The sequence below is a fragment of the Saccopteryx leptura genome, chromosome 3 (assembly GCF_036850995.1).
Source record: "Saccopteryx leptura isolate mSacLep1 chromosome 3, mSacLep1_pri_phased_curated, whole genome shotgun sequence".
In the NCBI taxonomy this organism is placed as follows: domain Eukaryota; kingdom Metazoa; phylum Chordata; class Mammalia; order Chiroptera; family Emballonuridae; genus Saccopteryx; species Saccopteryx leptura.
Genome location: NC_089505.1, coordinates 60,271,387 through 60,343,044, shown reverse-complemented (window position 1 = coordinate 60,343,044; position 71,658 = coordinate 60,271,387). Strand labels below are relative to the sequence as shown.

Sequence of the window (71,658 nt, the reverse complement as noted above, 5' to 3'; positions counted from 1 at the left end):
ATTTTTTAAGATATGAGCTGTGACTCTGTCTGTATTTTTGTTCAAGATTCAAGCGAAATTCTGAGATATGAGTTGTGATTCAGGAAGCTGCCACTAGTTGGCGCATTGGCGCATGGGTTTTGTATCAGCAGCACAACACCAGCACCTCATTCTTTCTCATGTGTTACCCGTAGAATCAAGTAGAATCTTGTGTGCTGCACTCATTCTTGCATTATTTTTGCATTTTTTACTAACTTTTTGTGTGCTATCATGGGGCCGAAGAAAGTGAGTGTAAAGGACAGTGGTGAGAAGAGGAAGAGAATGATGTTGATAGAAGTAAAGTAAGAAATAATAGAAAAACATGAGCATGGTGTATGAGAGATTGAACTGGCAAGGCTGTACGACTGCAGTATATCTACAATTTTAACATCCTTAAACAAAAGGATGCCATCAAAAGCGCAAATCTAGCGAAAGGAACTTAATTGGGAAATTCTGTCCCAATTAAGGACAAATATCCATGAAGAAATGGAGGAGCTTCTGCTGGTGTGGGTGAAAGAGAAAGAGCTGGCAGGAGATACAGTGATAGAGACTGTAATATGCAAAAAGGCACATATTATTTACAGCGACTTGAAGAAGAAAGAACCATCAACCTCAAAAGAGGCAACAGAAGATATGTTTAAGGCAAGTAATGGCTGGTTTGAAAATTTCAAGAAGAGATCTGGCATCCACTTGATGGTGAGGCATGGTGAAGCTGCAAGTGCTGACGTTAAGGCAACTGAGGAGTACATCGCACGTTTTGCTGTGCTTATCACAAAGGAAGGCTTTCAACAAGTGTTCGACTGTGACAAAACAGGATTGTTTGGGGGGAAAATGCCCCAGAAGACTTTCATCACCACAGAGGAGAAGAAGCTTCCAGGTCATAAACCCATGAAGGACTGTCTGATCCTTGCATTGTGTGCAAATGCTAGTGATGTCTGTAAAGTAAAGCCACTGCTAGTATATCATTCCAAAAATCCTTGAGCCTTAAGACTCACAAGATTCTTAAAGAAAAACTGCAGGTTACGTGATGCACCAATGCTAGGGCATGGGTTATGCAGCAGTTTTTCATTGAATGGATAAATCTCATCTTTGGTCCTGCAGTGAAGAAATATCTTCAAGAAACTCCCAATGAAAGCATTACTAATTCTTTTTTTTTTTTTTTTTTTTTTTTTTTTTTAGAGAGAGAGAGAGGGATAGACAGGGACAGACAGGAACGGAGAGAGATGAGAAGCATCAATCATTACTTTTTCATTGCGCGTTGCAACACCTTAGTTGTTCATTGATTGCTTTCTCATATGTGCCTTGACCGTGGGCCTTCAGCAGACTGAGTAACCCCTTGCTCGAGCCAGCGACCTTGGGTTCAAGTTGGTGAGCTTTTTGCTCAAACCAGATGAGCTGGCGCTCAATCTGGCGACCTCGGGGTCTCGAACCTGGGTCCTCTGCATCTCAGTCCAATGCTCTATCCACTGTGCCACCGCCTAGTCAGGCGCATTACTAATTCTTGATAATGCTCCAGCCCACCCACCTGGTCTTGAAGATGACATTTTTGATGAGTTCAAATTTGTGAAAGTTATCTACCTCCCACCCAATACGACTTCAATCTTGCAACCTATGGATCAGCAGGTCATTTCCAACTTTAAAAAGCTTTACACAAAGCATTTGTTCTGCCGCTGCTTTGAGGTGACTGAGAATACAATTCTAACCCTTTGAGAGTTTTGGAAAGATCACTACAACATCATGATATGTTTACACATTATTGACTTGGCATGGCAAGAGGTTACTCAGCATGGAAAAAGTTATGGCCTGATGTTGCAGACAGAAACTTCAAAGCATTCGAACCAGAGACTGAGACCGAGGTAGAAACACTGGAGGAGATTGTGTCCTTCGGAAAGTCGATGGGTCTGGAGGTAGATGAGGGTGATGTAAACGAGCTCATCGAGGAACATGAGGAGGAACTCTCAACTGAGGAGTTGAAGGAGCTACAGATGATGCAACATATGGAGCTTCTGCAAGAGATTAGTAGTGAGGAGGAGGTAGAGTCGGAGGAAGTGATTTCTACAAGTGAAATGAAAGACATGCTGGCAATGTGGGAGAAGCTTTCAAGTTTCATTGAAAAGAAACACCCAGAAAAAGTTTTAACTGGTCGTGCTTCAGCACTTTTTAATGACACTTGTTTGTCACATTTCTGTAACATTTTAAAAGGCAGGCAAAAGCAAACCTCTTTGGATAGATTTTTATTCAAAAGTCCTGCAAGTGAAAGTGCTGAAAGTGCAGCCAAAAAGGCAAAAATAGGTGATGATTAAATAAAAAATACGTAATGTTAAGCTTAGGTTAAGTTTAAAGTTAAGAAAGTGCATTTTTTTACAATTAAGTTTTTTCGGTTTCATTTTAAGTAAAGAAAGTACAGTTTTAGTTTTGTTTAAAGAAAATGCAGTTTTAGTTTACATTTAGTGTTAAGAAAGTGCAGTTTTAATTTACGTGTCTACAGTGCTTGCATCCCTTCCTCCCTGCCTCCTCCTCCGCCATTCACCTTAGTTAGCTACACTCTTCTGTGTCCAAGGTAAGAATACAGTACTAAATATCACTTTTTTCTTTTATTTTATATATTTTGTTATGCATTGGTAAAGTATACATGTGTGTTTCTTAATTAAAACATGTCTTTTTTCATAATTTAGGATGGTTTGGGGATGTTTCACAGGGCTGAAATGGATTAAATCTATTTCAGTTATTTTAAATGGGAGAAATTTGTTTGATAATATGAGCTGACTGACTAACGAGCTCAGTTACAGAACAAATTAAACTCATATCTCAAGGTACCACTGTCACAGATTTACAAAAGAACAACAAAGAGTGTTAATCCTGTGACTGAAGGCCTGAGGGGGAACAGAATGTTCACATAGTACAGTTTCTAATCCCTACCCCCCAATATAAGTCAAAGCCTAATTCCCATTTAGTACTAACTACAAAGTATTTGTTAATTGCACTTACGCTACAGAGACCTGGCAGATATCATCAAAATAAAATAATAATGAGATAAATACATATCATGTCTCTCTTGATATGATTGATTAAACACAGCATCTTTTCTGTTGCATTTCTGCCCAAAATACATGAAAGTCATCATGAGGAAATAGTAGCAAACCTAAACTGAAGTATCTTCAAATGAAAGCTCAGCTACAAGCTTTTAGCAAATGTCAATGTCACAAAATTAAAACAGACTGAGATCCAGAGACCTGTCACCTAAAGGCAGCACACACACATCATGGGACTGGGTCCTGGGACAGCTAGGAAAGAATGAGAAGAGTATTTCTTCTCTCTCTCTCTCTCTTTTATTATCTCACTCTGTTTCATTCTTTGTGTGTGTGTGTGTGTGTGTGTGTGTGTGTGTGTGTGTGTGCATGTGCGTGTGTTTATCTGTGCCTTGCCACTTTGTGAAGGGTGGTTTCTTTTAGTTTTGGTTTTTTTTAACCTATTGTGTTGACTTCTTAACATATATGCACCTAATCAGAAAGCATCAAAATATATGAGATATCTACTAACTGATCTAAAAATAAAAGACACAAACACAATTATACTTGGAGATCTCAACACACTATTGGTGGCTTTAGATAAATCATCCAAAAAAAAGCAATAAAGAAATATTGGCCTTGCCTGACCAGATGGTGGCGCAGTGGACAGAGCATCAGACTGGGATGCCGAGGACCCAGGTTTGAGACCTCGAGGTCACCAGTTTGAGCACAGGCTCATCCGGTTTGAGCAAAAGCTCACCAGCTTGGACCTAAGGTCTCTGGCTCGAGCAAGGGGTTACTCGGTCTGCTGAAGGCCCACAGTCAAGGCACATATGAGAAAGCAGTCAATGAACTAAGATGACGCAACAAAAAACTGATGATTGATACTTCTCATCTCTCTCCGTTCCTGTCTGTCAGTCCCTATCTATCCCTCTCTCTGACTTTCTGTCTCTGTGAAAAAAAAAAAAAAAAAGATTTGCAGGAGTTTGAAGGTATGACTCCCCCCTTTTCATTTTTTCTAATTGACCTTTAAGTGTTTGATGGGCATGCTCTACAATACCTTGACCCTGAGGATTGTAAGGAATATCTGTCCTCAGGTCAATGCCAAAAGTCTGACAAAATGTAGTAAATGCTTTTCCTACATATGCAGGAGCACTGTCAGTTTTAATAACCTTAGGAAGTCCTAAAATAGAAAATGCATACAAACAATGAGCTATGACATGCTTAGCAGCCTCACCTGCTCTGGCAGAGGCTATCATAAATCTAGAATAAGTACCCACTGTAACATGGACAAAAAATTGTTTGCCAAATGAGGGTATATGAGTAACATCCATTAGCCAAAATTGTCCTGGTAGGAGTCCTCGAGGGTTAATTCCAAACAAGGGGACAGATTGTAGCATAGGACACTCTGGGCAGGATTTAACAATCTGCCGTGCTGCTTCCTGAGAGTTGAAAACTGTTTACACAAGGCTGCAGCATTCTGATGATGAACAGCATGAGACTGAATTGTTTGATCTGTCATGGTTGCTCCAATAATCTACTTTTGAGTAGCTTGATCAGTGAGTGTTAGATTCAGGGAGTGCTGATATGCTGGGGCTGCCAAGAGTGTAACTATTGAAGGAACAGGGAGTGCTGATAGGGCCCCTGTGATGCCGAAAACAAAGAGTTCAGCAACATCCTGCATTTTATGAGTCAGAGACCCTTATCAGAAGTTTATGTTTGAAATTCTCCACTGAGCAATACCGCCCCCATAACTGCGCACGACCTCCCTAGCCAATAGCTAACAGCCACATCAGCTTCTGTATAATGCTTGCTCAACCTAGATAGCCACCCTATAAAAAGGAGCCATTTTAGAAGCTCGGGGCTGCAGTGCTCCCTTGCGTGGGTTGCCTGCAGTCCCTGCGGAGGTCTGCAATAAAACTTATAAAATTTACTTTGTGTCTGCTGTGGCCTGTCTCCTGGGATGTAACAAATGGAGGCCCCCAGCGAGGTAGACCGTGTAAGACCCCTCCTCATGGAGTGGGCTGCAGCAGACGTTGGTAGCTGGCCAGCCTCCGGCAGTTGCCGTTTGAAAACTGAATTTGGCTGATTCGAAACATTTGGAGTCTCGAGACTGTTTGGTAAGGAAGCTTCCTCTTTGAATATTTGGAAACAGAGCTCTGGTTAGAAAAGGGTGTAGCGGAGCAGGCGGGACGCCACCTGATTTCTCCCCACCTGGTCGGTCGGGGAATGCAGGACGCTGCCTTCTCCCTTTGGTTTTGGTTTAGAAGTTTTGTTTGTTTTGTGTGCATATTTGGTTTGTTTGCTTCGCCCATTGCTTCCTCACAGGATTCCTTCAAGAGTCAAGAGCCATGGGTCAGGGGCAATCTGCTGCCCTAACGCCTCTTCAGTACTTGCTTGATAACTTTTCTGATTTCTCTCACAGGGCACGAGACTATGGGACCCCTGTTGATTCCGCCACGTTGCGGACTCTTTGTGAACTACAATAGAATGGCCAACTTAAGAGGCAGGCTCCCCTCACAGTTTCAGGCACTTGCCCCTCCCCCTTGGGCACCGGCTCAAGGGCTGCGCCACTGCTTAGTCAGGCAAAAGATAACAGTGCAGTAAGCTAGAGGTTATCATCACCTTGCTACAGCCCCCTGCCCTCCTCTGCTTTGGCTCCAGGGAATCCCCACCTCCTATCTGGAGCCAGACCCAAGGAGAAGATTTAGGGAATACAGTCCCTTCTAAACCCACTGCTTTAGCCATAATAGAATTGTATAGTCTGTCAAATACAAAGACTTTCTTTTTGTACCAAGGATCTGTTGTTGTAAAAAATATTTTCTATGTTAGAAATGTATATGTTATTTCAACAGTCTTTTGTTAATTCTCCTTTTCATTTGCTATTTCATAACCTGTGATGTTAAAATTTTAGTTTAAATATTAGGGGATATATAATAATTCAGTAATTGTTAATTGTTCAATGTTAGGTCACAAAACCCAGAGTAACAAATATTACTATTGATTGGCTTAATAGAAGAATTCTTAACATAATAGGTAGAAAAGAGAACTCTAGAAACATAATCCTGAACCTCCACCTAATTTACCACCACAGATCAAATCTTTTCTTTCCTCTGTCTAATAGGCTTCTTTAAATACAGAATTCCCAATTTTGCTCTCTTAGTCAAGCCCCTCAGTGAGATTTTCTGAGCATGGCTTTTAAGGTCTATAATGACCAAGGAAGTAACAGAAAAGGCAAATAAGGCCCAAAAGAAGTCAGGAAATACCAACTTTTGGCTCCAGTGCCCTAAGGGGTTTTATAGCTTTCATCAAGGCCCTGCTCCAGAGTGGAAAGAAAGGTCATTGAACTGAAGCCTGCCAGGCTTCCTGGCCCCACCAGTTGACACACCTGTGCTGTGGAAAGAAGGACATGAGAAGATAAGCTGCCCCCTTGCTCCATGGAGGGAGGGTTCAGTCTCTTCTAGCCCTGCTCCAGCTATCTGTGACCTGACCTTGCCCAGCATGCTGGGAATTGCCACTGAAGGCCAAGGACATCATTCACGAGCCTAAGGTATTTCTTCCAAGTAGCAGATAAGCTAATCTCATTTCTTGTAAACACAAGGGCCATCTACTATGCTTTGCTTGAATATTTAAGTTTTATTTATCCCTCAAAGATCTCTACTGTGGGTATTGACAGTCTGATTTTATTGCTTTATTTAATGTTTAGTATCTCCTTTATTTCTCTTATCTCAATGCTCCATGCCTATTATAGGCTGGGACCTACTGCTAATTCCAGCTAGAAGCAGTGATCACTAGGACTTAAACTTTAACTGCAAAGTGTAGAAATGTAACACCCTTTCCCTAAGTACTTGCAGGTTTTATAGGTTACTCAGCAAACTGTTCAAAGACTGTCCAAGAGGCACTTCTAACAGTACACCACCCAAGAACTGACTCCCACGTAGACGGGTCCACACACCATGATCCTGACCACTCCCACTACTGCCAAGGTAGAAGGCATACCCGCCTGGGTCCACCACAGCCGGCTGAAGCTTGCAGTCCCAGCAGAGACACCTTTGTGGACAGCGAAGACTGACCCCGCCAACCCTTGTAAGCTGACCCTGAGAAGGACAGCATGCCCTGCTTCAGCCACAAACCAGAAGTTAACTGGTCCACGCATGGCTAATGCCTAGAGAAACTCACTAAGGACCTCCTTTTAATTAGACTTTGGGAGGGAGGGAAACTAAGGTAAAGGAAAGCCAAGTGTAAGGCCAAAAGCCACAGCCAGGGCCACTATCACAGCAGCCCAGCCCACGCAGGTTCTCATTGGATTCGGACAGTCGGTAAAGAAACAACGGAGCCACAAACTGGTGGGCCATAGTCTTTAATTCTAGCTTGCACCCAGCGGGCAAGTAAAAAACACACACTGGGCTCCAAAACCCAATCACATTCAGTGCTCACAAAGCCACTGACTTATCCGAGTTTCCTAGAATCAAAGGTTTCTAGCTCACCAGCCTTATTCTCCTCAGTTCCCCATCTCCTTCCTTATCCCAGATACAAACTCTACACAAACTGGCATCTCACTCAGCACTCCACCATCTTGGCTGCTTCTCCTGGCCTCTTCCACATGGCCTTTCTCTGCTCTCCTCTGCTCTCTCTTCTAATGATAATCTCAGGAACCAAGAGAGGGCAAGCCCCCGTTCTGCCCCTATTTTATAGTGTAGCTTCACAACCTCTAATCCAATATACAAAATAAGGAAGTCTCTAATACAAAGTCACTTCTCTGAGGCATGATTGGATTGTATCGCCCCACATCAAAAAGGGTGGGAAAGGCTTAATCCCAAAACCAAGCCCCAGGCTACAAGGATTCTCAACACACATTAATATCACCTGGGTGATGGCCTCCTCGTGGGCAACGTAATCTTTAACAAAGTGAGCATAATATATTTTATCTGCCCAACACCAAGTAAGTCATCTTAAGGTTTGATGCATGTACTGCTATGAGTCATACAGAAAGGAAGTGTAGGTCCTTTGGCTGAAAGAGAAGCTACAAGGTAAATGAAAATTTTATATGTGCTCATAGATACCACTATAGAATAGTGGTATGAATACTGGTCATGTGTCCAATAGGCTACTTAGGAAAAGGACACCTCCAAAAAGCAATCTTTAAAAGAGGATTACTTATTACTGATTTAGTCCTCACTGAAGATTGATGTTTTTAGAAATTAAGAATTCTGATAAATTAGAAAGGAATTGTATGTTTGGTGTTTTTTTTACTTTACAGAGACAGAGACAGAGTCAGAGAGATGGATAGACAGGGACAGATAGGAACAGAGGAGATGAGAAGCATCAATCATTAGTTTTTTTGTTGTGCATTGCAACACCTTGCAACACCTTAATTTTTCATTGATTACTTTCTCATATGTGCCTTGACCATGGGGCTACAGCAGACCGAGTAACCCCTTGCTTGAGCCAGCCACCTTGGGTCCAAGCTGGTGAGCTTTTGCTCAAACCAGATGAGCCCTCACTCAAGCTGGCAACCTCGAGGTCTCGAACCTGAGTCCTCTGCATCCCAGTCTGATGCTCTATCCACTGCGCCACCACCCAGTCAGGCGGAATTGTATGGTTTTAATGATATAAGGTGTAGAGGTACTTTTAAAAAGGAAAAGGAAAAAGTAAGTTGTAAAGAAAGTTCATAAAAGTTGAAGGTTTATGTAAGTTGCAGAAGGTTTGTGCAAGTTGTAAGAAGTTAGTACAGAGAAGAAAAATACAAGGCGGAAAGAAATTAGTCCATAAAGCTTGTAGTACTAAGGGCACACTATCAGCATGCCAGCACATACTGACCCAATTAGCTTATAGCTACAGCTAAAGTAGAAAATTCTCATGAGCCCCAGCCTTATACCATTCTCCCCACTGATGAAGAATCAAGGGTTTGATTTATGCCCAAAAGAGATGGGGGAATGTTAGATTCAGGGAGTGCTGATATGCTGGGGCTGCCAAGAGTGTAACTATTGAAGGAACAGGGAGTGCTGATAGGGCCCCTGTGACGCCGAAAACAAAGAGTTCAGCAACATCCTGCATTTTATGAGTCAGAGACCCTTATCAGAAGTTTATGTTTGAAATTCTCCACTAAGCAATACCCCCCCCGTAACTGCGCATGACCTCCCTAGCCAATAACTAACAGCCACATCAGCTTCTGTATAATGCTTGCTCAACCTAGATAGCCACCCTATGAAAAGGAGCCATTTTAGGCCCTGGCCAGTTGGCTCAGTGGTAGAGCGTCGGCCTGGCGTGTGGGGGACCTGGGTTCGATTCCCAGCCAGGGCACATAGGAGAAGCGCCCATTTGCTTCTCCACCCTCACCCCCCTCCTTCCTCTCTGTCTCTCTCTTCCCCTCCCACAGCCAAGGTTCCATTGGAGCAAAGATGGCCGGGCGCTGGGGATGGCTCCTTGGCCTCTGCCCCAGGTGCTAGAGTGGCTCTGGTCGCCACAGAGCGATGTGGCGGAGCATCGCCCCCTGGTGAGCAGAGCGTCACCCCCTGGTGGGCATGCTGGGTGGATCCCGGTGGGGCGCATGCAGGAGTCTGTCTGACTGTCCCCGTTTCCAGCTTCAGAAAAATACAAAAAAGAAAAAAAAAGGAGCCATTTTAGAAGCTCGGGGCTGCAGTGTTCCCCTGTGTGGGTTGCCTGCAGTCCCTGAGGAGGTCTGCAATAAAACTTATAAAATTTACTTTGTGTCTGCTGTGGCCTGTCTCCTGGGATGTAACAATCAGCAAGGGCATTCCCTTGTCATAAAGCTCCAGGGAGCATAGAATGAGCTCAAATATGTCCTATAAAACATGGAGCTTTATGCTGACATACAAGTTTTTGAAGGAGGAGAAATTATTGAAATAGTTCCTCATCTGCAGTTGTCCCCAAGACAGCAGTCTCTATAGTGGAAACAATGTTCCAGTAGAGCCTGAGCTCTATGTCAATCAGGCATCCCTGATTTGACTTCCCCACACAGTGGGACACTCCTGCTTATCAGCAGGGCTGGCAGCCCCTTCAAGACTACTATTGAGGTGGCTATGAGGATTCTACTTATCAGTGCCAAGACCAACTGCCACCAGAGGAAAGACACAAACGACACACAAGTTAGTTGCAAGAATCACACAGGCAGTTTATTTTTCACAAATCCTTTTGGCGTGTCTGGGTATAGCTTAAGGGGGCCCCGTCGGTGTGCTCCTCTCAGTTATCCATTGTTAGAGCCGCGTGGACATAGTCCACATTCAACATTGGAGTCTGGGCAACTACTGCAGCAGGGGAGCCCCTTAGCTTTAGTACCTTTTCTGGCCAACACCTTCTAACAGGTGTCAATCTACAGGATTATCACCTCAAACCACCTTTTGGGGAGTTTCTCACAGGGAGCCCTTTTTATGTTAATCTATTGAAATGTCATATCAAGCCACTTTCAAGATGTTCCTAAGGAAGCTTCTTGTTTATGTTAACTTACAGAGTTATGACATCAAGCCACTTCTTGTCTATATATCACTTCACACACACACTAAGTGAGCCCTGCATGAAAGTCAGGGTCTGTTTATTATATCTGTACACACTATATTAATTCCTATCCAGATGACATAATTTTAATTTTCTAGATTGCTTTTAATATTAAATCCTAATTATTTCTATATATCTTCCAGATTTTTCTATATTTCTATATATTTAATTACTATAACATTATATTACTGCAACATTTCACTCCTTGATCCCAACAAGCTATATGCTTGCAGGAATCACTACAAAGCTATTTTTTATTCCTTTTTAAACATATATTGTAAATGGGATTACACACCTTTAATCCTAATTGTGAGGTCGGTTGGCAATGGGGGAAGGTCACATGAGGAACCAGGCCCAGGAACTTTGGCTGGAACTGCCCACACCCATACAAGTCAAAAGAAACTTCCCAGGAGCCCTTTGAAAAAGAACAACTGTCAGTCAATAAAATTTCACCACTTCATATCAACCCAACCACCCTACCAATGCTATAAATTACTCCCAAACAGGGGAGGTGGCTCGACTTCTCTGGCCTGTCTCATGGACCACAGAACCTCATCCAGGATGCACTGAATAAATCTTTTGCTATTCCACACTTGGCAAATATGCCCTTCTTTCTTCCTCAGCAGGGAAATACCTTACACTAATACAATCAAAACAAACAGACATAAAAGCATTATTATGTCCAATCCATGTTGATGTAAAGGTATGAATACCTTGTTCAATATAATATACGGATTTAATAAGTTCCATGTTGGTTTACAACTCAGTGTTAAAAATATAGATCCTATAGTCCAGGTGTTGGGAAACTTTTTGGCTGAGAGAGCCATGAATGCCACATATTTTAAAATGTAATTCCATGAGAGCCATACAACAACCCGTGTACATTATGCATTATCCAATAAAAATTTGGTGTTGTCCTAGAGGACAGCTGTGATTGGCTCCAGCCATCCGCAACCATGAACATGAGCGGTAGGAAATGAATGGATTCTAATACATGAGAATGTTTTACATTTCTAACATTATTATTATTTTTATTAGAGATTTGTCTTCACGCCAGATGCAGCCATCAAAAAAGCCACATCTGGCCCTGGCCGGTTGGCTCAGCAGTAGAGCGTCGGCCTGGCGTGCGGGGGACCCGGGTTCAATTCCCAGCCAGGGCACATAGGAGAAGCGCCCATTTGCTTCTCCACCCCCCTCCTCCTTCCTCTCTGTCTCTCTCTTCCCCTCCCGCAGCCAAGGCTCCATTGGAGCAAAGATGGCCCGGGCGCTAGGGATGGCTCCTTGGCCTCTGCCCCAGGTGCTAGAGTGGCTCTGGTCGCGGCAGAGTGACGCCCCAGAGGGGAAGAGCATCGCCCCCTGGTGGGCAGAGCGTCGCCCCTGGTGGGCATGCCCGGTGGATCCTGGTCGGGCGCATGCGGGAGTCTGTCTGTCTCTCCCCGTTTCCAGCTTCAGAAAAATACAAAAAAAAAAAAAAAAAAAGCCACATCTATACTCTTTTATGGATTCTTGCTGTATTGGCCAAGAGTTTGCTTAAAGGCTTTTAATCATTGTAAAAAAAAATAGAAGACTGGATAAAGAAGATGGGGCACATATACACCATGGTATACTATTCAGCTAGAAGAAACGATGACATCAGATCACTTACAGCAGAATGGTGGAACCTTGATAACATTATGCGGAGTGAAATAAGCAAATCAGAAAAAAAACAAGAACTGCAGGAGTCCATACATTGGTGGGACATAAAAGCGAGACTAAGAGACATGGACAGGAGTGTGGTGGTTACGGGAGGTGGGAGGAGGGAAGGGGGGAAGAGGAGGAAGGGGAGGGGGAGGGGTACAAAGAAAACTGGATAGAGGGTGACGGAGGACGATCTCTCTTTGGGTGATGGGTATGCTACAGAACTAAATGACAAGATAACCTGGAAATGTTTTCTTTGAATATATGTACCCTGATTTATTGATGTCACCCCATTAAAATAAAAATTTATTTAAAAAAAAAGTCACATCTGGCTTGTGAGCCATAGGTTCCTGACCCCTGCTATAGTCTATAAAATTACATGGTTTACCAAGTCTTTTTGCATCATGGTCTAAGATGATGCTCATACTATTTTTTTTTTTTTAAGTTTTGCTGGGGTTTTGGGGGGGGGGGGGTTGTATTTTTCCGAAGCTGGAAATGGGGAGAGACAGACAGACTCCCGCATGCGCCCAACCGGGATCCACCCGGCACACCCACCAGGGGCGACGCTCTGCCCCTCCGGGGAGTCACTCTGCTGTGACCAGAGCCACTCCAGCACCTGGGGCAGAGGCCAAGGAGCCATCCCCAGCGCCCGGCCATCTTTGCTCCAATGGAGCCTTGGCTGTGGGAGGGGAAGAGAGAGACAGAGAGGAAGGAGGGGGGAGGGGTGGAGAAGCAGATGAGCGCTTCTCCTGTGTGCCCTGGCTGGGAATCGAACCCGGGACCCCTTGCACACCAGGCCGACGCTCTACCACTGAGCCAACCGGCCAGGGCCGATGCTCATACTATTTGATGTAAGGTTATCTACTTTGATCTGTTGTATTTGCCCCTGTTTGTTTACTGTCCACGTAGTGTTGTATCCTGCATTGCAGATTATTTCCTGTTGGGACAGAGATGCATCCTTAGCGAATTTTACTATTATTTTATGTCATGAACCAGTGCATCTAGTAATTCCAAGTCCCTGAGGGAGAATGATGATGGGGAATGAAGAAAATAGGCTTCAAGAGAAAAAGAATGGGACCAGGAGGCCTCTACAAGCTGATGGCAAGACAGAGAGAGCACTCCACCCCCAAACTGGCTTTATTTATAAGGCAAAGTGAAGTCATTAGCAAATCAAAGAGATCATTAAAACAAAGTCACATTTCCAAGGCAACCCAAGAATTCTTTCAAATGCAGAAAACCCCCACTCTACATAAAATTTTAACTTCACAAAACAGAGAATAAAACTGCCTTCAATCTTTCCAGAGACATGGAAGATAGGACAAGTAGAAACCATGCAGCCTCACAGCTAACATCGAGGTGTGGAGAAAAACTTAGCCTTTAGCAACTTCACTAAGCAAGTGAGGTGGAGGGTTGGGATGAGGTCAAATACTCAGCTTCATAGCCAATATGGAGGTGTGGGTGGGAGAACTTCACCTTTTGCTAAGCCTCAAACTTACAAAGGCTTTGCCACTTGCGGTCTCCCACATATCCTCCTTTTCTTTTCTTTTTTATTTTTAATTTGTGTGCTGAGATTTGTACTCATCTGGTTTCCTAGTTTCCCAGATACCAATTCGGAGGCAGACTAGAAAAATACAGAATAAACACAAAATTAGAATAGCCAGTGCTAACAGATATCCATACAAGTGTCCTAATACATGAAAGGGATTAAAGCCTTTTAGATAATCAAGCAAATTCTTAGCCAATACAGCAGGATCTATAATAGTCTTTGCTGTTCTAAATGTCCTTAATATGTTAATGTAATTTCACCAAGTCCATGTCGGCACCATCACCATTCCATATTCTCTGTAAATGCAACTTAAACCCACTTTAGTCTCATTGAGAACTGTCACAAGGAGCAGGAGTCACAATCAAGAAAAGTCAGCATGGCACTGAAACTGTTGTCACATTCTCACTCTCTGTAGCTGGTTTCCAAGTCCCATAACTACTGCTTCTAGCACATTAAGCTTTTGCCTTAAGCTTAATGGGCATACTGAATCTCTGGAACCAGGTTGCTTTCTAGAGGCAATCAATCTTTCATGAGGCTTCATGTTCCTTGTTCCTTGCTGGCATTCAAAGAGGACCTGTTGATGACAAAACTGGAACATATCCTCACCCCCAAGTTAGTAATTTGATTAAATTTTGCCACTTAGGGCCAGTTAATATATCCTGGTATAACATGACAGACTTAGGCCATTGCTCAGCTGGTATAAAATGCCTCTCAGCTTCAGTAAGTCTTGAGGAGGAAATGTTTGAGTCTCTCCTCCTAACTTATGGAGTCTTACCAAACTTTCAGGAACCCACAAAGGAGCCTTAGAAAAGCTAGGAAAAACACACATATCCTCAGGCCCATAGGAGAACAGGGTCTGGCCTTTGCCTCATTCCTGTGAGTGGGTCCCTCCATCACACTTCAGGGAAGACTTTCCTATTGGATTCCAGAGTCTCGGGCCACTGAATGGCCCTGTACATCAGCATTCAAAAAAAAATTTTTTTAAGTAAAAAGCATGATAAACAAGACTTGCAGGAGTTCCAGGGTATGACTTCCACTTTTTTATTTTTTCTTATTGACCTTTAAGCATTTGCTGGCCATGCTCTATAATGCCTTGACCCTGAGGATTGTAAGGAATACCTGTCCTCGGGTTAATTCTGAAAAGTCTGACAAAATGTAGTAAATGCTTTTACAAGTTACACTCCATACCTTTCAAAACATTTCTATCCCATTAATTAACAGGCAATCTAGAGAGCATAGAAAGCTGAAAAAGTCTAGTATGACCTTCATTATCTTTCCATTGTAACAAAAAAAACTTAGAGCTTTTGCCCTAAGCCTCACAGCTCTGTGACTGCTTCATGAATGAGCCAAGAAAAAAGCCAATGTTGCTTAGCAATAACAGATGCATCAGCTCCTACATCTAAGAGTATTTTGTATTGTTAAGTATTTATTTTGTATTGTTAAGTATGTATTTCAGGGCATTAGAGGAGCCAAATTCCTGATTTCCTTGGGGCCTCTTTTGCCGGATATGGCCTAACAAGCAGAATTAGCATTTTATACTATTTTAACTGCCTAAAGCAGCTTGAGACAGATTTCTGAAATGACTTATCAGGGCCCTGCTTAATTTTGCTCAATTACTTTGTTTCACAGAACTGACTACAGCTTTACACATAAACAAGACAATTTACAACACAGAAACACAAATATAACATGCAAATCTGATTAATTCTAATACCTAAGTTGCCATTTGGCTCTCAACTCTGAACACACCTTACAAAGCACCAACCAATTTAGCAAATCTTATGGATCCACATTCCATTCTATTTAAATTTAAATGAGCACTCTTTACAAGTTCCAATTTTAAAGCAGAAAATGAAGGGATGAAACAATTTTTTTTCTCAATATTAGAGCCTGCATTTCCAATTTTTGCATACAAGAACTTAATTCAGACCTTAAAAATCACGTTTTAGATAACATCAGACAAAAACTAAACAGAAACAAGAATCAGACAAACTAGAGCACAACCAGACTAGAAAGATGCCTGCCTGATCTCAGTCAGGGCATTTTTCTGACAGAGGGACTGATGATGAATAGGACTAAACAAAACTTTCCCAAGGAAAAAAAAAACTCAGCAGCTGCTAGGAAATTCTGTAGTTAGATTTATCAGCAATCCCCTATCTAAATTCCAGGCAAAGAATAGGAAAGAAACAAAATGATAGTTCAGAGGATTATAGCTAAAACATTAAAGAAAACCAGATTATAACAGGAAAAGCTGTAACTTTCCTAACACCTGAGTCTCCTATCCATTCTCAAATTCTATAGCTGCTGTAACTGGCAGTTCAGGTTGACTATGCTGAGATTTCTCTACTTCAAGTTGACAGGATCAAGGAAGGCCCTGTTGTCTGTTTTCCTGAATTACCTGCCCTTCTACAGTATAATGTTGTAAAGTACCATACCCCAGATTCTGAAAGGCACTGCACCTCACTTCATCAGGTTTACATAGAGACACCAAGTCCAGATGAATTTGAAGAGTTTTATTAAAGGAGATTTATTAAATATGCCGGCTGCATATGGCTGACATGGAGCATAGCAGACCACCTATGCTCTGAGTATATTTCAGAGGCTGGTTATATACCCTTTAAGTACATACAGGTTGGGGAAGCATGACAGCATGACACAATCATTAACAAGATTATAATATTTGTCTAGGGCAGGGGTAGTCAACCTTTTTATACCTACTGCCCACTTTTGTATCTCTGTTAGTAGTAAAATTTTCTAACCACCCACTGGTTCCACAGTAATGCTGATTTATAAAGTAGGGAAGTAACTTAATAAAATTTATAAAGCAGGGTAACAGCAAGTTAAAGCATATAATAATAATTACTTACCAAGTACTTTTTCACTATTTGGCAGAATAAATCTTTATAAAACAACTTACTATACTTAAATCTATCCTTTTATTTATACTCTGGTTGCTCCACTACCACCTGTAGCATGCACCGGGTACAAGAACAAACGTTGGAGACTTTCAAAAGTATAGATGTTTCTTTATTGGCCAGTTTAACCTGCACAGGGGCGAATTCCCTGATGTCCAGAGACACCATACTCACAAGGAGCTGCAATGGGAATCACGCCTAGTGCTTACAACTAAGTCTTTTTATAAGCTCAGCAAGCAAGCAGTTCATAGAAGCAAATGTGGCAGTTAGCTATTGGCTAATTCATACTTATGTAGCATAACAACCCAAATATGGAATGGAATTTTTCAAAATTCTGCAAGTCTAAACATGTATACTGTTATTGTGTGGTCAGTGAGTCAGTATCTTGAACAACCTAAACACATATACTGTTATTGTGTGGTCAGTGAGTCAGTATCTTGAACAACCTAAACACATATACTGTTATTGTGTGGTCAGTGAGTCAGTATCTTGAACAACCTAAACATGTATACTGTTATTGTGTGGTCAGTGAGTCAGTATCTTGAACAACCTAAACACGTATACTGTTATTGTGTGGTCAGTGAGTCAGTATCTTGAACAACCTAAACACATATACTGTTATTGTGTGGTCAGTGAGTCAGTATCTTGAACAACCTAAACACATATACTGTTATTGTGTGGTCAGTGAGTCAGTATCTTGAACAACCTTGGTCATGGCATTCCTAATGGTCAGGGACAGGACCTGCCTGTACACTTAAGTTCCCTGTTCTGTTAGTGCCTTGCCTACATCCTGTTATTTTAAACATTCTGATCTTTTCTTGGTCTTTACATTCCCTACTCCTGTTGGGACATAAATCAAACCCTTGATTCCTCATCGGAAGGAAGGATGGTATAAGTAGGTTGAGATAAAACCATTACCTTTACAGTCTCTATTCTTTCTTTTATAAATGTCAGGAGTTTATTAAGAACTACAGGTCCAATTATGAGAGCTAATAGAAGTATCAATAGTGGCCCAGCAATTGTAGATATAAAAGTAGTTAGCCATGGAGAAGTCCTGAACATAGAGGCATACCAGCCTGGGTTATCCTCATCCTCTGACTTTCTATTCCTTAACCTGTTGGCTAATACTTTAATATTCTCTCTAATTATTCCAGAATGATTGGCATAAAAACAGCATTCTTTGCCTAAGGTGGCACATAACCCTCCTTGTTTGAGGAAAAGGAGGTTTAACCCTCTCCTACTCTGTAAGGCCACCTCTGCTAATGAATCTATCTGCTTTTCTAAGAAAATTACTTGATTTTGGAGTATAGCAATGTCCTTTGAGAAAGTATGGGACAATTGCTTTAGATTCAATTCTCCCTGAATCAGAGAAGCAGCTCCCACTGCAGCTGATCCTACAATACCTATAGTAGCTATGATAGGTATTAAGAGTGAAGGAGCTCATTTTTCTCTCAAAGGTGGCGTAAGAAGGAAATCAGGGTTGCCTCTGTATAGATACACTTGCGGGATAATGTATGCACTTACACAAAGCTCAGGGTTAGTAGGAACAATACACTTGAATATACCTTGGGTACACACAAACCATAATCCCTCTGGTGCTTTCATTACCTTTGGCTTTTCTGGATCATTAGTCAGAGTTTCTTGATTAAGACAATAGTCACTATAATTAGAGTTAGTTGAAATGAAATTAGCTATGAGATAACAGGTTCCTCTTCCATGAAACTCGGCTAGGGTGAAAGATCCCCCAGAAGAACAATCCTCTATTTGATCCTGTTCTCTAGTAGTGGGAGGGATTATAGTACTAGGAACTAAATCCCCTCCTTCTGATGTATTGACTCCTATCCCAATGTAAAAAGGAGGTCTAGGGCTAAGACAAAAGCAACAAGGCTCAGTGATATCAGGTTGAGTGTTATTAAAGTAAGTAAACACTTTGTCCAATAATCCTAGTTCTTCTTGTTGTTCGTCCAATGATGGATGGAGAGTATGATAGGGGCTTTCTGGAGTTGGACTAACTAAGTCCAACTCGCTTGTGGAAGAACTGGTCAAAGGGGTGACTGGTGGTTTGGGCACTCTAGGGGGTAACTTATTATTTCCCCCTTTAAAAAGAATTTTATTCCGTGTGGGCAATCTTCTGATAGTAAAGAAGGTTCCTGGATCCATGCCCTTGGTATAGAGTCCTATTCCCCATGTTTTTCCCTTACTCCAACTTGGATCTTGAGGCCTTTTAATAGTGACTATGGTAGGGTTACAATTATTTATATAACATTGGTAATTCCCTACTTCTTCGGGCCTCTTTCCTCCATACTTAGTTCCTAGGCGGAGGAGGTCTATATCTGGGTCAGGTCTTGGTGGTCTCCATATGGAATCACTGGTAAGCATTTCACATCCCCATGCCTTACAATAATAGTCAGTGGTAGATCCACATGTACGGCGCTGTCCTGAAGGAGGCTCAGGACATGCATAATGTGGGGTATACCACAATGCCATATTATGGCGATCGGGCTAACAGTGCTCAGAATCACTCCAATGTGGTGGGCCCAAAGGTATTCTGGGTTGCCATCCTATATACCTATGTGCCGCGGGAGAGTCACAAAACTTATCATCAAAAAAACTTTGAAAAATCTACTCTGAAAGTTACTTGGTTGCCCCATGTATTGTTTTGTGCTATTATTGTACCATCAGCTGTTCTGATCAATACCCATTCTTTTAGTTCTAATCCTTTACTGGGTATACTATTAAAAGTTATTAGTCCTAAGTGGAGGAGAAAGTGAGCTTTAAAGGCTCTCCAGGGGTCTGCTTGACTTGCCATCTCCAGGGTTCCCTGTTGGGCCGTTGAGCTGGCTTCACGTGTGAGAGATGGATCCAATAGGGCTTTTCAGCTACTCTGACTGCAGAAGGGGTGCTGAGCAATACCTGGAACGGTCCCTGCCACCATGGCTCTAGGTTTCCTCGATGGTGGTTAAGAATCCAAACCCACTGTCCAGGTTCTGGTGGCGACAGCCTCTGGGCGTTGTCTTCCGATGCTGCAGTCCTCTGCTCCCGCAGCTCCCTTACTTCTCTCCAAATCTGCTGCAATGCCTGTAGGGACTTGAGGAAGTTATGATTAGACACCTCTATTTCCTCTCTGGTGAGCTGGGGAACCAGGGGAATGGGTTGTCCAAACATGAGCTCATAGGGGGTCCATTTATTAGTGTAAGGTGTACATCTAACCCGGAATAGGGCAAAAGGGAGTAACTCTACCCAGTTTTCGCCGGTCTCCTCCTTTAACTTAATTAGAGTTTCCTTCAAAGTTCTATTCATTCTCTCTACTTACCCTGAGCTTTGAGGCCTGTAAATACAATGTAATTTCCAATCAATTCCTAACCTCCTAGCTAATTCTTGAGAAATCTTAGAAATAAAGGCTGGTCCATTATCAGATCCTATTGCTATGGGGATTCCATATCTAGGGATGATCTTTCTTAGTAGAATCTTACAAACTGTGAAAGCGGTTTCACCCTTGGTGGGAAAGGCTTCTGTCCATCCTGTAAAGGTATCTATTAGCACAAATAGATACTTGAATCCTGCCTTTCCTGGAGTCATTTCTGTGAAATCTATTTCCCATAATTCTCCTGGGCACTTTCCCTTATATCTAACCAAGGGAGGAAGCTTCTTGTTTGCAGCATTGACCTTAGCACAAGCCTTACATCTAGAAACTATAGATTGTACTATATTTCTAATCTGGGGTCCCCTATAGTACTTCTTAATTAGTTGTTCCATCTTATTTTGCCCTAGGTGGGAACTTGCATGGATCTCCTTTGCAATTTCTCCTATAACTCCTTGGGGTAGGTAGAGTCTGGTGTCAGGAAGTTCTATCCACCCTTGCTTATTTCTTTCACCCCCTAATTGCTTTCCCTCCTGCTCTTCTTCAGTATATTTAGGGTCTGGAGGCAGCAAGGGTTGAGGCAAGAGCGGAAGAATGTCTGCAGTCCCTCCTTCCGCAGCTTCTCTGGCAGCAATGTCAGCAAAACGGTTTCCTTGAACAATTGGAGAGTCCCCTTTTTGATGTCCTTTGCAATGATTTATGGCTACTTTAGAGGGAAGCCAAATAGCATCAAGCAGGGCTAAGATCTCAGTCTTATTTTTAATTTCTTTTCCTCCTGCTGTTAGCAAGCCTCTTTCTTTGTAAATAGCATCATGAATGTGGGCAGTGGCAAAAGCATACCTGCTGTCCGTGTAAATGTTGGCCACTTTTCCCTCAGCTATCTGGAGGGCCTGTGTCAGTCCAATTAGCTCTGCCCGCTATGCAGATGTACCTTTTGGTAATGCCCTTTGCCACGAGACACTGTCCTGGGTGGTTACAGCTGCTCCTGCATATCTCTGTCCATCTCGGACATAACTGGTTCCATCAGTGAACAGCGTGAGGTCTGCCTTCTCATAGGCCTGGTCCCAAAGGTCCGGTCTGGCCCCTGTGACAGTGTCCAGTATCTGTCTGCAATCATGGACCACTGTTGGGTCTGGCAATGGTAGCAAGGTGGCAGGATTTAAGGCTGCTGTTTTCAAAAACTGCACTGCCAGGGGATTCGATAGCTGTGCCTGGTACTGCGTCAGTTGAGCATTGGAGAGCCCACCTATCCGGTGGGGCTCTCAGCACTTGTTCTAGATAATGTTCTCCAATTACCTGAATGCCCTGACCCAATGTCAGTTTATTAGCTTCCTTAACTAGGGTTGGGGTAGCAGCAAGTGCCCTTAGGCAAGTTGGCCAGCCAGACGCTATGGGGTCTAACTTCTTGGACAGATATGCTACAGGCCTCTTCCATGGCCCAAGCTTTTGGCTGAGGATTCCTAAGGCTACCCCTCCCTTTTCAGCAATGTACAGCTGAAAGGGTCTGGCCATGTCTTGTAAGGCCAATGCTGGGGCAGCTACTAAGGCCTCCTTCAGTGCCTGGAAAGCCTTCCTTTCCTTGTCTGTCCAAATAAATTGTTCTTCTTTGCCCCAAGTCAACTCGTGCAGAGGCCTGGCTAGTTCTGCAAACCCTAGTATCCAAAGTCTGCAATAGCCTACTGCTCCCAGAAACTCTCGCACTTGTCTCTTATTAGTGGGTTCTGGGATCTGTAACACAGTCTGGATCCTTTGACTAGATAATGACCTTTGTCCCCCTTGTAAGTTATACCCCAGATAACTTACAGTTTGGGTGACGATCTGGGCCTTCTTGGCAGAGACTCGATACCACATCTGCTGGAGGTCCAGGAGTAGGTCTAGGGTGGCCTCCTTACATTGTTCCTCTTCTGCTACAGCGATGAGGAGGTCATCCACGTATTGGAGCAGTACAACTGATGGATGGGCAGCTCGAAACCCCTGCAAGTCCTTGCTCAAAACCTCATTAAAGATAGTGGGGGAATTCTTGAACACTTGGGGAAGCCTGGTCCATGTATACTGCCCCACTAGTCCATTCTCTGGATCATTCCATTCAAAAGCAAATATCTCCTGGCTCCTGGGGGCCAGTGGAATACAAAAGAAAGCATCCTTCAAATCTAGTACTGAGTAATAGGTATGAGTAGGGGGCAACGAGCTTAGCAAAGTGTAGGGATTTGGCACTGTGGGGTGAATAGTCTCTACCCGGGCATTTACTTCTCACAGATCCTGCACCGGGCGATAGTCCTGGGTCCCAGGCTTCTGGACTGGGAGCAACGGTGTGTTCCAAGCCGACTGGCATTCCCGAAGGATGCCTGCCGCTAATAAGCACTTCAAATGCTGTGCTATGCCTTGCTTAGCCCGTGCAGGTATGGGGTATTGCCTCACCCGCACTGGGCTTGCGGTGCTCAGCAACTGCACTATGACAGGTAGCTGGTGAGTGGCTAGGCCTGGTGGGTTGGTTTCTGCCCACACTCTGGGCACCTTTTCCCATAACTCCTCTGGGACCCCGGTGACTTCGTCCTTACCTTCTTGGAGAACTGCCATCAAGTATTCTTCAGATATGGGCACTGTTACCTCTAGGTTGACTCTTTCACCTTCTTCTTGGGAGCTGCTATCTCCTTGCTTGAAGGTGATCGTGGCTTGAAGTTTCTGCAAGAGGTCTCGGCCCATGAGAGGATAAGGACAATCTGGAATGACTAGAAATGAATGGGTGATAGTGCCTTGGCCCAAATTAGTAATCCTTGCAGTGGCCCATGGGTAAGTTATTGCTTTGCCTGTTACCCCTACTATTTTCGTAGTTTCTTTCTGTATTTGGCCCTGTGGTTTCTTCAGAACTGAGTAGGTGGCTCCCGTGTCAACTAGAAAGTCTATTGGCTTTCCTTCGACTGTTAAGGTGACCATGGCCTCCTGGGAGCCAACAGAAATGGAGCCCTGGCCTCGTCAGTCTAAGGTTTGGAGCAAGACCTCTGAGGCTTATTTTGGCTTTTGGCTGTCAGCCTGTAACTTTGGGCAATCTCTCCTCCAGTGTCCTTTCTCCTTGCAGTATGCACACTGGTCCTTGTCTATTCACTTTCGTGGTTGACCTCTCTCTTTGCCTCGTTGTTGCTGCTTCCCTTTTCCTTTCCCTTCAGACTTATGAGCAGCAAGGAGGATCTTGACAGCTGCTCTCCCTAAGTCTGGGTCATCCCTATTTATGTATACCTTCTGGGCTATTTCAATCAGCTCTCCTCTATTTTTCCCCTCAAATCCTTCTAGTTTCTGAAGCTTCTTCCTAATGTCTGATGCAGCTTGCGTCACAAAGGTTATATTTACTAACCTGCGATTCTCTTCAGTCTCAGGATCTATAGGGGTATAAATCCGGTAGGCCTCTATTAGCCACTCTAAAAATGCAGCGGGGGACTCTTCCCTTCCCTGAATAACCTCACTTACCTTACTAAAGTTGGTGGGTCTCCTGGCTGCTGCCTTTTAGCCCCGTAACAGAGGCCGGTGGTACTGGAAGAGTGCTTCCCTTCCCCCTGAGGTATTTGGGTCCCAGTTTGGGGGTTGTTTAGGAACATTCTCTACTTCCATATCTGTTCCCCCATCCTCTAAAACAGCCTTTGCTGCTTCTCTCATTATCCTGTTCCTTTCTTCTGTAGTAAAAAGAGTTTGCGAGACCTGTTGGCAATCATCCCATGTTGGCTGATGGGTCCTGAAAACGGTCTCAAGCAAGGATATTAATCCCTGCGGTTTCTCAGAAAAAGGAGGATTCTGATGCTTCCAATTGTCTAAATCACTGGAAGAAAAAGGCACATAAATAAAACGGGGTGGCACACGGGACCCGCATCCAGTGCCGGTGGCGCCTCCCGAAGTGGTAAAATGGCCGTGCTCCCCTGGGCGCCTCCCACCGGAGGAGATAAAATGGCGGCACCTTCCACCGGAGGAGGTAAAACAGTGGCACCTTCCACCAGAGGAGGTAAAACGGCTGCACCTTCCGCTGCCTTGTACACCACCCCTCCTCGGGTGTGAGACGGGCTTGAAAGCTCACTCACATCTTGCCTCGAAGAATCAGGTTCTTCCTGCCACTGATAAAGTGGAGGAAAATTCACCGGATCTAGGTGATCCTCCAGCGGCTCAGGCAAAACAGGGTAAATTCTAGATGACGGCACGGTAGGTCGTGCCAGGGGATTAGCCTCTCCCCTTTCCTTCTTACTGCCTTGCCCTGCCTTCTGATTATCTGCAGTAATACACACTGCCCTTCTCTCTCTCTTGCTATCCTTTATATGCTTCCTGATATAACTTGGCTTGTCAGTAGCAATATCAATCCACACATTTATATACAAATATTGGTCTGGATGGGGCACCTGATAGATAATGGCCTGGACTGCAAACACAATAGGGAGATCAAAAGTTCCCTCAGTGGGCCACCCTACGTTGAAGGTGGGCCATTCTAACTGGCTTAAGTTCCGGAGGGTCTCTCGATCTGGAGGCATTTCCCCTTAACCCTGTGCCCTTTTCTGGAAATCAGAAAAATTGTTTAACAAACACTCAAGCGGAGAACCAGGCACAGACTCTTATTGTCCCATTCTTCTGTATTCTGCTCTTTTTGCTTCTAAAACTTCACGAAAAAACAGAACAAATGTTAAAGTACAACCACCAATTAGTATTGTTAATAGGATACAAGATTGTCCTTCACTTATTTTACTCATTCAAGCTCAGACAAAGCGCAGCGCAAAGGAATCCCTAATGTGACCGGTCACTTCTAATGTTAACTCCTAGAGTTAACAATTCCTTTCAGAAAATGGCGTCCCGTTTCTGAAAGCTCTGGGTAGGTTACCAGTGGCGTCCCACCTACTACCACAGGTTTATGCGCTTCGGAGCTTAAAACCACACCAAATGAGGATCCTCAGCAAATACTTACTCAGCTCAAGCTGTCCCGTCGGTCTCCGACTCAAAAACTCCACCAAGGGAGATCTCGCTGGGGCCTCCAAGATGTAGCATACACCGGGTACGAGAACAAACATCGGAGACTTTCAAGAGTATAGATGTTTCTTTATTGGCCAGTTTAACCTGCGCAGGGGCGAATTCCCTGATGTCCAGAGACACCATACTCACAAGGAGCTGCAATGGGAATCGCACCTAGTGCTTACAGCTAAGTCTTTTTATAAGCTCAGCAAGCAAGCAGTTCATAGAAGCAAATGTGGCGATTAGCTATTGGCTAATTCATACTTATGTAGCATAACAACCCAAATATGGAATGGAATTTTTCAAAATTCTGCAAGTCTAAACATGTATACTGTTATTGTGTGGTCAGTGAGTCAGTATCTTGAACAACCTAAACACGTATACTGTTATTGTGTGGTCAGTGAGTCAGTATCTTGAACAACCTAAACACATATACTGTTATTGTGTGGTCAGTGAGTCAATAACTTGAACAACCTTGGTCATGGCATTCTTAACAGTCAGGGACAGGACCTGCCTGTACACTTAAGTTCCCTGTTCTGTTAGTGCCTTGCCTACATCCTGTTATTTTAAATATTCTGATCTTTTCTTGGTCTTTATATCACCCACCATAAAACCTGGAACGCCCACTAGTGGGCGATAGGAACCAGGTTGACTACCTCTGGTCCCCAACCCCCGGGCCATAGACCAGTACTGGTCCATGGGCCATTTGGTACTGGTCCGCAGAGACAGAATAACTTACATTATTTCCGTTTTATTTATATTTAAGTCTGAACGGTGTTTTATTTTTTAAAAATGACCAGATTCCTTCTGTTACATCCGTCCAAGACTCACTCTTGATGCTTGTCTCGTAAGTTCGACAATTATATTTAAAAATACCAGTTTTTACGCTGGTCGCATAATTTTATTTTGTGCATTTATCCATCCCACCCTAAAGGCCGGTCCATGAAAATATTTTCTGACATTAAACTGGTCCATGGCCCAAAAAAGGTTGGGACCACTGGTCTAGGGCAGTAATCCTAAACCCCCGGGCCACAGACCGGAACCGGTCCATGGGCCATTTGGTACCAGTCCGCAGAGAAAGAATAACTTACATTATTTCCGTTTTATTTATATTTAAGTCTGAACGGTGTTTTATTTTTTAAAAATGACCAGATTCCCTGTTACATCCGTCCAAGACTCACTCTTGACGCTTGTCTTGTAAGTTCGACAGTTATATTTAAAAATACCAGTTTTTATGCCGGTCGCATAATTTTATTTTGTGCATTTATCCATCCCACCCTAAAGGCCAGTCCGTGAAGATATTTTCTGACATTAAACTGGTCCATGGCCCAAAAAAGGTTGCGGACCACTGGTCTAGGGGATTTACAAAGAACGTTAAAACTTTCAAGGTATACAATCAAAGACATTCACAAATCCTTTTAGTATCTCTCCTCCTTTGCCTAGAGGTACATGTTAATCTCAGATTCCAGGAGGGGAAGGAAAGCCAAGATCAGTGTAAGGTGGTGTGTAAATTTTGCCTCTTATTGAAAGCGAAAGGGAGTTCTTCAGATAACCCTAATCCTTTCAAAGAACTTAAAACCAAATGACCCTAGTCATCCTTGTAAGTCAGGAGACTTCTATATTCTTTTTCTTCCTTTTTCTAAGAAAGGACAGAACAAAAAGCCTGACTTTTCCTTTTAAAATGGCCTTGCCAATACTAAGTTTTACAGTTTTCTGGCACCTTACCACAATACTTAGATCTCCATTCATTTGCCCAGTGTTTCCCTTTTCTACAGTGTGGACAGAGGTCAGGAGCTTTAGAAGCTGGCTTCCCTTGAAGGAGAAGCTAAGATTGACATCCAGGGGGAGTAGGGCAATTTCTAGCAAAATGTCCTAAACCTTCACATTGGAAACAAGATCCATGGGCAGAAGTACCTCCCTGACCTTCCTTCTTTTGTTTGTTCTGCTGTTTATCAAAGTATTTTCCTGGAAACCTCCCCTGAAGCACTGAGACAATAGCCAGACCTTGCATGTATGAAAGGTCCAATATCAATGCATATTCTGATGTAATCCCCTATTTCTCAAGTCTGATCTAAAGTTTGTTGGAGTGGGAATCTCCAAAGGTCTGAGACAAAGACCCTAGGAGCAACCTGATAAGGGTAAGGAGGAGCAGATTGTTGAGCATAAGAAGGAGCAGATGATGGCAGAGACACAAAGGTTAAAGTGGTCATAGCTGCAACATCCTCATTATCTCCATCTCTCGGGTCATCCTCAGACTCCAAAGTCATCTCATATTTACATCCCTCTGTTTTTGCTCACTCTGATCAAACAACAGCTCCTTCTCAAATAAAAACATTTGTACAAAAAAAAAGGTCCCTGTTGGGCAGATAAAGTATATTATGCTCACTTTGTTAAAGATGGTGCTGCCCACTTGGAAGTCCATTGCCCAGGTGATATTAATGTGTGTTGGGGGCAGGCAGTGAGCAGGTAGGATCCTTGTAGCCTGGGGCTTGGTTTTCCCATCCTTTTTGATGTGGGATGGTGCACTCTCATGAGGAATCCCATTATGCCTCAGATAAGCGACTTTGTATCAGAGACTTCCTTGTTTGTATATTGGATTAAAGGTTTTGATTCCTACACTATAAAGTGGGGCAGACTGGGAGCTTGCTCTCTCTTGGTTCCTGAGATTAGCATTAGAAGAGAGAGCAGAGTAAGGCCACGTGGAGGAGAGGAGAGACAGCCAAGATGGCAGAGTGCTAAAAGAGAAGCCAGTTGGTGCAGAGTTTGTGCAGAGAGAAGGAGATGGGGAACAAAGGATAATGAGGCTAGTGAGCTAGAAACCTTTGATTCAAGGAAACTCGGGTAAGTCAGTAGCTCTGTGAGCACTGAATGAGTGAGTTTTGGAGCCCAGTGTGTGTGTGTTTTTACTTAGCCCGCCAGGTGCAAGCTAGGATTAAAGCTAATGGCCCACCAGTTTGTGGCTCCATTGTTTCATTACCGTCTGTCCAAATCCAATGAGAACCTGAATTGGCCAGGTGGCTGTGATGGTGGCCTTGACTACTGGCCATACAGTCCCTCGTTCTTCACCCTAATTGTCCCATAATTTATTACTCCCGACTATACTCTCCTCAAAAACTTTACTCACTGTGAATACTTGGGGAGTTCCATCACCTGCCTTTAGTTTAGTTTTCTCGTACCCAGGTCCCTGTTCAGGCATCACTTGCCGTGAACCAGCACGGCTAGTAATTCTAGGTCCCTGAGGAAGAATGATGTGGAATGAAGAAAATAGGCTGCAAGAGAAATAGAATGGGATCAGGAGGCCTCTGCAAGCTGATGGCAAGACAGAGAGAGCACTCCACCCCCAAACTGGCTTTATTTATAAGGCAAAGTGAAGTCATTAGCAAATCAAAGAGATCATTAAAACAAAGTCACATTTCCAAGGCAACCCAAGAATTCTTTCAAATGCAGTAAACCCCCACCGTACATAACATTTTAACTTCACAAAACAGAGAATAAAAAGAAAACTGCCTCCAGTCTCTTCAAGGGACATGGAAGATAGGATGAGTAGAAACAATCCAGCCTCACAGCTTACACTGAGATGTGGAGAAAAACTCAGCCTTTAGCAACTTCACTAAACAAGTGACGTAGGGGATTCGGGTTAGTGCAAATACTCAGTTTCATAGCCAATATGGTGGTGTGGGTGGGAGAACTTAGCCATTTGCTAAACCTCGAATTTACAAAGGCTTTTCCACTTGCAGTCTCCCCCCACAATTTTATACGGTGGATTTTTCTTAATTTTAGGTATGATTCCAATTTTAATTTCTCCTTGTTTTTAATGGGGTTTAATTGGTTCTTCCAGGGGAGAATTTTTGTTTACTCTTGGCCTACTCTTTAGGGTGAAGCATGCTTCATTAAGAAGTGCTTGTAAATTGTTAGATTTTTCTATCTATTAATAATGTATGACTTTTGGCTTTTAATAACCCATTATGTCTCTCTATTATTCCTGATGGGAATAATAGATGGGATTCTATTATTCTAATAAATAGGATGGGATTAGGAGGCCTCTGCAAGCTGATGGCAAGACTCCACCCCCAAACCGGCTTTATTTATAAGGCAAAGTGAAGTCATTAGCAAATCAAAGAGATCATTAAAACAAAGTCACATTTCCAAGGCAACCCAAGAATTCTTGGGTTATATGGCATATAAAAATTCCAATCTATATTATTTATAGCAGCAAAAGATTGTACTCGGCTGGCTGTAAATTGGGTTCCTTGATCTGAATCTATGATTTTAGGAGTTTCGAAGAACATTTTCCAAATATTTAATGTCTTAATTGTAGTGGCTGTCAATGGGTGTTTTGCCGCCAAGGCGAACATTATTCCTCTATGTATGTCGACCATCATACATGCATATTTTTATTGGAAAAGCCATGGCAAGGGTACAGTAAAATCAATTTGGGCTTGAAAATTTGGTTTCTGGGGTCTATCTAACCCTGATGGCTCTGTTGTCTGGAATGTATATAAATTTTTACAGGCTATACATCTATTAATGCCTCTCTTTATGTCTTCTATTTTTGCCTTTAAATTTCTGGTTCTAAACCATTCTATCATTGCTATTTGTCCTGGATGTCCTAATTGGATATGAATTTTCTTTATGAACTCTAGCGAGAAATCTAAGTATTACTCTTGTATTTTATATTTATCCCCTTCCCTTTTTAATTTGATTGTAGGCATTGGGGATATTTTATATTCTCCTATATCTTCATCTTTTTCTAATCTTAACTTTAACCCATATGTTTTTGTTGTATCCCTAATATTAATTTCTTTGCCTACCTTAATTCCTCTCATTAGGTTATCTGCAATTTGATTCCCTAGTATGGTTGAAAAATTATCGGTGGCATAACCTGATATATGGGTTATATAGAGCTTTATGTGTGATGTTAATTCATCTCATTTTTCCCAGTGTTCTCTGGGCCAGAGGTCCCTTCCATTAATTTGCCAATTATTTTGTTTCCATTTTCCTGACCATTCTGTTATTCCCTTATATACTGCCATTGAGTCAGTAAAAACATATATTTGGGGTAGCCCCTTCTCCATAGCATATTCCACTGCCAGGAGGACTCCTATTAGCTCTGCATGTTGAGCCGAGTCAGTCTTACCTTCCCTCGTGAGTGCTGTATTTGTCGCCGGATTGAAAGCTCCTGCTCTCCATTTGGTTGAGTCACTGGCTACGGGGGCTGATCCGTCTGTAAACCAGGCATTTTTCAGTGAGGGTCTATATTTAGGCCCTACCACCCCTAGATTCTCGGGCACCCTTCGGTTCTCGACAATCTGTCTTGGGGGGTCTATCTCCAGTCTGGAGACCTCCTCTGTGAGAAGGGCTGGTTCGCCAGTGCTCATTATTTCTCTGGAGTTTATATACCATTTCCATGCTGGCACTTTTTCTTCAATTTGGGTACCTGCCAATTCCTCGGCCGACATTTTAATCCATGCTTTGAGGTAGTAAAGATCTGACTATTGTTGGGGTTTGTCCTGTTAGTGGCTCTGTATGGAGGAGGGCTGCATATAGTACCCATATATGTTTCTCATAGGGTAAATATTTCTTGTGGCAGTATGGGAATCTTTGGGACCAGAAGCCTCCTGGTATTCTTTGTTTATCACTTGGTCCGTTTTTATATAGACCCCAACATCCATGAATACTAGTGAATATTATGTCTAATGTAACTGTGTCTCCTGGTTTTGGTGCTGCTAATTTTTGATGGTGCTCTAAATATGCTTTTAATTGTTCTAGGGCTTCTTGTTGCTCTTTCCATCATGTAACATCTATTGCCTTCCTAGTTACTTTATATACTGGTTCTGCTAATACTGACAAGTATGAGATGTGATTTCTCCAGTATGCAAATAATCCCATTAACTGTTGGGCTTCCTTTTTATTGCTGGGAGCCTTAATGCTAAGTATTTTATTTATTACCTTTTCTAGTATTTTCCTACCATCTGAACTCCATTGAATTCCTAAAAATTTTACTTCTGTCCCTGGGGGTTGTATTTTTTGTGGGTTTATTGTCCATTCCGCTCCTTTCAATTGTTTTGTCACGTAAATTGATATTGCTTTCCTTGCCACGTGAAAGTAGTAATTGGTCTGGAATCCTCATGAATGGTATTGCAAAAAACATATCCGAGAGATCAATTGCTGCCATAAATTTTGAGTTGTCTTTTGTAAGCTGTAACCTTCTTGTGCATCAGGTAAGGTTCCATCTGTACTAAGAGAATTTTTGTTGATGTTTCTATAGTCTATGGTAATTCTATAGGTTTCATTTGGTTTTTTTACTGGCCACACTGGATTATTATATATATGTGATCTTCCTACCTCAATTTTGTCTTCATCTATTAATTTATTTATGGCCTCTGTCACCTCTTGATGTCCACCTTTTAGTGGGTACTGTGGGATAAATGAGGCTTTTAAAGGTTCTGGTAAAAATATGGGTTTTATTTACAACTGTGCTAAATTTGTTTGAAATTTATGTAATCTTGGTGTACATATTTTTAGCTCTAATAAATAGGGTAATATGTGCATTCCTATAATATTTTTAAAATTTGGGTTTATATAAAAGGTTACTTCCTTTGTTAATCCTTTATAATATATAATTCCATCTCTTTTGGGAGGAGGGCTTTTTTTTTTTTTTTTTTTGTATTTTTCTGAAGCTGGAAACGGGGAGGCAGTCAGACGGACTCCCGCATGCGCCCAACCGGGATCCACCCGGCACGCCCACCAGGGGGCGATGCTCTGCCCATCCAGGGCATCGCTCTGTTGCGACCAGAGCTACTCTGGTGCCTGAGGCAGAGGCCACAGAGCCATCCCCAGCACCCAGGCTATCTTTGCTCCAATGGAACCTTGGCTGCAGGAGGGGAAGAGAGAGACAGAGAGGAAGGAGAGGGGCAGGGATGGAGAAGCAGATGGGCGCTTCTCCTGTGTGCCCTGGCTGGGAATCAAACCCGGGACTTCCACACGCCAGACTGATGCTCTACCACTGAACCAACCGGCCAGGGCCATATAATTCCATCTCTTGCTGCTGCTATTAATGAATCTCCTGTTATTCCTTCAACCTCAATTAATCTTTTTGAATTATATATTCCCCTTAATAAATGAGACTTGGGAAGCTGTATCTATGAGGAATTGAGTTTGGGATTTTTTACTACTATCTGGGAATTTTACTTCAAAGGTAATATAAGGTCTGTTATCTCCTGGTTTATGTATAATTGTACTGCTTAACTTCTTTGCCATTGCTTGTATTTGTCCCCTTTGTTGTTCCTCGGGGGGTCATTCCAGTTTTTTTACTGTTTTTTCTGGAATGGGTATTTATATTTTCACTTTGGTCTGAAAAAGAATTATTCTTATTTTTTTCTCCAATTTTTTGGGGGGTTGTTTGTTTTTACAGAGACAGAGAGAGAGTCAGAGAGAGGGATAGATAGGGACAGACAGGAACGAAGAGAGATGAGAAGTATCAATCATCAGTGTTTGGTTGTGACACCTTAGTTGTTCATTGATTGCTTTCTCATATGTGCCTTGACCATAAGCTGTGAGCCTTCAGCAGACCAAGTAACCCCTTACTCAAGCCAGTGACCTTGGGTCCAAGCTGGTGGGCTTTTTTTTTTTTTTTTTTCGCTCAAGCCAGATGAGCCCGCACTTAAGCTGGCAACCTTGGGGTCTTGAACCTGGGTCCTTCCGCATCTGTCCAATGCTCTATCCACTGTGCCACTACCTGGTCAGGCCAATTTTGGTTTTGATTTCTCTGTTGTTCCCTGAATTTAAAGGATTATTTTGATTTTGTTGATTAAATGGATTATTTCCTTTCCAACAAGGGGCCTGATTTTTTTAAATAGTTGGGGTTTCCCTGTTTAGTAGAGCCCCTGTATGATAATTTAAAGTTATTATTTTCATTATTTATTCTTTTATATTGGAACCAATTTGTGGTTCTTCTCCTTAGGTTTGACATGGTTGTGTAATATGTAAATTTATTTTTCCCGTTTAAGTCCTCATGTAAATTGTATCCTTTCTCTAATGTCCTCTGCTGTGGATGCCCCTTGTAACAAGTTTTGTAATATAATTCTTGGGGGTTCCATGTATGAGTGCTCTGATAATCCCTGATGTATTTTTATTTTCCCACGGGTTTTCCAAATCATTCTCATATATACTTAGTAAATGTTCTAGCTTTCTTAACCCTATCTTTAAATCTCCTATTTCTGTCCATCTAGCTGTTATTGCTCCTGATGTTAGGTCTATTGTAGGGTATGCTGTTTTCCATGCTTCCCTAATCCAGTTCCATAATGATGTTATTCTATCCTTATTCTTATCTATTAACAATCCAAGTTGGTGTTTAATTTTTGGGTTTTCTTTTTGTTTTTCTTTTCTTTTCTTTTCTTTTTTTTTTTACAGAGACAGAGAGAGAGAGTCAGAGAGAGGGATAGATAGGGACAGACAGACAGGAATGGAGAGAGATGAGAAGCATCAATCATCAGTTTTTTGTTGCGACACCTTAGTTGTTCATTGATTGCTTTCTCATATGTGCCTTGACCATGGGGCTACAGCAGACCGAGTAACCCCTTGCTCAAGGCAGCGACCTTGGGTCCAAGCTGGTGAACTTTTGCTCAACCCAGATGAGCCTGTGCTCAAGCTGGTGACCTCAGGGTCTTGAACCTGGGTCCTCCGCATCCCAGTCCAATGCTCTATCCACTTCACCACTGCCTGGTCAGGCTGATTTTTGGGTTTTCAATTGCATCTATAACTGCTTTTAATTTATCTATAGACAGGAGAGTTGTATGTACTCCCTGTTCATAAATTTTCATTAACCAGTCTACATGTGTATTATTTCTTTGATTAATGTTTTTCTTAAATCTGTTAGCTCTGTTCAGGTGTATGGAATCAATTCAATAGTTTCCTCATTATTAGCATTTTCTTGTTTAATAGTTTTCTTTCTTATTACTACTGGGTCTGCTTTAACTCTTGCTAATACTTTCCCTGCTAATTCCTTGCCTTTGTGTCTATCTGCATCTATTTGATGGTTTGGAGGAGAATTCTTGTAATTTCCTTTCCTTCCACCCTCTCTATAATAGGGTTTAAATTGTTTGGTTTTTAATGTCGCATGAGATATTTTCTGCAACTGGGACCTTAAAACTTTTCCCTAGGGAGTCCTCAGTCATCCTCCAAGGACTTTCTGAAGTGGTGTTGCAAGGGTCCTTTTCTTTCTTAAGGATTCTTCTAAAGAAAGTTCTAATATTTTCCATTTTCCTTCTTAATATTAATTCCTACTCCATATCTTCCAAATGGGTGAAACTTTTTTGGGTTAGTATGTGGGTATCTGAAACTAGTTTCTACTCTATATTTCCTCCAGCACTCTCTTAGGCCTTTAATTAGTTTTAGCTTTAAGCAATATAATATTTTCATGAATTTTCCCCAGAGCTTATTTTGTAGATCTTCTTTATAACATTTTCTATAATTTGTGGGCTTTAGAAAGGTTTTCTCAGAGTTGCCTTTCAAAAGATTAATTGGAGTTGAAGGAATAACAGGAGATTCATTAATAGCAACAGCAAGAGATGGAACTACATATTATAAAGGATTAACAAAGGAAATAACTTTTTATGTAAACCCAAAGAGAGAGAAGCCAGTTTTGCCAAGAAAGAAGCCATGTTGGCAGAGTGAGTACAGATGGAAAACCAGAGGTGAGGGGCTTTGGTACTGGTGAGACCTTTGATTCTAGAAGAAACCAGAGAAGATTCTCCTGGTTGTGGAACCAGATAATGTATAAATATTTGTAGCTTTGTGAGCTCTGAATGAAGAGGGAAATATATTTTCCCTGTGTATTTGCTCACCAGATGGTGCAAGACTTGAATAAAGGAATGGCCCACCATTTTTTGGCTCCACTGTTTCTTTACCATCTTTCCAAATCTAATGGGAACCTGCATGTGAATGTCTGGGATGAGAGAAAACATAGGCTGTAAACTCTTCGATATCTCTCGTAGCAATATTTTTGCCAATTTGTCTCTACGGGCAAATGAAATAAAGGATAAAATAAATAAATGAGACTATATCAAACTAAAAAGGTTTTGCACAGCAATACTGCCTATGTTTTCTTCCAAGATGTTTATGGTTTCATGACTTACATTTAAGTTTTTTATCCATTTTTAGTTTATTTTTGTGAATGGTGTAAATTGGTGGTCTAGTTTCATTTTTTTTGCATATACCTGTCCAGTTTTCCTAACACCACTTTTTTTGTGACAGAGACAAAGAGAGAGACAGACAGGGATGAACAGGCAGGAAGGGAGAGATATTTTCAATGCATGATCATATTTCTGTTGAATCATATGGAGGAAGACAAATATAATTCATCGACGATCCATATTTGTTACCTTAAATCACACTGCAAGCGTCAGTTGAGGAAGTTTATTCACACTATTAGCACAAAAGTATTTTTTTTTAATAAACTCGACCTTCTTAACCTTTTTTATTTATTTATTTATATTTTTCTGAAGCTGGAAACAGGGAGGCAGTCAGACAGACTCCCGCATGCGCCCGACCGGGATCCACCCGGCACGCCCACCAGGGGGCGATGCTCTGCCCATCTGGGGCGTTGCTCTGTTGCAACCAGAGCCAGTCTAGCGCCTGGGGCAGAGGCCATGGAGCCATCCCCAGCGCCCGGGCCATCTTTTTGCTCCAATGGAGCCTCGGCTGTGGGAGGGGAAGAGAGAGAGAGAGAGGAAGGAGAGGGGGAGGGGTGGAGAAGCAGATGGGCGCTTCTCCTGTGTGCCCTGGCCAGGAATAGAACCCGGGACTCCTGCACGCCAGGCCGATGCTCTACCACTGAGCCAACTGGCCAGGGCCTAGCACAAAAGTATTTTTTCATAACATCTTTAATCCTCCTCATCAAACACGGAAGAATACAAATAATCCTATCCATGCAGATATGCACTACGTATTTGGTCATCTTCGACTCTACATACCTTTTTAATTTCTCTGGAAAAAGTGACATCATGTAATCTGTCAGCAACGTCAGTAAGATAGATACTAGAAAGCGCTTGACAATGAATTTAGTACATGAAATGATCGCATCCTTGGAAAACATTATGAATATAATCCCCTTAAACCACTCTGCACACGTTGATTGACGAAGTTCCTCATCCTCAAAGGAATATATGACGTTTTCCACACTATTAATGGAAGAGCATCTGCGTTTTGTCACAGCAGCTTCAATCTTCCTCATCAAACAGGAAAGAATACAAACAATCCTATCCACGAAGATAGACACCAAGATAGGCCCTAGAAAGTGCATGTCAATGGATTTAATATGTGAAATGATCACATCCTTAAAAAACATTATGAATATGTGTGCCTCAGACTTTGCTGAGTTCAGAAACGGTAACACTTTACTGAGCCTAGGTCTTAATTCAGGGGTCTCAAACTCAACTCAGCATGTGGGCCACAGAGCAAGATCACAGCCGTTCGGCGGGCCGCACTAGGTCTACAAAAGGCAACTATTACGCAACACTTTTCTCACTGCAGTTGAAAACAAAAAAAAAATCAGTACAACAAGCACAATCGTACATGCAGTTTACTCAGTGTCACAAAACGACCAGAAACTGTAGTTCGCATCACAACTGCTGTTAACTAAGCTAATATCTAGCTAGGATGCTAGAGAAATGAAAAATACAAGTAGGCCCCTAGGCTTACTTAATTTTATCCAAAATATTTTGAACTTCGTGGATTAGTCTGCGGGCCGCACAAAATTGTTCGGCGGGCCGCGAGTTTGAGACCCGTCTTAATTTATCAATGTGATTGACTAACAATACAGAGAGGCCAATGCTAGTACAAAATAGATTACAAAAATTTTTTTAAATAGATTTTTAAAAAGATTATAAAAATAAAAACTTTTAAGTTGGAAAGAAGCAAAAAATAACAACATAAAACACTTCTAGTACTCACGGTTCCCCTGGAAAGGAGAGGTACAGCGCACAATGCAAGGACCCAGGGAAGATGGCGAAGTAGGCAAAGCTGCGCGGACAAAAGAGCGAGAGGGCAGGAAACGAAGCTACAGCAGGTTTCCGTCATTTCCGGGGGAACGGCGCATGTGTGACTTCAGGAAAAGGTGACCAAAAAAAAAAAAAAGAATAACCAGCTTGATCCGGTCTATAGAAAAACCTGGGTGAGTGTGAAGCTGTAGGACTGGTCCCTAGAGACCTGTGACCTGAAACAGGGGAGATTTAGGGCCCCGGAAATACTAGGTCGGTGTGTGAATTAGATAAGGAGGTAGTTGGATTTCAGCAAAGCTATGACAACATTGAATTTATCAACGTGTAAAAAAAAATGAATGTGAAATATACACTGTTAACATAATAGTTTTCTAAAGATTTTTAAGTAAAACGGATTTGGCTGGCATAACTCTTGATAAATTGAAACAGGGGGATTGGGCGCTCCTTTCTAACCAGCAGGGCCTTTTGACACAATTTAGACACTTTAAGACCAATAAAAACAAAGCACTCTTCATATCTACAACACTCTAAGACAGGTTGTCTGTCAATCAACAAGCTTTTATATAAACATAGACACACAAACAGATTGAAGAAAAAGCAGAAGTCTGCAGTGAAATGACAACTGGTAAATATAGCAGAAACGGCCAATTTCATGAGAGACAGCAATGGAGTAGGTATAACAGCATCTTTTATTTCAGATTACAGCAATCTGAGAAGACAGTGGACTCTGGACAGAAAAACTGTCTTAACAATCTCAGGTTGCCTTGTCATTATATATCTTAGGGAGGTTAGTAATTTGCCACTAAATGTGGTTAGTCAGTGGCAGGGAACAGGAAATGGAAAGGATGGGTGTTCTCTGGGTCAGTGAAAAGATAAACTGGTTGCCCTCAATCCTACCTAAGGCATTCCAGCATCCTGTGTTCCTGGGAGCTCACCTATAAAGTAACTCCTTACATTCCTTAGAGGTACTAGAATTAGAAATTACAAGGTTTGAGAGTCTAGAGTCAAAAGTTCACGAAGGAGGAACTCATAAATCAACCTACTTGCTTCTTGAAAACTAAGGACAGGATACAGAGCAGAGGCTTTTCTTATTAAAATTCTATTTTCTACCTTACAGCTACATTTTTTATCTTAATATTTTTATGTGACCCCTTATTGATTATAATCAACAAGTCTAATTTCTAAACTTTATGCTTCCCTATCATTTTCTCCAATATAAGCTTTCTCCTACATTCTTGCAAAAGTAAATTTTTGCTGCATTTCAAAGTAAAGACCAGGGAGTCATAAAGAGAGAATAGCAAGCTGATTAACTATTTCTTAACCCTTACATACCTTCTATTCATTACAACTGAAAAGCTACTAATACTGAAGCCAAAGTTTCATTTTGAGGTTCCCCTATCAAAATGATTAGAGAAGCACCATCTGACCACCATTATACTAATAATAGATTTACAAAAACATCTAAGGTTATTAACCCTGTGACTGAAAGTCTGAGGAGAAACAGGATGTTCACATTGCACAATCCCTAATCCCTACCCCCCCCCCCCCAATACAAGTCAAAACCTAATTTCTGTGTAGTATTAACTACAAAGTATTTGTTAATTGCACTTATGGTACAGAGACCTGGCAGATATCATCAAAACAAAATAATAATGAGATAAATATATATCATGTCTCTCTTGATATGATTGACTAAACACAGCATCTTTTCTGTTTCATTTCTTCCCAAAATAAGGAAAGATATCAATTTATGAGGAAGTAGTAGCAAACCAAAACTGAAGCATCTTCAACAAAAACTCAACTACAAGCTTTTAGAAAATGTGAATGTCACAAAATAAAAACAGACTGAGATCCAGAGACCTGGCACCTAAAGGCAGCACACATCATGGGACTGGGTCCTGAGACAGCTAGGAAAGAATAAGAAGGGTATTTCTTCTCTCTTTCTCTCTCTCTCTCTCTCTCTCTTTTATCTCACTCTGTTTTATTCTGTGTGTCTGTGTGTGTGCATGAGCATGTGTTTTTCTGTGTCTTCCCACTCTGTGAAAGGTGGTTTCTTTTAGTTTGTTCCTTTTTATTTATTGTATTGACTTCTTAATACATATGCACCGAATCAGGAAGCACCAAAATGTATAAGACATCTACTAACTGATCTAAAAATAAAAACAGACACAAACACAATCATACTTGGAGATCTCAACACACAATTGGTGGCTTTAGATAGATCATCCAAACAGAAAATCAATAAAGAAATATTGACCTTAAATGATACACTAGACCAAATATACATAATACACATTTATAGGACATTTCATTCCAGAACTTTAGATTATACATTTTTTTCCAGTGTGCATGGAACATTCTCAAGGATAAACATCATGTTGGGCCTCAAAACTAATTCAACAAATTCAGGAAAATTGAAACTATACCAAGCATATTTTCTGCCCATAAGGCTTTAAAATTAGAATTCAACTGCAAAAAGGAAGTAAAGAAACTCACAACATCATGAAAATTAAGCAACATACTTCTAAAAAGTGACTGGGTTTAAGAAGAAATAAAAGCAGAGATCTTTTAATGTATACAGACAAATAAAAATGACAACACAGCCCGACCAGGCGGTGGCACAGTGGGTAGAGCGTCGGACTGGGATGCGGAGGACCCAGGTTCGAGACCCCGAGGTCGCCGGCTTGAGCGCGGGCTCATCTGGTTTGAGCAAAAAAAAAAAGCTCACCAGCTTGAGCCCAAGGTCGCTGGCTCAAGCAAGGGGTTACTCGGTCTGCTGAAGGCCCGCGGTCAAGGCACATATGAGAGGGCAATCAATGAACAACTAGGGTGTTGCAACGCGCAATGAAGGGCTGATGATTGATGCTTCTCATCTCTCCGTTCCTGCCTGTCTGTCCCTCTCTCTGACTCTCTCTCTCTCTCTCTCTGTCGCTGTAAAAGAAAAGAAAAAAAAAAAGAAAATGACAACACAGCATATCAAAATTTCTGGAATTCAGTGAAAGCAGTAATAAGAGGGAAGTTTACATCATTACAGGCTTATATCGAGAAAGAAGAGAGATCACAAGTAAACAACCTCACATCACACCTTAAGGAACTAGAAAAAGAAGAACAAAGGCGTCCTGGCCAGATGGCTCATCAGTGAAGCATTGGCTTAGCGTGTGTAAGTTCTGGGTTTGACTCTTGGCCAGGGCACACTGGAGAAGCACCCATCTGCTTCTCCACCCTTCTCCCTCTCCTTCCTCTCTATCTCTCTCTTCCCTCCCTCAACCAACGCTCCACCAGAGCAAAAGTTGGCCTGGGCACCGAGGATGGCTCCATGGCCTCTGCCTCAGGTGCTAGAATGGTTCCAGTTGCAACTGAGCAACACCCCAGATGGGCAGAGCATCGCCCCCTGGTGGGCATGCCAGGTGGATCCAGTCGGGCGCATGCAGGAGTCTGTCTCTCTGCCTTTCTGCTTCTCACTTCAGAAAAATACAAAAAAATAAATAAATAAAGAGGAAGGACAAAGGCAACACAAAGTCAGCAGAAGGAAGGAAATAGTAAAAATTAAAGCAGAACTAAATGAAATAGAGAATAAAAGTACTATAGATAAAATTAATATAATAAAGATCTGGCTCTTCAAAAAGATTTTTTATTTTATTTTATTTTTTGTATTTTTCTTAGGTTGGAAACGGGGAGGCAGTTAGACAGACTCCCACATGTGCCTGACCGGGATCCACCCGGCATGCCCACCAGGGGGCGATGCTCTGCCCCTCTGGGGCATCGCTCTGCCACAATCAGAGCCATTCTAGCACCTGAGGCAGAGGCCACAGAGCCATCCTCAGCGCCCAGGCAAACTTTGCTCCAATGGAGCCTTGGCTGCAGGAGGGGAAGAGAGAGACAGAGAGGAAGGAGAGGGCGAGGGGTGGAGAAGCAGATGGGCACTTCTCCTGTGTGCCCTGGCCGGGAATCGAACCCAGGATTCCCGCATGCCAGGCCGACGCTCTACGACTGAGCCAACCGGCCAGGGCTTCAAAAAGATTTTTAAAATGACAAACCACTGACTAGATTCACTAAGGAAAAATTAAGAAGGGCTCATATAAACAAAATTTGAGGCCCTGGCTCAGTGGTAGAGCATCGGCCTGGCGTGAGGAAGTCCCGGGTTTGATTCCTGGCCAGGGCACACAGGAGAGGCTCCCATCTGCTTCTTCACCCCTCCCCCTCTCCTTCCTCTCTGTCTCTCTCTTCCCCTCCGGAAGCCAAGGCTCCATTGGAGCAAAAGATGGCCCGGGCGCTGGGGATGGCTCCTTGGCCTCTGCCCCAGGCACTAGAGTGGCTCTGGTCATGACAGAGTGACGCCCCTGGATGGGCAGAGCGTCGCCCCCTGGTGGGCGTGCGGGTGGATCCCAGTCGGGCACATGCGGGAGTCTGTCTGACTGCCTCCCCATTTCCAGCTTTAGAAAAATACAAAAAAAAAATTGAAATGAAGATTAGAAATTACCACAGACATAGATATACAAAGGATCATAGTAGAATATATGCCACCAAATTCAACAACTTAGAGGAAATGGATAAATTTCTAGAATTTTATAATCTTCCCAGACTGAGTCATAAAGAAGTGGAAAACCTAAATGGACCTATAAGCAGAGAGAAAATAGAAACAACTCCTCCCCCCCCCAAAAAAAAAAAAAAAAAAAGTGCAGGACAAAAAGGCTACACTAGTAAATTCTACCAAACATTCAAAGATTTGGTACCTAGCCTTCTCAAAGTCTTCCAAAAACTGGAAGTAGAAGCAGTACTCTTAAAACACATTTTATGAGGCCAACATAACCCTCATACCAAAACCTAGCAAAGATAACACAAAAAAATAAAACTACAGACCAATATTTCTAATGAATATAAATGCAAAAATCTAAACAAAATACTAGCAAATCGAATACAACAATGCATTTTAAAAAAATAACACAACACGATCAAGTGGGATTTATTCCAGGAGCACAAGGATAGTTCAAGGTATGCCAATCAATCAATGTAATATATCACATTAACCAAAAAAAGGACAAAAATTATATGATTCTATCAATAGATGCAAAAAAGTCATTTGACAAAATACTACATTGCTTTGTGTTTAAAATACACAATAAAACTGGAATAGAAGTACCTCAACAAAATAAAAGCCATATATGACAAACTGTCAGCTAATATCACACTAAATGGTGAAGAAATAAAAGCTTTTCCTCTCAAATCAGGAACAAGACAAGGGTGCCCACTCTCTTCACTCTTATTCAACATAGTTCTGGAAGTTTCAGCCAGAGCACTCAGGCAAGTAATAAAATTAAAGGCATTAATATCAGGAAAGAAGAAGTAAAGGTATCACTTTTTGCAGATGACATGATCCTCTATATACAAAACCCCAAGGATCCCACAAAAAAAAAAAAACTATTAGAAACAATAAACCAATACAGTAAAATTGCAGGCTACAAACTCAATATACAATATATGCCAACAATGAAACATCGAAAAATGAACTCAAAGAAACCACTTTTTTTACAATTATAACAAAAAGAAAAAAATATCTAGGAATAAACATAACAAAGGATGTGAAGGACCTATATACTGAAAACTACAAAACATGGCCCTGGCCGGTTGGCTCAGCGGTAGAGCATCGGCCTAACGTGCGGAGGACCCGGGTTCGATTCCCAGCCAGGGCACACAGGAGAAGCGCCCATTTGCTTCTCCACCCCTCCGCCGTGCTTTCCTCTCTGTCTCTCTCTTCCCCTCCCGCAGCCAAGGCTCCATTGGAGCAAAGATGGCCCGGGCGCTGGGGATGGCTCTGTGGCCTCTGCCTCAGGCGCTGGAGTGGCTCTGGTCGCAACATGGCGACGCCCAGGATGGGCAGAGCATCGCCCCCTGGTGGGCAGAGCGTCGCCCCATGGTGGGCGTGCTGGGTGGATCCCGGTCGGGCGCATGCGGGAATCTGTCTGACTGTCTCTCCCTGTTTCCAGCTTCAGAAAAATGAAAAAAAAAAAAAAATTATTTAAAGAAATTGAAAAAGACACAATAAAATGGAAAAACATTCCATGTTCATAAATTAGAAGAATCACATAGTTAAATAGGCCATATTACCCAAAGCAATATACAAATTTAATGCAATCTCCATCAAAATCCCAATGTCATTTTTTAAAGAAATGGAATAAAAAACCACCAGGTTTGTATGGAACCATTAAAAAACCTGAATAGCCAAAGCTATCCTGAGAAAAAGAGAATAAAGCCAAAGGTATCACATTACCTGAATTAAAATTATACTATAGAGCCACAATAATAAAAACTGCATGGTATTGGCAGAAAAACAGACATACAGACAAATGGAACAGAATTGACAGCCCAGAAATAAAACCAAATATGTATATAGAGACAAATCATTTTTGACAAAGAAGCCAAAAACATACAGTGGAGAAACGAAAGCCTCTTCAATAAATGGTGCTGGGAAAATTGGAAAACCACATGCAAGAGTGAAACTCGGCTACAGTTTGTCCCCCTGCACAAAAATTAATTCAAAACAAATCAAAGACCTAAATATAAGATCCAAAACAATAAATTAAATAGAAAGAAACATAGGTGCTAAGTTCATGGACCTTGGCCATAGAGAACAATTTATAAATTTGACCCCAAAGACAAGGGAATTAAAGGCAAAAACAAATGAATGGGACTACATCAAACTAAAAAGCTGCACAGCAAAAGAAACTGACAACAAAACAAATAGGCAGCTAGCTAAGTGGAAGATGATATTTGCAAACAACAGTTCCAATAAGGTTTTAATATCCAAAATATATAAAGAACTCACAACGTTCAGCAACAAACAAGCAAACAATGCAATTAAAAAATGAGGAAGACCCAGGCTAGTTGGCTCAGTGGTAGAGCGTTGGCCCAGCAAGTGGAAGTCCCGGGTTCAATTCCTGGCCAGGGCACACAGGAGAAACACCCATCTGCTTCTCCACCCTTCCCCCTCTTCTTTCTCTCTGTCTCTCTCTTCCTCTCCCACAGCCAAGGCTCCACAGGAGCAAAGTTGGCCCGGGCACTGAGGATGGCTTCATGGCCTCCACCTCAAGTGCTAGAATGGCTCCAGTTGCAAGGAACAATGCTCCAGATGGGCAGAGGCTTGCCCCCTAATATGCAAGCCTGGTGGATTCCTGTCAGGCACATGCGGGGATCTATCTCTCTGCCTCCTTGCTTCTCACTTCAGAAAAATATTTTTTTTAAAATATGACTCTGGGCCTGGCCTGTAGTGGCACAGTGGATAAAGAATTGACCTGGAATGCTGAGGTTGCCAGTTCAAAACCCTGAGCTTGCCTGGTCAAGGCACATATGGAAGTTAATGCTTCCTGCTTCTCTCTCCTTTTCTCTCTCTCTCTCTCTCTCTCTCTCTAAAATGAATAAACAAGATATTTAAAAATTTTAAAAATAATAAAATAAAATAATGACTCTGGTTCCAACAAAGCAAGGACCCCAAATGAATGGAGGATCCCCTTCTTGTGGGCTTGCCAGATGGATCCTGGTTGGGGCGCATGCAGGAGTCTGTCTCTCAGCCTCCCCTCCTCCCGCTAAAAATAAATAAATAAATAAATAAAAATTTATTGTGTTGAACTGGTTTCAAGTGTCCCACTCAATATAATTCCTTCTGCACTCAACATGTACCCCTTTGCCTAAAGCAAAGTCTCTTTCCACCCTCAGCTCACCCCGTTTGCCCCCCTCCCCCTACATTCATCCCCCTTTCCCTCTTGCTATTGCTACCCTGTTGTCTATATCTGTTGTGTATATACAGCAGGGGTCCCCAAACTACGGCCCGCAGGCCGCATGCAGCCCCCTGAGGCCATTTATCCGGCCCCCGCCGCACTTCCAGAAGGGGCACCTCTTTCATTGGTGGTCAGTGAGAGGAGCATAGTTCCCATTGAAATACTGGTCAGTTTGTTGATTTAAATTTACTTGTTCTTTATTTTAAATATTGTATTTGTTCCCTTTTTGTTTTTTTACTTTAAAATAAGATATGTGCAGTGTGCATAGGAATTTGTTCATAGATTTTTTTTTTCTTCATTTTTCCGAAGCTAGAAACGGGGAGGCAGTCAGACAGACTCCCGCATGTGCCCGACCGGGATCCACCCGGCATGCCCACCAGGGGGCGATGCTCTGCCCCTCTGGGGCATCACTCTGTTGCGTCCAGAGCCATTCTAGCGCCTGAGGCAGAGGCCACAGAGCCATCCCCAGCGCCCGGGCTATCTTTGCTCCAATGGAGCCTCGCTGCGGGAGGGGAAGAGAGAGACAGAGAGGAAGGAGAGGGGGAGGGGTGGAGAAGCAAATGTGCACCTCTCCTCTGTGCCCTGGCCAGGAATCAAACCCGGGACTCCTGCACGCCGGGCCGACGCTCTACCGCTGAGCCAACTGGCCAGGGCCTGTTCATAGATTTTTTTATAGTCCAGCCCTCCAGTGGTCTGAGGGACAGTGAACTGGCCCCCTGTGTAAAAAGTTTGGGGACCCCTGATACACAGTGTGTCCGTAAAGTCATGGTGCACTTTTTACCGGTCACAGGAAAGCAACAAAAGACGACAGAAATGTGAAATCTGCACCAAATAAAAGGAAAACCCTCCCAGTTGCTGTAGGATGATGTGGCAGCATGTGCACATGCGCAGATGATGACGTAACACCGTGTGTACAGCGGAGCAGCCCACAGCCATGCCAGTTGAGATGTAGATGGTACAGAGGAAAGTTCAGTGTGTTCTGTGGCTTGCTAAATTCGAATCCATGACCAAAGTGTAACGTGAATATCTGTGCGTTTATAACGAAGCGCTACCACATAGGAATAACATTATTCGGTGGGATAAGCAGTTGGAAGAAACCCCATTCTGGTAGGCCATCAGTCAGTGACGAGTCTGTAGAGGCTATACGGGATAGCTACCTAAGAAGCCCTAAAAAAAATCTGTGCGTGAGCCCATATCAAACTGCACTGAATAGGTATGAAACTGGGAGAGTTTTCCTTTTATTTGGTGCAGATTTCACATTTCTATCGTCTTTTGTTGCTTTTCTGTGACCGGTCAAAAGTGCATCATGCCTTTACAGACACACTGTATAATTTTGGCTAATCCTTTCACTTTCTTTGATCCTGTCCCCTCTCCCCACTTCCCTCTGGAAGCTGTCCATCTGTTTTTGGTGACTCTGCCTTTGTTTCTATTCTTTTCCTCAGTTTATTGTGTTCATTAGATTCCACATATAAGTGGGATCAAATGGTATTTGTCTTTCTCTGCCCAGTTTATTTCACTTAACAATAATCTCCAGGTCCATCCATGTTGTCACAAAAGTTAAGATTTCCTTCTTTTTACAGCAACATAGCATTTCATTGTGTAAATGTACCACCATTTTTTTTATCTAGTCATCCACTGATGGACACTTGGGCTGTTTCCGGATCTTGGCTATTTATTTTTTATTAAGTAAGAGGTGAGGAGGCAGAGACAGACTCCTGCATGGGCCCAACTGGGATCCACCCAGCAAGCCCCTACCAGGCGGTGCTCTGCCCGGCTGGGCTGCAGCTTCATTGCTCAGCAACTGAGCTATTTCAGCATCTGAGGAAGAGGCCATGGAGCCATCCTCAGTGCCCCAGAGCCAATGTTGCTTGAACCATTTGAGCCATGGCTGTAGGAGAAGAAGAGAGAGAGAAAGAGAGAGATAGAGGGAGGGAGGGGTGGAAAATCAGATGGTCGCTTCACCTTTGTGACCTGACCTATAATTGAACCCGGGACTTGCACACGCTGGGCCAACGCTTTACCACTGAGCCAATTGGCCAGAGCCTAGATAGTCTATTTTGATATAGCTATTGCTACCCCAGCTTTTTTGTTTGTTTGTTTGTTTGTTTGTTTGTTTGTTTCCATTTGTATGAAATATTGTTTCCCATTCTTTAACTTTCAGTCTGGGTGTGTCTCTTATAGACAGCATATGTATGGGTCTTGTTTGATTTTTTTGTTTTTATCCATTCAACTACACTATGTCTTTTGGATTGGACCATTTAATCTATTTACATTTAAAGTAACTATTGATAGATAAGTAGTTATTGTCATTTTATTATTCATATTTATGGGGCTTTTTCTTGTTTTTCTCTTAAAGAAGTCACTTTTAACATATCTTGTAATACTGGTTTGGTGGTGATGAATTCTTTTAGCTTTTTCTTGTCTGGGGAGCTTTTATTCTCTTTTTAGACTTTAAGTGATAACTTTTCTGGGTAGAGAAGTCTTGGTCATAGATCCTTGACTTTCATCACTTTGAATATTTTGTGCCAATCCTTTCTGGCTTGAAAAGTTTCTGTTGAGAAATCAAGTGACAGTCTGCCTTTGTCTTGCTGCTTTTAAGATTCCCTCTTTGTCTTTAACCATTGGCATTTAATTATGTCTTGGCATGGGCCTCCTTGAGTCCATCTTGTTTGGAACTCTCCATACTTCCTGGACTTGAATGACTATTTCCTTTGCCAGATTAAGAAAGTTTTCAGTCATTATTTCTTCAAGTAGGTTCTGAATCCCTTGCTCTCTCTTTTCTCCTTCTGGTACCTGCCGGGGTCCAGCCCCGGGGGGGGGGGGATCCAGGGGTCCCACAGGAGGAGACGGCGTCGGCGAAATTGAGTGAGAGAGCTGAATTCTTTTCTTTCTCTTTATTCTCTGGTTAGCATTTACTGCCAGGCATCTCTGCTAAATGCTAGTATAGCTCCCTTTTTATACACACACACTGAGTTACAATTACATGGTGTTAATCATTGCTTCTGTTTCACTATGTTTACATGTTTCCGGATAACAGTTAATTTATATCTATAAATTACAAACCAGGTAGCAAATCATTCAAAGTACAAAATAACTTGAATAATGATAACAACATTGGTAAAAGCTTTTAAAGTATTAGTACTAATAGTTAACTAACTTTACTGCTGTTGTGAGTCAAGGGGCAGAGAGAGATTAGCAGACGAAATCATTAAGGACTAACAATGGACCACTGCTTGCTCAGGTAAATGGCTTTGAGTTTATGCAGTGTCCTACTTTTTCTCACAAGATTCTAAAAGGCTTGCCTATAAAGAAATTGACATAACATTAAGAATAGCTTTCACCCAAAGATATACAGAGTGCACTTGCAAGATAGCCTAGTAGCAACATAAGACATTAACTGTTATTACTTCTATGGATTCCCCTACATTTTTCTCATTATCAAAGAATTTTGGAAAGTATATAAATCTCATGAGAACATCTCATTGAGAAAGCCTAGCAATTGCCTTTAGTCAAAAGACAATTCTCTTAGTAAAACATTCTTTTCTTGCTGACTGTGCTCTCATCCTAGGCCACACAATGGGCCATTCTACTATACCTTACCTAAGATACTATTGTCTAGTCAAATATTACTTATTTATTATATTTAAACACTAGTTAAGTTCTGACTCTATTCTTCTCAGAGTGTACTACTATTTGCAGATCAAATAAGCAAGAAGAAAGGAATGTTTCTTTACTCTATCACATGAAAAGGCTAGGGAGGAAAAATGTTGAATTAAGTGAAGGCTGAAAGGTGCTCTGTGCACAGCCACTGCCTCCTACCTAGTCACAAGTCACAATCTATTCTTTCTAACATGATTAAGAAGGAATTCTCCTACAAACTTAACCCTTTACGAGGGATATCATAGCCAGCCTCTTATGTCTATGAGCCCAGTTCAAGGGGCTTACAGGCTTTTCTGTGGAACTCACACCCTCTGTCTCATTTCCAAAGAAATTACTACGAATCTACAGGGAAAGCACGGTACTATTATCCCTGTGCCATAAATAATAGCACACACCCAGAAAAGGGGGGATATAAGGCCAGATTAATTCAAAAAGTCAAAGGGGAAAGTATCGTTGTGTCTCTCCTTTGGATGACTTCGTCAACCCGCAGCCATTGGTCTTCTCTGCTATGACTTTGTCAATCAGCAGTTTTTTATCTTCTTCTGCTGTGACCTTGTCAGCCAGCAGTTGTGGGTCTTCTCCTGCTGTGACCTTGTCAGCCAGCAGTTGTTGATCAGCTCCTGACAGGTACCCCTATGATGTGAATGTAGTTACACCTGGTGTTATCCCAGAGGCCCCTTAAACTATCTTCACTACTTTTTATTCTTTATGTGTTATATTGGATACTTTCTGCTACCTTGTCTTCCAAATCACTGATTTAATCATCTGTTTCACCTAATCTGCTGTTGATTCTTTCTAGTGTATTCTCTGTTTCAGATATTGCATTCTTTGTTTCTGACTGGTTATTTTTTATAATTTCCATGTCTTGTTTTATGCTTACTATCTCTTTGTTGAAGTTCTCACTCAGTCATTTGAGCATCCTTATAACCATTGTTTTGAACTCTGTATTTGGTAATTTGTTTGCTCTCACTTTTAGTTCTTATTCTAGAGATTGCTCTTGTTCTTTCATTTGGGACATGTTTGTCTCCTCATTTTGGCTGCCTCTTTCTGTTCGTTTTAATGTATTATGTAGAGCTGCTATATCTCCTGAGTTTTGTAGAGTGGCCTTATATAGTAGTTGTTCTGTAAAGTCCAGTGGCACAGCCTCCCTGTTGACCCGAGCTGGGCACTTCAAGTGCATCCCCTGGCTTGCCTCTACCTGCTAACTTTTCATAAGTCTCAGCTGCTGAAAAAGTTTCAGGCAATACAAGAACTGAATGAGGAACAGCCTCAGGGAGTGACCAGAGTGGAGCGAGTGGCATTCACCAGGTTAATGCAGATTCAGATATGGCACCAGTGCTGAGCTTTGAGTTGCTTGGTGAAGGGCACAGAGCACACTGAGGCCAGGTGCCACCATCCTGGGTCCTGTGGACCTTTGAGACATTTTAAAGAAAAACTGCTGTGTGAGCCAAGGCCAGCTGCCTATTGTCAAAAGAGCCTCTGGCAGTACATGAGTAGGGTGGGACAGGGTCTTAGGAAGTCATCAGGATAGAGTGAGTGGAGTTCAACAGACTAATGCACATTCATATTTGGCAACAGAAAAGATGGTGCCCACCTGCCTGCTGTGTAGTAAAAGAGCTCAACACAAGGACAGTGGTGGCTGTCCCTCCAGCCCTCATCCTGAAACCACAGAAGTCAGTTTCTCCCTATATGTCTCTGGTGCCTCCCACCTCCAAGCCACTGTTCCTTCACCAGACCCCAGGGTCAGTGTCTGTGAGTGACCAAGTCTGGGCATTGGCTCTTTAAAAGGATGCCTAGGTTTCTAGCAGCTTTCCATCTCACCTGGACACACAGAATCCCTGCTGATGTTCAGAGCCAGATGTTGTGGGGGACTCCTCTTTCTGGCAGTGGCACTCCGGGCTGGAGAGCCCAGTGTGGAGCTCACATCCCTCACTCCTCAGAGGGCACCTCTACAGGTGCCCCTTATTCTTAACCACCACATGTGGGTATGGAGCCAGCACATTTTGGTCTCCACACGTCCTACAAACCTCAGCATGGCTTCTTTATATCGTTAGTTATAGAACTTCTATTCAGTTAGTCTTCATATGGTCCTCCAGTTGATTGTTCTATAATTTAGTTATAATGTTGATGTGGCCATGAAATGAGATAAATACAGTGTTTACTTACTCTGCCATCTTGACCAGAACCCCTGCCCATGTCTGATATCCTATTTCTCAGGTGAAGTGATATGTTTATGGGGTTCATTAAGTCACACTCTATTTCTAATATTTTTGTTACATATAATCTTTTGTACATAGTAAATATGTTCCATCTCTGGTATCATGATTGGGGCCATCCATTTGGAACACCTAAAGATACCACCGCCTTTGGTTTTTTCATTACTCTTGAAGGTTATTGATGTCCTCACCACCTTGGCTAGTGGAATTAAGGAAAATATTCCCTGGATCATCAAGGCCTCAGTTCAGCCCTCTAAAATTATCTACTAGCACAACTTGTCAGAAGTATAGGATGGGTGAAGCCTACTGATAAAACTGGCCCACAAAACCTTCCCTCTAGAACCTAAAAGCCTCTTGCCACAGGCTCTCTGGTCTTCGCTCAAACCTTACCATGGTAAGTTCATGGTAAGTCCACTTACTATGACCTTCTTTGGCTTCCCAACCAACCTTCCAAACCTGTCCATAGCAATCAAAGTCTTCATGACAGTCTTATTTCTGAGGCCAACTGCAAGCACCAGTGCTTTAAACCCCACTTGCACAAGCCATTAACAAAGGTGGGCTCTGGGCTTCAGGTTGTTAATCCTGAAGTGACAATATCTATTTAATAAAGTTGTAGTAAGAAAGAATGAGGTAATGCACAGAAAATATTTAACCTATAGTAAAAGTATCCTTACTTCATAAGACAGTGGAATTAACAGAGATCACACATGTAAATAACCTAGAGTAAGAATCTCCCTTTCCTATTCCCCATGACAATGCACATGTGAAAACACACGCACACAAACACACACACACCCTTAATATGAAGGCTTCAAATTGCACAATGGGTGTATCTGCTGTCCCCTTATGGCCAGAGGGGGAGGAGGAGCTTGAAACTGGAAATTTGAGTGGAAAGAAACCACCCCCAGTGCTGTTCCTTTCCCTTTCCCCTTTATTTACCAACTTATACAAAGAAACAACTACTAGGCAGAGGGAAGCAGTGCAGGTCTCCAAATTTCTTAACATTCTTTTATTAGGAAAAGAGATCTGCAGGGGAGGCAAGAAGGATTCTACTCTGGGCAAATAATTTAACCTCCAAGAACCAGTTTCTTCCTTGCAAAATAAGGATAAAAGACCTCACTGAGGTCTTGTTAGGACTTAAATGAGGTCCTAATACTACCACAGTAACTGATGACACTCGATAAGTGATCATATTTTTAAATCATCCTGATGAGATTCAGCTTTAATTCATAAGGGTGTTTTATTTTTAAAAGAGAGGAAACTGAGGCCCAGAAAAGGGGAGAGATCTGGCCAGTGGCTGAACCCAGGGTAGTGCTCAGGTCCCCAGAGTAAATGGAAGGATGAAAGGAGTATTTGGGTTCCTCCTGGCTGCTGAGCATAACACTGTCACTTTGAGAGTGATCCTCCCCACCCCCACCATCCCCTGCTCCTGCTTACTTCACCACAGCACTGTCCACTGCCTGCCCCTCCCCTCCACCTCCCTGGACATGTTTGGCCCTCCTCACACCTTCCATGCCTGCATAACTCTCATGGACCACAAGACAAAGTAGAAGATCTCTGTGACTTTATTTGGTTATATGAAAGGGTCTGGGTATTTTTGGGGTCCAATTAAATCAGTCCTTAAAGGCAAGCAGGAGGCCTGAGAGGATGCCCCAAGCAGGAACCCGACTGGAGGGCTCTGCGGCAGCAATCTGGGCCTTCTCTAAAACGTTGAGGACCTCAGTCACTCTGATGGTCCCAATCTGGTGAAAATTTGCTAAAATTTTGTGGTGTCCACGAGCACAGCCCATGAGGAGGAAGGTGGTGTTGAGAAGCCCTGTAAGCAAGAGAGGAAAGCTTCAGCAACACTTTCAAGACTCAAAGCCCTGCCCCTCCTCCCAGACACCCCTCCCAGACCAGGGTTTGGTTTGCTCTCCCACCAAAGGCTTGGGCACCAGACATCTTCCTCTTTGGAATTCATGTGCCTGGTACCCATAACCCTAATCCCTGCTCCAGATCCCACCAGCCTCTCTCAGACATGGGAAAGTACCCTTCCTCTCACCTGCCTGAAATTTTAAGGTGGAACTGTAACATTTAGGGGCATCATAAGGGCAAGAATCGGTGGTGACAAAACTTGGGAGGCAATCCTTAAAGTGCTCGCCCACACAGGTTGGGCAACTAAGGGAAGAAAATTCTGCATGCTTAGGAGTCCTCTTGAATTTCATAAAAGGTTCCAAGCTGGTGAGATTATTGCAGAGATATGTCCGGCAGACGCGGCTATAGAAGGCGACAGACAATCCAGGCGGTGAAACGAGGTAGGAGACTTGCTGGGGGTGAGATGGGGTTCGGCTGCAGCCTTTAAAACCCACAACTCCCCTTCTGGTCCCTGAAAAGCAGAGATCAGAGAGTCGGCCAGCCCCAGAGTTCAGCCTCCCACCCTCCACCCTGGTCTTCCTGCTCACTCTGCCCATCACCAACTTTGCCTCTTCCCCAGTGTCCACTCACTGCAGCTGCACAGGATGCAGATGTTGGGGTCTCCAGCTGTTTCTCCTCACTCCTGTCCCCATGGGAGCTCCTCTGCCCCTTTCTCCTTGTGCCCCACTCTTTTCTTTGCTCCCTGATTGCCTCACTCTCCTGGGATCTGCCCACCTTTTTCCAGCCCACACCACAACCAGCTGGGTCCTGCTCCTCTCCTGCCGGTGTCTGACATTATTCCCAAAGATATAATGTGGTAAATATCTGAAATTAGTCTATAGTCCCTGGGTGCTGGGAATGAAACTAGGGGTCAGAAGAACCATCAAAAAAAGTGTCAAAGTTACTTCCCTTCACCTGTCTCAATGAGCACCAGCGTCTCCTCGCAGCCCTCGCTCAGCTTACACACCATGCTCCTCATCAGAAGCCATTTCCAGTTATGGAAAGTAACAGCTCTGAAGAGTGAGGCTGTTGCTTCATAGCACAAAAGAGCTCCAGCCCCTAAACAGAGAGCGCTCTTTCAGTTATCTGTCCCTCACGATACCTACACCGTCCCTGAACTGCCAACCCTGCTCAGCATCCACAGATACTGTCCCTGAGGAACACAGACATCCGTCCGCCTCCCTCTGGGGCTCCCAAAGCATCCAGCACCACAGTACATACAAGGCAGAGTGGAGATGGCCCCTAAGAGGCAGAGCAGCTGCACAGCTTTCAAAAGCTGAGGTTCCATGGTCCTGTGTCCGGGTCCTGTATGCTAGGGGTCAGTCTGGAACCAATTTCTGTCTAGGTCTCAAGCTTGCTTCTTGTCAGTCCCTGGATTCTCTGTCCACCTGCCTCAGGGTCACTCTTTTTAGAACAGAAAATTGATTATCATTTTCTGTGTCGTAGGCTCCCTGAGACCTTGAGGGACACAAGTTTTCTCATCTCCATAGTCTCCCCTCCAACCTAACCCAGATTCACTACATTAGTTTCTCATATCATAACTCTCACTCTCCTGCTTAAATCCTTGCCATTAGGGTGCTAAGCAGAAGATACCAGCTTTGTCGAAGGATCACTATTGCACAGAGACAATGAGATTGGAACAACAAATGTGTGCGTGGAAGTTAACTCACATATTATTAAATAATCTTTGGTTGGAAAAGGAAATTTAAAAGTACTTAGATCTGAATAATACTGAAAATATTACATATCATACACACACATATACAAGTGTATATAAAATCTGAATTAAGGTTTGTAGTCTAGTTAAGAGTACTGTACCAATGTCAATTTCCTGCTTATATACTACAGTTATATAAAGTGTCCCTATGGGGAAGCAGGATGAACGGTTTAAGGAACTCGATCTAAACTTTTTGCAACTTCCTGTGAGCTAAAGATAATTTCAAAAACCAAGTTTTTTTAAAACTATTCATAAAAACTTGGGATGAATCTAAAGCAGTATTTAGATTTATATTTTAAATACATTTATTAAGAAACAAGAGCATTAAAAATATGTTCATTAATTAAGAAATTATATAAGAAGCAACAAAACATGTCTGCTCCCCCCATAAAAAGGATAGAAATAAAGATGGTAGAAATCAATAAAACAGGAAACAACAACAATAAATCATTACAAAAACTAACATTCATTCTTTGACAAATTAATGTCACCAGCAAATCTAAATAAGAGGAAAGAAAATGCAGAAGGAAAAATAGGAAGTAACAGACATCATATGTTTTTAAAATAATAAAAATATTATTTATAACTCTACATTTATAAATTTGAAAATTCAGATAAAGTAGGTAAATTTATAAAATAATTTGAAATTGGCATAGAAGAGTATATGCAAGGTCTTAAACCACTGAGAATGAACAAGGAACTCCAACAAATTGACAAGAAAAAAAGAGCAACCCCAATAGGAAAATGGCCAAACATATGAAGAGGCAGTTCTCAGAAGAGCAAACCAAAGGTTAACAGGTGAACAGACACTCAAACTCTACAATAACGAAAAACAAAATCTATCAAACTATACATCCATCAAGCAGGCCAAGGATTAGAAAGCTAGAAATAGACAAGCATTGGCAGGAATGTGGGGACACAGAGACCCTGGCGTATGGCTGTTTGCTGGCTGGTTAAGAGAGGGGTGAAACAGGGCCCTTTCTCAACCCTGAGGAACAGAGGCGAGTCCTGCAGTGTCCACAGCTTAAAATAGCATTGCAGGGAAGAGTCGGGCAATAATTAAATTACGTTTACATATACCCATTTTTGGTATATCCTAGATACACATAACATAGATTTCCATCTTTATCTACAATAGAGCACTTATGAGGATGCTGCATTATTATGGTAACAGTAAGTTGAACGCAATGTGGGTACCCTTCCCTAAGACCTGTGAACACTCAATGTACAGAGGATGCACATCATGAATATTATGCAGCAGTTAGAAGAAACTAATTAGATGTACATGTACATGAATATATCATAAAAATACAGTACTATTTTAAATACCAAAGAAACAATCACTTGTATAAATCAAAAACGTCATACATATAAAACACTACACACCTTGAAAGAACACACATAAACCAAAAGACATGTATTAGTCACCCAAAATGAGTGCTTATAGCAGGGTTAGGGAAATAGAAAGGGGATTACTGGAAATAACTAAAGCAACCTTGGTGGTACAAAGTCCACAGGCTTTGAAGTCAAAGGTAGAACAAGGCTAGAATTTTCACCCTCCACTTGCTAATGTGCAACCTTGTGCAATTTGTTGGACACATTTATCAACTGAATTAATAATCCATTTCATAGAGTCTTTATTGAAACAATAAAATTATTAGCACAAGCAGCCAGGCAAGTAAGCGCTCCATAAATGGTTCCCCTGTCTCTCTCTCTCTCTGCCTCTCTCTTTCCACTATTTAAAGAACCAAGATCAGGCCCTGGCCGGTTGGCTCAGTGGTAGAGCGTCGGCCTGGCGTGCAGGAGTTCCGGGTTCGATTCCCGCCAGGGCACACAGGAGAAGCGCCCATTTGCTTCTCCACCCCCACCCCCTCCTTCCTCTCTGTCTCTCTCTTCCCCTCCCGCAGCCAAGACTCCATTGGAGCAAAGATGGCCCAGGCGCTGGGGATGGCTCTGTGGCCTCTGCCTCAGGCACTAGAATGGCTCTGGATGCAACAGAGCAACGCCTCAGATGGGCAGAGCGTTGCCCCCTGGTGGGCGTGCCGGGTGGATCCCGGTCTGGCGCATGCGGGAGTCTGTCTGCCTCCCCAATTCCAACTTCAGAAAAATAAAAAAATTTAAAAATTTAAAAAAAAAAAAAGAACCAAGATCAACCTTTCTTTGGCGGGCATTCAAACCTCCCACCGCCCCTAAACGGACCCCAACCACCTTTCCAACTTTGTCGAGTAGGGCTCCTCCGCACAGCAGTCCAGCGAGAGGTCGCCTACAGCCACCTTTTTCTGTCCAGAACGCTTGACACACGGGATCTGTATCCCAGAAATCTTGCCAAACAAAAAGGCTAAACCACCAGAAGAGGGACACAGGGATGAGAAATGAAGGCCGACAAAAGATCACACAAAGGGATTGAGCCAGTCAGAGAAGACAGCACAGACCAGCTGGGAATGCAAAAACGACAGGAGCCAACCTGAGCTCAAGTGAGGCTACAACCAGAAAAAAAAAAAAAAAAAAAAGGAATGAAATCCTCAAGGAAAACAGGATTAAATAGTGGCTGGAGGAGATGCTACCCCTATGAAAGAGAAATTGTAGAGATGCGGGAAGGAAACGGAAATCACAGGGTGGGGGACGCATAAAAGGAGAAAGGGAGAGAGGGAGTTGGGACACCGGAGAGATGTGGGAGAGATGTGAGAGAAAACACCGGCGTCCACGCAGCAAAGAACAGCCACCCAGAGAGTCGAGGCCGAGAGCATAAGAAGCGCAGCCACGTAGCACAGGGCAGAGGGAGAGACTGCGCCTGCGCAAATGGATTCTGGTCAAAGCCTGGGGGTGGGGCTGTCCCTGGGGAAAAAGGGGAGGAACGGCTTCATCTTATAAGCCGTTCTCGAAGCCCTATTGGCCACCTCCCAAAAGGGGAAAGATAATCTGGAAAGAAAAGCTACAGGCAGAGGGAAAAGGGGCGTGAAACTCAACTCGAGGCGCTATTGGCTGCCTGCACAAGGAGAAGCAGACTAGAGTTAAGGGGCGGGTCGTCAGTGAAAGATCTTGAGGCTCACTGGTCGCTTGGCTCTGTGGCTGGAGGTGGTGCTTGGAGCTCATTGGCCCTTCTGAGAAGGGGCGGGAGAACGTGTGCAAGTATAGCCGTTCCTCAGGTCACTCTTCCCAACTCCTCCTCTCACCTCCTCCTGACTAAGTCTGACTTAGCTCGAGGCTGCGAGGCTGAGGCTGCGAGAACCACAGGTTGAGGACAGGAAGACGACCCCGCCCCCTCGCCGTTCCACCTCCTTCTCTCTTGCATTGGACTCCCCTCCCCCTCCCTGCAGCCCCTGGCTTACCCCTGACTTCCCCCTCGCGCTCCTTGCTTCTCCTCCCCCACCCGGCTCTCTGTACCCTGCCCCCTCCCTCGGACCTGGGAATGGTTCACAGACCAGCTGTTTGGAGGGACAGGGCCTTCAGGGGATGCATCGAGTGACAGCTGGATGAGGGGGTGCACTGCGGGAAGTCGAGTGGGCCTGACATCAATTGTTGGGAGTGGGCAATAACACAGGAAGTGTGAGACGCAGCCATGCGTGGGTTTGCATCAAAGTTTGAAGACCGTGTTGAATGCAAGAATAGAATTCCTCCCAAAGGGAGAGTGCTAGATCAGGGCTTGGCACGTGGAAGGGGCTCAAAAGCATTTGTTGAGTGAATGAGAGGAATCATTGAAAACAGAGCAAGGAATCCATGAGAATAATGGAATTCCTGTGGGTACAACACAGTGAACTAACCAAAAGGGGAGCAGAGGGGAAATTGAATTGCAGGGCATGCGTGAGGCTAAGAGTTGAAAGGAGAGCATCAGGATGTTTAGGAATTGGATAAATGCAGGAGGGATGGATGATCGTTGTTGAAGAGGATGCCAGAAAGAACTGCTGAAACAAAGTGGTTGTGGAAAGGGGGTGTAGGATTTTGCAGGGGACATGAGAGTGCGTGGGCACCCCTGAAACAGGGATTGTGCATGGGAGGGCACAAGTAAGCAGAAGAGAATAATGCTTGGATTAAAAGAATACCTAAGAAAGGAAAGAGGAGAAGGGTTTGGGGGGAGGCGCGCTGGGAAGGAGGGCACCTGAGGAAGGTAGTGGGTGAAGGAGGGAGAAGCTGTGTGAAAGCTGAGCACAAAGCTGGGTGGGCTGGAGAACCCCTCAGGAGTGGCCTCCCAGGGACAGGAAGGCTGGTCAGGAGAGGGTGACATGGCCATCCTGACCCTGCCCTCCTGCCCCCAGATCCGGGGAACTTAACGACATGCTTGCTGTCCACAACTGCCCTTCAGACTCTCCCACAGGGCCTGGGACCAGGGTCCCTCAGGGAATGGAGCTTATCCCTAAGAGAGCCGGCAGCCGCTCTCCAACCTGCGCCCGCTGCCGTAACCACGGTGTCACTGCCCACCTCAAGGGCCACAAGCGCCTCTGCCTCTTTCAGGCTTGCGAGTGTCACAAATGTGTCCTCATCTTGTGAGTATGTGATCTATGGAGGATGATGGCTCCATCTCAAGAGTGGCTGACTTCTGACTCACAACCCCCCTTTTAGGGAACGCCGAAGGGTCATGGCTGCCCAGGTGGCCTTGCGTAGGCAGCAGGAGGCGCAGCTAAAGAGGCATCTGGCTAACGGACTGATGAGAGGGGCAGCTTCTCCCAAAGCTCACAACCATGTCAAGAAGGGAGCCAGGATGCCAGGGGTCCCCCGTGAGTGTCTGGCTAGGAATGGGGCAGGGCTGTAGGTGGAGAAAGCATGGGGAGGGGGACGAGTACCGCTGAACTGGTGTGTGACCTTAGGCAAGGTGTTACTCTCTGGACCTCAGCCTCCTCCCCTTTTCCATGTGATCAAGTGTTGGGAGCATACATCAGAGATCTGTGGGTAGGAAAGAACCCTTGGGAAGAAGAGAACTGAGTTTTTACTTGGAGTGAAATGGGGGTCAGGAGAAAGGGCTCACCAAAGCTCTCTCGGGTCCATTGCAGACGGAAATGAGAACCTAGCTCCCCAGCCTCAGTTCCTCCGTGAGGTAGTCCCACTGGCACTGACACCCCTCAGGAAGGTAGGAGCATGGCTCTGAGCGCGTCACTCCCTCCCAGCCCCTGCCCTACCCCTTCCTCTCTGCCCTTGACACCTGGGGTCTATCTCCAACCCTGACTTGCTATCTCACCTTAGGCAGATCTCTTCTCTTCCATGGGCAAAATGAGGGGTGGGATTTTACAGCCCTCTGAAGTTCTGGGGTCTTCCCTGCATCCTAGAGTGTACCCATTCCTCAGCCTTGTACGTGACCCCAACCTGTGTCCCCCGCCCTTGCAGGATAATTCCCAGGGGCCTCTGCTGCTCAGCCACCCCCCAGAAGCCTTGCCTTTGCCCTGGACTCTAGTGCCTCCAGATGCTTGCACCCCTGGACAGTGGCTGCCTCCAGGCCTGTCCGTGCCACCCCCAATGGTGTGCCACTTGCTATGCCAAAAACCTGCTGTCTCTCTGCATCCCTTCCCTGGTAAGATGAAGTCAAAGATATTTGAATGCCGGTGTAGCACTATATCAGAAAAGGAACAGGAAGAGGGTACAAGGTAGGAAGAGGGAGGAAAGAAGCCATGATCTCTGACCCCTATACACTCTGCATTTTCTTCCCCTCATTAGGCTTTGACCGTGGCACCTCTGTTCAGCTGGCCACTCATGGACCTCTCACTACCTGCCCAGGATCTCACCCGATACTAACAGCTCCTCTTTCTGGAGAATCCCAAGGGCCCTCTGCCCTGAAACACACGTGAGTAGGCAGAGAAGATACGGTAATGTGCTTATCATGAGTCTAACCTTGTGCCGGATACCTTAGTAGATGATAAGGAAGAAGAAAAGGTCTCAGACTAATGGATGAGGCCTTTGTTCAGGTATTTTTACCTCTTCAACCCTATTTTTCTATTAGTAAGTTAGAGACACTATTACTTCTTAGGTTGTCATTAGAGTTAGCATTAATATCTAATGTATCTAACACAGGCAGCCCCTGGCCTTGAACAAACAGTAGCTTTTGTTTTTTGGTTTGTTTGTTTGTTTGTTTAGGTGAGAAGAGGGAAGATAGTGAGGCAGACTCCTGCATGGGGCCTTAACCGGGATCCACCCAGCAACCTCATCTAGGGATGATGTTTGAGCACTGAGCTATTTTTAGTGCCTGAGGCCGTTCCACTCAGAGGGAACTATCCTCAGCACCCAGGGCCACGTTTGAACTAATTAAGCCACTGGCTGCAAGAGAGGAAGAGGGAGGGAAGGGAGAGAGTAAGGGGGAGAGAAGTAGATGGTCACTTCTCCTTTGTGCCATGGCCGGGAATCAAACCCAGGACGTCCATATGCCGGGCCAGTGCTATCCACTGAATCACCGACCAGGGCCAAACAGTAGCTATTAAATCAACTTAAACAGAAAAGATGAGGTTGAATTGCCTGCAGAATTGGAGGTCAAGGGATGGCATGATGATGAGAGTCTCCAAGGCCTATGAGAGAGGCCAGAGGCCATTAGAGAAAGTTTCCTAAAGGTTGGCCAAGCTGCTCCTCAAGTTCCATGGGGATTAGGGAACTAGGGGCAGGGAAGCCAGACTCTGGTAGGACAGGGAAAGTCATCCCATTTCCTCTAGATGTTTTGTCAGTTATTTAAAAATTGATACCAGTGATTTCCCATAATCCTCATAGTAGCCCTAGAGAGAGAAGCTGGCAGGGATTGTAATTTAACAGAAAACAAAGCAGGTTAACACAAGGGAAGAGACTTTCCCAAGGCCACAAAGCCTAATGACCCAGCAGTCACTCAGATTCCAGGTTAAAATACAGTCATGGGTCACTTAAAGACAGAGAAACATTCTGGGTAATTTCGTCATGTCCAAACATCATAGAGTGCACCTGCACAAACCCAGATGGTACAGCCTACTACACACCTAGTCTGTACGGTATAGGCAGTTGCTCCTAGGTTGCAAATCTGTATAGCATACTATATTGAATATACTATATTGAATATACTATATTGAATACTGTAGGCAGTTGTAACAGTGGCAAATACTTGTATATCTAAACATAGAAAAGGTACAGTTAAAATATAGTATAAAGTTTTTTAAAATGGTACACCTGTATAGGGCACTTACTATGACTGGAGCTTACAGGACTGGAAGCTGCTCTGAGTGAGTCGGAGAGTGAGTGGCCTAGGACGTTACTGCACACTACTGTAGACTTCATAAACACTGTACACTTAGGCTACACTAAATTTATTAAACAAGATGAGATTAATTCAAGCCCAAGAGAAAACGATGCAATCAGGAGATGTTGTAAACATGAGATGTATAAGGCTGCTGCCGGAGTAAGACAGTACACTATTTTACAGCAAGTTTGTTTTATGAGTAGAAAGAGTACACTGTAAAAAGCATAGAATAGTAAATACATAAAACATTAACATAGTGGTTTATTATCATTATCAAGAATTTTTGTATACTTTTATAGTACTGGCAGTGCAGTAGGTTTGTTTACACCAACATCACCACAAACACTATATTATGTCTATAACATAGTGAGGCAATAAGAATTTTTCGGCCTGACCAGGCGGTGGCGCAGTGGATAGAGTGTCGGACTGGGATACAGAAGACCCAGGTTCAAGACCCCGAGGTCGCCAGCTTGAGCACGGGCTCATCTGATTTGAGCAAAAGCTCACCAGCTTGGATCCAAGGTCACTGGCTCGAGCAAGGGGTTACTCGGTCTGCTGAAGGCCCGCGGTCAAGGCACATATGAGAAAACAATCAATGAACAACTAAGGTGTCGCAATGAAAAACTGATGATTGATGCTTCTCATCTCTCTCCATTGCTGTCTGTCTGACTCTCTCTCTCCGTCTCTGTAAAAAAAAAAAAAAAAAAAAAAAGAATTTTTTGCTGCATTATACTTTTATGGGACCAATGTTGTATATGTGGTTCATCGTTCACCTAAACATTGTTATGTAGTGTATGGCTATATAGCAAAATCCTGCACCTTTTTCCATGTGTATATGCCTATCCGTGTATTCAGTATTGCCAGCATCTTCTCTCCTTGTTTGTAGATGCTCAACTTGGATACTTCAGCCCTGTGACACACCAGACCCTCTTCCGCTACAGCCACAGGTCCTGGGAAAGAAGTGGGATCCAGGACCCTGGGAGGAAATTGACCTGGGGAAGGGGAAAGTAGGGGAGAGTTAAGTAACTGGGAGCTGAGAGAGCATTTGGAGGGTGGGCAGAAGTGGGAGTTCCCACTCTGCTTCTCTCCCTTACCTTTGCAGGCCCCCAGAGCCTCTCACTTGGCCTGGACTTTTGCCTCCTCCGAGTGGCAGCGGCAGCAGGAAGCAGCTGAGGCTCTTATGGGGCTGAAAGATGCATCCCAGGCTCCCCGCCTAACCCCTTCTGTCCCCCCCAACTCTTCCTGGATCTCCCTGCTCCACCCTTGTGGCCCATCAGGTAACCTGTTTCCTGAAATGAGAGAATGGGGTAAGGATGGTTGGAAAATGGAGGCACTAGAGTAAGCAGGAACTAACCAAGGAGATCAGGAGGTCAGCAGTGTGATGTCCTCAGGCCTGGGCCCCAAGCGTCTCAACCTAACCTCTGTGATTGGAGTAGAAGGGTATTCAGTGGATCAGTTTCATCAGTTTTGTGCTCAAAAGCAAATGGCCAGTGCCCTGATGGCAAGGGAAGTGAGGCCCTGGGAGAGGCAGGGACTTGCTCAAAGGCATAAGCAAGACAGTGGCAGAGCCTGGTCTCCTGACTCCAGGTTAAGGCTCTCTCTGGACAGAAACTGAAGTCTGAAGAGGGGTTGAAGAGGTAACAGGGTCTGGCCTGGAAGGAGATCTGATAACTGCCTTTGAGAAGCTTCCATTCTACTGGAGGAAACTGAATGCCTTCACAAAGCTTAGTGACAGACCTGGAGAGAACTACAGGGACACTGAGGAATGTGAAGCACCTATGGGTACAGAGAGCGAAGGCTGAGAACTCTCCTGTCCAAAGTGGTGGGATGGGCATGGCGTGCAAGTAAGGAAACTGTCCTGGGGAACTGACGGAACAGGGGGAGGTGGAACTGGAGAGGCTTTTCTCATTACACGGATCTGGCATGACAGTCTTCAGAGTCTAGACCAGCAGCTGTGCCTGAAGGGGAACCAGAGAACATTTCTGCGATAGGGACATATTAAGGGAACCTGAGTTTTAGGAAGACATGTATGGTGGATGTGATGAAATGATTAGAGGAGGCAAGACTGGGGGTTGAAAACTCAGTGAGGAAGTGTCTGCTATATAATCCAGGTGAACAGGATGAGGCCTGGATTGGATGGGGTAAAAAGGAGTGATTGCTGCGAAGTGAAATGAATGTGACCTGCTCCTGCCCCCTTTCTTCCTGTCTATAGCTCCTGCTGGAGGAAGAGGATTCCAGCCTATTGGCCCCTCTCTCCAGCCCAGCCCAGGCCCCTCTGTGGCTCTGCATATTGGACATCGGGGTTCCATCTCCCTCCTAAGCTAGAAGTCCAGAGTGAGATGGGGCGTCACTGGAGCAGGGTGCAACAGCCTGCAGGCGCCGCATATTTGGTATTTTATTTACAGATTTACCTGTGGGATATAATGTAGTACAAGCTTCAGACATTTTTAAAGCCTTCAGGTACTTTGTTAGTTTTTGGTTCCTTTTGTAGCATGGGCTTTTCCTTGGCCAGTGGTGGATATTCTCTTACCCCCTTGGGTCTTGGGACATTTTTAATATCCTAACAAAGATAGAATTGTGCAATTTAAGCTTTTAAATAGGTTTTGCATGAATTCATGTTCCAGGATATTTATTTGACATGTAATTCTGTTCATACCCGTGTACTTATGTCTGTTTCTGTGCATGCAAACACAGGAGAGCATTTTTACTTTATGTCTAAATTTGTGAGTAAATAAGAAATAAAACTTTGTTGTTTTAAGATACCAAAATTTGGGGATTGTTTGTTACCACATCCTAACTTAGTCTATCCTGACAGATAGAAAGGACTTGTTCATTTCACCTCTCAAAGTGAAAATTGGTTATTCAGTAACTACTACAGATAAATACAAAGAAAAGAAAAAGTGGTAGAGGGAGACAGTGAGAGAGTGAGTCACTGATGCAGTATTAAGTGCCTGCTCTGTGCCGGGCATAGACAGTTCTTAGCTGTCCATAGGGCCGCAAATTAAACTGCCTACAGGGCCAAGCAGGTCATATAAATGAGTCAAGAAAGCCAGGTAAGCCCTAGAAAACATGCGCTACCTAACAGGGCAGCCTTCTTTTGGCCCTAGTAGATTACTGTGAGGCAGAAATATGGGGTAGGTATCACCACATCTTCTGGTTTTTCAAGAGAATTTGGAAAACTGGATTTCTATGTAAAATGCCTTAATTGTCTAATGGTGGCTCAGTTTTCTTCCTTAAGTCCTATGTGAACCAAACAAAACATATCTTCAAACCAGCTTTGGCCACTCAAATGCCAATTTAATGCTATGCTAACATTTTTCAAGTGGGGAAACTGAGGCCAAGAAGGACAGGAAGAATCAAATTAGTCATTATCAAGATTTTCCCTAACTAAGAAAGTTCATGTGTCTTAAGTTTTGAAGGATCTATAAAAGGTTAGAGACAACTGTTACTGAGTATCCACTGTATGTGATTCACACATATCCTCACAGCAACCTGTAACTATGCATTTTCCCCACTTTACAAATAAAGAAACAAGCCTGGAGAGATAAATTGACTTGCCAAAGTGTTTTAGGGAAAACATCTAGGTAAATATTAGGGGCAGGTTTCTTCTCCTTGCCAGGCCCAAAATCAATTAGGAAATTTTTATAGATCACAGAGTGAAAAATTCAAGACTCCAGAAGACAGACGTGAGTCCCAAGGGTTTTTCAAAAGGTCTTTTGGGCCTGACCGTGGTGGCGCAGTGGATAAAGCATCGACCTGGAAATGCTGAGGTCGCCGGTTCGAAACCCTGGGCTTGCCTGGCCAAGGCACATATGGGAGTTGATGCTTCCAGTTCCTCCCCTCCTTCTCTCTCTCTATCTCTCCCTCTCCTCTCTGAAATGAATTTTTTTAAAAATTTTTTTAAAAAGGTCTTTTATTATTCTATTCAATATATCAATAGGTAATTCAGATCTACCTGCATTTAAAAAAAAAAAATCTACCTGCATTTCTTAGTCCTCTGCTGTCTAGTCCTTCTCCTTGAACCATTCCAAATATATGAAGACCTGTTGAGCTATTTCAAAGATGTTAAGATCCCCATCCCTTTCCCACACTTAGAAAAGGCAGATGGAAAGCACAAGTGATGTGCTTGACCACTGATTCTTTTTCCTAATGTTACCTACACCCTCTTTTTATTCAAGATGATTGATGGTGATGACATCCAATTACAATTTGTTCTTTCTTGTTTAGGACCTTGGGAAGGTGGACTACTCCCCAGTAGATTAGAGTAACAGATCTGCAACACTTCTCAGTACAAGATAATCCAAATATGAAAGTTAGCTTCACACCTTCCTTACCTCCTCTTGTTATAACCTAGATATTTGATTGCACCTTAATAGCCCTGCGTAAGCCTTGCTGTACCATGCTCTTCCAGTGACCAAGCCCACAGAATCACAGAGAAGAGAAACATTGCAACAGGCAACGTAGCTAAGACCCTGTTACTCAGGGCTGACCCACTGTCCCCGGTACACCAAGATCCCACAGCTTGGGAGAGTAAAAAAAGTATAATTTAGGGTTAAAGGATGACATTAGAAAGAAGCAAAAGGAGAAAATGATAGACTGGATGGAGGAGCTAGGGGAAGACCATTCTCTACAGCCTACTTCCCCTTATTGCCAGACCTGGCAGGGCTTTTCACACCACTGGCTAGGTCTACATGCCTATCAAATTGTTAAGGCTTTGCCGGACCAGGCGGTGGCACAGTGGATAGAGCGTTGGACTGGGATACAGAAGATCCAGTTTCAAGACCCTGAGGTCGCCAGCTTGAGCACGGGCTCATCTGATTTGAGCAAAAGCTCACCAGCTTGGATCCAAGGTCACTGGCTTGAGCAAGGGGTTACTTGGTCTGCTGAAGGCCAAGGCACGTATGAGAAAGCAATCAATGAACTAAGGTGTTGCGACGAAAAACTGATGATTGATGCTTCTCATCTCTCTCAGTTCCTGTCTGTCTGTCCCTATCTATCCCTCTCCTTGACTCTCTCTTTATCTCTGTAAAAAAAAAAAATGTTAAAGCTTCCCCATTGATGCCTGCCTGGGGCTGGTGGGGGGGGGGGGGCATAAGCTCTGCAGAGGTCAGCTTTGGGAAAAAGAGCAGATTTGAGAATTATTCATGCTCGTGTGATCATAGACATGACCCCTTGGTTGCTGGCTTGAGCCCAAAGGTTGCTAGCTTGCTTGAGCATGGGATCACTGGCTCAGCTGTAAGCCCCCTCCCTGTCAAGGCACATATGAGAAAGCAATCAATGAACAACTAAGGTGCTGCAACAAAGTATTGATGCTTCTCATCTCTCTCCCTTCCTGTCTGTCTGTCCCTGTCTGTCCCTCTCTCTGTCTCACTCTGTCTCTGTCTCCTATAAAAAATAAAATAAAAAGAATTGCTCGTGCTTCTATGTCCCTGCCTCTTTGAGTGCAACAACCTTCACCTGTAGATGTAGGGAGCTAGTGGGCTTCTGGCCTCTGACCAGCCCTAGAGATTACCACCAATGGACTATGAGCACTGTTTCATATGCCACCCTTTTTCCCATTTCGCAATGCAGTGCATAAAGGTGTTTGGGTCCAATAGGGCATACCTCTTCCAATCTTCATATACCATTGTCGCGAACCAGTGCAACTAGTAATTCCAGGTCCTGAGTAGGAATGGTGTGAAATTAAGAAAATAGGCTTAAAGAATTAAAAAGCATGGGTTCAGGAGGGCTCTGCCAAGCTGATAGCTGAAACAGAGGGCCCCGCAAAGCCGCATCTTGCTTTATTTATAGGGCAAAGTGGGTCATTAGCAAATCAATGAGATCTTTGATTATGTTTCCAAGGCAACCCAAGAAAACCCCCACCATACATTTACACAAAGAAGAAACTTGCTTCCAGTCTTTCTGGGGAACATGGGGATAGATGAGCATCACAGCTAATATGGAGGTGTGGGGAAGGACTTAGCCTTTTGCACCTTCACAGAACAAGTGAGGTGGGTTGGGCAGACTTTCAGCTTACAGCCAATTCCCCAAACCTTTGTCCCCCCAAAAACTGCAAAAACCCTGTGGGTTTTTTGGTCCCCAACATACCATCCTGATGTTCCGCAGAAACAACCAATTCCAAAGTTGGAACACCATTTCTGCTCCTCTCTCTCCAAACAAGATTTCTCTCCCATAGCCACCCAGATTTTACTTTTGGAGTTTATTTTACATTCTGCCTTATTTGAACCTGGTCCAGCCCTGACCACATGCCTTGTTCAATCCAGAACTGACATCATATAACTCATCTCCATCCAGTTTCTACTCAGACACCGGTTTTCTGGTCCATGTACTCCTCATTCTGCATTCCTGTCCCATTGGGGTCTACAGCCCCCAACATAAGTTTGCATAGACACATGCCCTGCATAGACCTTCATGAGAACCTGAGCTCTTCCCAAAAGCAAGATTCATCCTTATTGTCTAACTTAAAATGTCTCTGATAATTCTCTCAGGCAGAGTTCTCTACATTCCTCAGGAACCCTTCACCCCTTCCCACAGGCCTGATCACACCAAGCTGTGCCTATCTCTGACCAACTATGTCTCCCCACCCAAGAATAAGTACTTGTACAGCCAGGACCTGCATTCAGTTCCTCTCTGGCAACTCAGACTAAATGACTTAAGTAAACACATTCTGGTTCCTTAGGAATCGGGTTTATTCCCCACAAAGTTAATATTCTCTGATGCCTCCTCTCCCCCACCCATCACAGCACGAACAACTTCCTGCCCTCAAACCATTTTTCTAAGCAGTTTATTTTTTTGAAGCAGTTTGGTTTCACAACAAAGTGAGAGGAAGGTACAAATATTTTCCATCTTCTTCTGCCCCACACATACAGAGCCTCCCACTTAACAACAATCTACACCAGAGGTCCCCAAACTTTTTACACAGGGGGCCATTTCACTGTCCCTCAGACCATTGGAGGGCCGGACTATAAAAAAAAACTATGAACAAATCCCTATGCACACTGTACATATCTTATTTTAAAGTAAAAAAACAAAACAAGAACAAATACAATAATTAAAATAAAGAACAAGTAAATTTAAATCAACAAACTGACCAGTATTTCAATGGGAACTATGGGCCTGCTTTTGGCTAATGAGATAGTCAATGTGCTCCTCTCACTGACCACCAATGAAAGAGGTGCCTCTTCTGGAAGCGCGACGGGGGCCGAATAAATGGCCTCAGGGGGCCGCATGCGGCCTGCAAGCCGTAGTTTGGGGACCCCTGATCTACACAGAGGAGTACATTTTTTCCAACTGATAAACCTACATTGACGTATTATCACCCGAAGTCTAAAGTTTATGTTGGGTTCACTCATAGTGTTATACATTCTACGGGTTTGGACAAATGTATAATGATGTGTATCTACCATTATAGTATCACTCAGAATAGTTTTATTGCCCTAAAATTTCTCTGTGTTCCACCTATCTCTTCCTCCCTCTCCCCTACTCTTGGCAACCACTGATCTTTTTCTGTTTCCATAGTTTAGCTTTTTTTCAGAATGTCATATAGTTGGAATCATACAATATGATATTTAAAAGTGTATTTTCTTTTTATTTATTGATTTTAGAGAAAGAGGAAGGGAGAGAGAGAGAAACATCAATCTGTTCCGTATGTGCCCTGAGCAGGGATCGAACCCACAACCTTTGTGTATCAGGACGACAATCTAACCAACTGAGCTATCTGACCAAGGCACAATATGTTTTTTTTTTTTTTTTTTTTTTTTTTTTTTTTAATTTTTCTGAAGCTGGAAACGGGGAGAGACAGTCAGACAGACTCCCGCATGCGCCCGACCGGGATCCACCCGGCACGCCCACCAGGGGCGATGCTCTGCCCACCAGGGGGCGATGCTCTGCCCATCCTGGGCGTCGCCATGTTGCGACCAGAGCCACTCTAGCGCCTGGGGCAGAGGCCACAGAGCCATCCCCAGCGCCCGGGCCATCTTTGCTCCAATGGAGCCTTGGCTGCGGGAGGGGAAGAGAGAGACAGAGAGGAAAGCGCGGCGGAGGGGTGGAGAAGCAAATGGGCGCTTCTCCTGTGTGCCCTGGCCGGGAATCGAACCCGGGTCCTCCGCACGCTAGGCCGACGCTCTACCGCTGAGCCAACCGGCCAGGGCTAAGGCACAATATGTTTTTAAGATTGGTTCTGTCCCCTGGCCAGTTGGCTCAGTGGTAGAGCGTTGGCCTGGCGTGCAGAAGTCCCGGGTTCGATTCCCGGCCAGGGCACACAGGAGAAGCGCCCATCTGCTTCTCCACCCTTCCCCCTCTCCTTCCTCTCTGTCTCTCTCTTCCCCTCCAGCAGCCAAGGCTCCATTGGAGCAAAGATGGCCCGGGCGCTGGGGATGGCTCCTTGGCCTCTGCCCCAGGCGCTAGAGTGGCTCTGGTCGCAACAGAGCGACGCCCCAGAGGGGCAGAGCATCGCCCCTTGGTGGGCAGAGCATCGCCCCCTGGTGGGCGTGCCGGGTGGATCCCAGTCGGGCGCATGCGGGAGTCTGTCTGACTGTCTCTCCCCATTTCCAGCTTCAGAAAAATACAAAAAAAAAAAAAAAAAGATTGGTTCTGTCACTCAGTAATATGCATCTAAGCTTCCTCTGTGTCTTTTCATGGCCTGATAGCTACTTTCTTTTTAGCACTGAATAGTATCTCATTGTCAGGATGTACTAGAGCCTCAAACCATGTTCAGTGTCTCTGCTGAGTTATTGAAGGAGCTTGAGCAGTCTTCAGTTGTAGAGTCAAATTTCAGCTCAGGCTTTAAGCTGGTCCTCCGTCAGGCAACTTGACTCTCTAAGCCTCGGTTGCCTGCCCTGTAACTACCTCACAGAGTTCTTAGGATTATGAACCTGTACAAACTAACACCTACACAAATTAACACCAAGGACTCAGTGCTGAGAAACCATGTTACTAAAATCATACATTGTTAGAAAGTTTGCTCTTTGAAATTGCAACAATAGCGAGAGTGTAACATCTTTTTGCCTGGAGAGTTTAAGTCACTTTGACACAGAAGCAGTCATGATTCTCCAACCCAGGTAGGTGCAGAGTTTCAGAGGGGAGGTTTCTAGAGATAACATTACACATTTATCTTAACCCTGTAATTTCCAAGGAAACAGGACTCTATATCTGCTTCTCAGCCTCGGTATGATACTGACTCAATCATATAAAATCTGCTTTGCCTTTGGGCCATCAGAGTACTGCTTAATATAAATTCTACCTAAGCTACATCCTTCCCCAAGTCCTACAGTAACCCTCTCTCTTCCTTTGTTTGGTGAGGCACTACATAGTTCCTCTGGGGAGTTCTTTTCCTTTTCTTTTTAAGAAATACTGAATTGACTCAAGGAAACTAAGCTTAAATGATTTAGCATTGATATTGGAGTATACATCAGAAATGTATAAAAATAGAATCTGGTACAATGATGAGACCTTGATTCTTGTCTTCCCCCCCCCCTTTTTTTTTTTTTAAAGATTTTATTCATTTAAGAGAGGAGAGAAAGAGAGAGAAAGAGAAGGGAGATATATGGGGGGAGGAGCAGGAAGCGTCAACTCCCATACATGCCTTGACCAGGCAAGCCCAGGGTTTTGAACCAGCAACCTCAGCATTCCAGGTTGACGCTTTGTCCACTGCACCACCACAGCAGGCTCTTGTCTTCTTGAGGGAGAGAATTCAATTGAGAGACAAAGTGCAGCAAGCAAAGCAAAAATTTACTGGCCATGCAGGAATACACACAGAAGGGACAGAGTGGACAACCTACTTGTGAGAATGAATGCCTCCATCATTACAGAGCTTAAGTATTTACAGAATTGGCTTTTCCTTCCTGGACTATCCCGTTCCTGTTTTGTTTTGCTTCATTTTGATTTCCACCTTTTCCCTGTCATTTGTCGGTCTTCATTTTACTGCTATGTGGCTGATACTGTATCAGGGAACTCAGACCACCAGTCTGGGTGTGGTAAGGGCTATTCCAGCTTAAAGATTCATCTAGACCCTGCATACGTGCAAGAATGCATGGGGGCAATTTATCCTTTCCCCTCTTTGCTTGTCCCAGTTCACATCTAACTAGCTACCTAACCTAACATTACTCCATCTCTTTAAGAAGTGGGACCTAGCCTGACCTGTGCTGGCGCAGTGGATAAAGCATTGACCTGGAATGCTGAGGTTGCTGGTTCAAAACCCCAGGCTTGC

The 71,658-nt window shown here is 43.5% G+C and overlaps 2 protein-coding genes and 1 non-coding gene across 4 annotated transcripts; 2 read left to right on the top strand and 1 right to left on the bottom strand.

Annotated features, from left to right (window-relative positions):
• Positions 1–42,630: 42,630 nt before the first annotated feature.
• On the top strand, positions 42,631–42,706 carry TRNAV-AAC (transfer RNA valine (anticodon AAC)). Its single transcript has one exon. It is a non-coding gene; the product is annotated as a tRNA-Val (tRNA).
• A 9,571-nt stretch (positions 42,707–52,277) lies between these two features.
• On the bottom strand, positions 52,278–53,845 carry LYPD4 (LY6/PLAUR domain containing 4). Of its 2 annotated transcripts, XM_066371834.1 has the most exons (4): positions 53,779–53,845; positions 53,473–53,616; positions 52,706–53,029; positions 52,278–52,480 (listed from the first exon to the last, which is right to left on the bottom strand). In XM_066371834.1, exons 1-4 carry the CDS (start codon positions 53,843–53,845, stop codon positions 52,278–52,280), a joined length of 738 nt encoding a protein of 245 aa, XP_066227931.1. The 2 variants fall into 2 exon arrangements, with proteins under 2 accessions (XP_066227931.1, XP_066227932.1); XM_066371835.1 differs by lacking the exon at positions 53,473–53,616 and having other exon boundaries at positions 53,722–53,845.
• A 4,417-nt stretch (positions 53,846–58,262) lies between these two features.
• Positions 58,263–63,776, top strand: DMRTC2 (DMRT like family C2). Its single transcript, XM_066372543.1, has 9 exons — positions 58,263–58,276; positions 58,528–58,755; positions 58,832–58,986; positions 59,260–59,336; positions 59,591–59,774; positions 59,918–60,044; positions 62,338–62,458; positions 62,554–62,728; positions 63,664–63,776. The coding sequence occupies exons 1-9, from the start codon at positions 58,263–58,265 to the stop codon at positions 63,774–63,776; spliced, it is 1,194 nt and encodes a 397-aa protein (XP_066228640.1).
• The last annotated feature ends 7,882 nt before the right edge of the window (positions 63,777–71,658 follow it).

Coding starts and splice junctions, on each gene's coding strand:
- LYPD4 (XM_066371834.1), bottom strand. CDS start 53,845: ATGGAACCTCAGCTTTTGAAAGCTGTGCAGCTGCTCTGCCTCTTAGGG. Junction 53,617..53,778: donor GGCCATCTCCACTCTGCCTT/GTATGTACTGTG, acceptor CTCTCTGTTTAG/GGGCTGGAGCTCTTTTGTGC. Junction 53,030..53,472: donor GCTGGTGCTCATTGAGACAG/GTGAAGGGAAGT, acceptor TCTGCTTTTCAG/GGACCAGAAGGGGAGTTGTG.
- DMRTC2 (XM_066372543.1), top strand. Junction 58,756..58,831: donor CACAAATGTGTCCTCATCTT/GTGAGTATGTGA, acceptor CCCCCCTTTTAG/GGAACGCCGAAGGGTCATGG. Junction 58,987..59,259: donor CAGGATGCCAGGGGTCCCCC/GTGAGTGTCTGG, acceptor GGTCCATTGCAG/ACGGAAATGAGAACCTAGCT.